The sequence below is a fragment of the Erpetoichthys calabaricus genome, chromosome 17 (genome assembly GCF_900747795.2).
Source record: "Erpetoichthys calabaricus chromosome 17, fErpCal1.3, whole genome shotgun sequence".
Classification (NCBI taxonomy): domain Eukaryota; kingdom Metazoa; phylum Chordata; class Cladistia; order Polypteriformes; family Polypteridae; genus Erpetoichthys; species Erpetoichthys calabaricus.
The window spans coordinates 6,629,556-6,693,680 of NC_041410.2; the positions used below are offsets into that span (position 1 = coordinate 6,629,556).

The 64,125-nt window shown below is 43.6% G+C and overlaps 1 protein-coding gene across 1 annotated transcript; it reads right to left on the reverse strand.

Moving 5' to 3' along the window:
* Positions 1-5,772: 5,772 nt before the first annotated feature.
* LOC114667349 (podocan-like) lies at positions 5,773-50,025 on the reverse strand. The gene is made up of 12 exons (XM_051920685.1): positions 49,467-50,025; positions 37,471-37,707; positions 32,289-32,382; positions 28,426-28,490; positions 28,226-28,335; positions 27,966-28,122; positions 21,083-21,198; positions 14,588-15,095; positions 14,267-14,416; positions 8,891-9,039; positions 5,895-6,442; positions 5,773-5,862 (listed from the first exon to the last, which is right to left on the reverse strand). Exons 1-11 carry the CDS (start codon positions 49,488-49,490, stop codon positions 6,235-6,237), a joined length of 1,818 nt encoding a protein of 605 aa, XP_051776645.1. The 5' UTR covers positions 49,491-50,025; the 3' UTR covers positions 5,773-5,862; positions 5,895-6,234.
* Positions 50,026-64,125: the final 14,100 nt, after the last annotated feature.

Genomic DNA, 64,125 nt, shown 5'->3' on the forward strand with positions numbered 1-64,125 from the left:
CCGTGACGGCCAGTGTGGTGGGCTGGGCTGGTGACGTCACTTCAAGAGAGGACCACCGAATCAACAGGCTCATTAAAAAGGGCAGGTGAGTTTTGGGACTCACTGTGGACTGCCATGGAGGTCATAGAGGAGGAGAGAATGAAGACAAACTGAGCAACGCTGCACATCCTCTCTGTGACGCAGCACCACTGTCTGGTGTGTGGTGTCTGTCTGTGTATTGAGGAGCTTCTGTACAAAGGCACACGTCCCCCTGTGCACAAAGACATTCCAGCCATCCGTCTGTCATTTATATAGCGCCTTTCGTATCCATCCTTCTGTTCTTCTACACTGTGGCCTTCTGGGAAAGTCTGCGCGATCACCGGGGGGACCCCCGGACACACTGGACACTGTTGGGGCAAAGAGGGTGCCATCGTGAAAAATGCCCTCCAGGAGGGCCGCAGGTTCATTCCACCACCTCTGGGGTCTTATGTGTCCACTGCACCCTGGCGAGTCGGTGCTCCCCCCAATGTACTCTTTAGGTTAATTTTGAAATATCTGCATAATATGCACTTACTACTCTTATTTAGTTACTTATTGATTGATTGATTCGTTCTGTGAGTCGCGGGATCTTTCTTTTATGTGTTTCTCCTTTCTGTATGCGTCTCCTTTTTCCCATTGGATTAATAAAATGTCTTATATAGTGCCTTTCACGTCTATCTATATATCAGTTATATAGTGCCTTGTACATCTGTCTGTATATCTATCTTATATAGTGCCTTTTACATCTATTATATAGTGACTTTCATATCTATTATATAGTGCCTTTCATATCTATTATATAGTGCCTTTCATATCTATATATCTATTATATAGTGCCTTTCATATCTATTTGTTATATAGTGCCTTTCATATCTGTTTATTATATAGTGCTTTTCATATCTGTATATCTATTATATAGTGCCTTTCATAGCTATTTATTATATAGTGCCTTTCATAGCTATATATCTATTATATAGTGCCTTTCCTATCTATTTGTTATATAGTGCCTTTCATATCTGTTTATTATATAGTGCTTTCATATCTGTATATCTATTATATAGTGCTTTTAATATCTATTATATAGTGCCTTTCATATATTTTTATTATATAGTGCCTTTCATATCTATTATATCGTGCTTTTCATATCTATACATCTATTATATAGTGCCTTTCATATCTACCTATCAGTTATATAGTGCCTTTCATATCTATATATCTATTATATAGTGACTTTCATATCTATAAATCTATTATATAGTGCCTTTCATATCTATTTATTATATAGTGCTTTTCATATCTATATATCTATTATATAGTGCATTTCATAGCTATTTATTATATAGTGCTTTTAATATCTATTTATCTATTATATAGTGCCTTTCATATATTTTTATTATATAGTGCCTTTCATATCTATTTATTATATCGTGCTTTTCATATCTATATATCTATTATATAGTGCCTTTCATTTCTATATATCAGTTATATAGTGCCTGTCTAATGTGTGAACCGGTGCTCATTGTCACACATTTCTTTGTTGCTCTCGTGTTGTGCCAGTAGCATGTGCAGTAATTTGAGCCTAACATTTCGTGTGTCTGTGGTTCTTTGTACAAAGAAAAATGATAAACATTTGTGCGCCCATCACAGATTTCCCCTTCTAAGATGGAGACCCCCCCCCCCTGTGTGTCTGCCTCGTTTCACAGGCCGTTTCTGATTAAACTGTCGGCTCCACATGCGCACCCCGAAGGCCCCGTGCCGCTGGTCCAGCGCGCATCTCTGTAATGCCGGTCGTGTGAGGTGACGCGGCCCGTGACTCTCTTTGATGAGATGTCACAGGTGTGAGTGTTGTGTTTAGTTGTAAACGCGCTAAGTGTGTGTGTGTGTGTGTGTGTGTGTGAGCTGACGCTCTTCCAGAAGTACAATGCATAGAATGCAGCGGCGCTGTCTCGATGTCTCCTGTTTTATGTACCGCGGCAAACGGAACAAAAGAATAAAAAGAGCGGAGACAGCGGGACTGTTACTGGGAGTGTCAACCGATGTGACAAGAAGCGAAGGGTGTCCTTTCAGGAGTTTTATCTTTTCTTTCTTCATGGTAGAGTTACGATAAATAAAGTAGGCAGACTTGTAGTTTATTAAATGATAGATAAGGAGATAAAGAGTTACGGTGCAATGTTAAAGGAGGCAGATAGATGTGAAATTCGCTATATAACTGATCTATAGATAGACAGACGTGAAAGGCACTATATAGATGTGAATGGCACTACAGAGATATACAAGATAGATGTGAAGCGCACTATATAACGGCGGAGTGGTGGCGGCTCTGAGGTTAGGGATCTGCGCTGGTTGCCGATTCGAATCCCGTAAATGCCAATGCGGACTCTGCTCGGTTGGGCCCTTAACCTGCAATTGCTGAGTAGTGAGAAAAAGCGCAACATAAATGCAAAGAATTCTTCTAATAGATAGGCGTGCAGGAAGCTGCAGGGTTCGAGCAGCAGACATTAAAGGTCCCCTGGCAGAGCTAACGGGAGTCTTCTGTAATTCAGTTTCATTCCGAGGACCGCCAGGCGCTTCGACCCGCACACGCTGTTCAGTTACAGTGGCACAGGGCCGGGTGTCCGTCGCTGGCGCAGCATTTTGCCACTTGCCGCTAGAGCGGCTCGGTACCATTCAGCACCCCGGGAGTGAGACCACCTTGGCTGAGCGTAGCCACGCCCCCCGCCCCGCCCCCGTGGAGTGACGCAGTCGTTATCGGAGGGTCTCCTCACACTGCGGTGCCAGTCAGTGTCCAGGTTATTTGCCGAGTGACCCCTTCATTCTGCCAGTGAGTTCAGTCCGACTGCCATGATTGAATCAGCCCTTTTAAACCAGTTGGCAGCAGGTGCCCTAATGCCATTTCCTCGTCACACGCACACAGGCTCGTAGAAAACGTGTAGGAGTGAGCTGTGCCCACCAAACCACCTCAGCCTCGTTAAGAAGTGAAGACCCCCTCTGCCCCTTCTTGTGCGCAGATGGCTTCGGTGTTGGTGCTCCACTCAAGCCTATTGTGCCGACGTACCCCGTGGTGCTTGTATGTCCTCCCCACCTCCACGTCTTCACCCGGTTGGCACACCCTCCTAAAGCCTAAGATTATCTCCTTTCGACTTATTGATGTTGAGCTGCAGGTGGTTCAGTTTGTGCCACTCAACCAGGTCCAGATGGGTAGCTTTGTTGTGGTGGCACGGCATTGCAAGCATTCTCGACGTTGATGAAACCAATTTAACATGGAGGGGTAATGGGGGGGGGGGGGTGCCGCTTGGCAGAGCAGAGCGCGGTGATCATAACAAGGCGCCGTCACGAGCAGCGCGGGCACATCTTTATGTGCTTTGAAGGCGGCAATCTGTCTGGTGACGTCGCCTTTAACTGTTCGTATTTATGACGCCACACCTGGAAGTGACAGGCCAGATGGCGCTCCTCCTATCAATGAGTGCCAACATCTGCTCTTCAGCTGCCGCACATGTGGACCCGACTTATTTTTGTTAGCTCGCTTTGTGAAAAATCGGTTAACATGGCGGCGGAGATGGAGGGGACCACAACCGAGTGAGCAGGATGCCAGTCTGTTGTAGGGCATAGGGAATCGAAGTGCCAACTGTTCCTATGGCACAGTGGGTAGAAGCCCACAAGAAGTAACAAAACCAGACCAGCTGGGGGCCATCCTGGGGTCCAAGTGCTGTTGTAGTTAATAGCGGAAGGACAGCAGAGCTGAACGGATCCCCTCACCAGCTCTTCTTGTGGTGGGTCTGGGGGCTCGCTAAGAGTGGCACACCACTAATGGATGGCACAGCGCCAGGCATTCTCCCCACTTTTAAGCATTGTTTTAATATGCTTTTGGAAAACCTCATTAGAGACAACATTCTTATCACACAGTCCTTGGAAACTCTGCAGCAAATGATTTCAAAATGACTGTTGGTGTGAGGATTACTGCAAACTAGCAGTGCCACCCGTCTGAGACAATTTGAAATCTAAATCATGAACGTAGACCTCAGCGTTAATGTGTGCAGTGTGCCATGCCATGCTTAGGTCCCTGTTATATGCCATGTGATAAGGGATTTGTAAAAGCAGCATTAATGTTTGTGATGTGCCATCTGTTAGAATGACATATGCAAGGCTCTATTACTATGAATCTTTGTGATGTGCCCTCTGTTGGAATGGAAAATGCAATGCACCTGTCTCTGTTATATGCCATTTGGTAGGGGATTTGTAAAAGCAGTGTTAATGTTTGTGACGCACCATCTGTTGGAATGACAAATGCAAGGCTCTATTACTACGAATCTTTGTGATGCGCCCTCTGTTGGAATGGAAAATGCAATGCACCTGTCTCTGTTATATGCCATTTGGTAGGGGATTTGTAAAAGCAGTGTTAATGTTTGTGACGCACCATCTGTTGGAATGACAAATGCAAGGCTCTATTACTATGAATCTTTGTGATGCGCCCTCTCTTGGAATGGAAAATGCAATGCACCTGTCTCTGTTATATGCCATTTGGTAGGGGATTTGTAAAAGCAGTGTTAATGTTTGTGACGCACCATCTGTTGGAATGACAAATGCAAGGCTCTATTACTACGAATCTTTGTGATGTGCCCTCTGTTGGAAAGACAAATGCAATGCATATGTCTCTGTTATATGCCATTTGATAGGGGATTCGTAAAAAGCAATGTTAATTGTGATGCGCCATCTGTTGGAATGACAAATGCAAAGCTATATTACTACGAATCTTTGTGATGCGCCCTCTGTTGGAATGGCAAATGTAATGCATATGTCTCTGTTATATGCCATTTGATAGGGGATTTGTAAAAGCAATGTTAATTGTGATGCACCATCTGTTGGAATGACAAATGCAAGGCTCTATTACTACAAGTCTTTGTGATGCGCCATCTGTTAGAATGACAAATGCAATGCATATGTCTGTTATATGCCATTTGGTATGGGATTCGTAAACGCAGTGTTGTGATGCGCCATCTGTTAGAATGAAAATTGCAAGGCTCTATTACTACAAATGTTTGTGATGTGTGCCAACTGTTGGAATGACATACAATGCACATGGCTCTGTGATATGCCATTTGTTGTGAGATTCAGAAAAGCAGTGATAATGCTTGTGGTGGGCCTTCTTTTGGAATGGTGGAGACGTATCGGTTGGACAGACACACAGAAAGTTATCCTTTTTATTAAGATGGAAATTGTAAAGACCCAGGGGTGCAAGAGATCGCCACTCCCCATTTATAGACCTGCCTCGGCCAAAACCGACAAGCAGCTGTTTGGGGGACTGGCTGGCTTGGGTGAGCCTCTTCTGGGCTGCCCAGCTTCTGATTTCTGGATGAATTGTGTCTTGGAGTTACAGGGTAAAGGAGCTCATGGCACGGCTGGCATCCCGGCTGGGCTGAGTAACGCCGCATTACCTGGCCTGGAGGCCCCAGTTATGGTGGACGAGCATCTTGCCCAGGCTGGATACTTTCCCTTTCCCAGTAGGGATTCCAGTACAATGGAAAGACAAAGGGAGACCACCTCCTGGGGTGACGGGCTCCCCCAAGTACATTTCATTTAATTGTATGCTTTGAACTTTAAAGGTTATTTAGGCCGAAGCCTGCATGTGGAGTCTGTGTGCTGGCTTGGTTGATGTCTCGTTTGAGGGTCTGTTGAAGACCTCCATGCTTCCTCCATTCCCAACACCCACTTACAGCCCCCCTGAATGCAATGCGTTTATTAAAGAGGCTGGCAGCGTTTTTGAACTGGCATTAATTTATTTTAGCTGACCCTTTGATCCAAAGTGACTTGAAAAATCATATGGTTGGCACCATGTGCAGCCTTGCGCTTTGTGGTCTCGTGCCTCGGGGTGGGGGCACACTTCCTTCACATCTCTTCAGCTGGCATGTGGACCATCGAGCTTGTCAAGTCACTTTGAACCCGGGGTGGGGGGGGGGTGGAGGTAGGCATCACCTGCTGCCAGCCCCCACCCCCCAACTGCAGACAGAGACAGAAGAGTGCAGTGGGCACAGCGGCTTGCGCCACATTTCACATCGAGTGCCTTCAAGGGAGAAAAATGAACAAGAAAACATAAAATGCACAGCGGGGTCTTCCTCTTCTTCCTCTTCTTCCTCTCTTTCTCCTGCGCCTGGTGTGTTGGTCGCGTTTGTTTCTTTTCCGACTTCTCCTTCAATCTCTCGGTGGGTCGTCGTCCGCCGCTCAGATGGTTTCGTTGGTTTCTAAACGTGAAGCGTCTTCGTGAGTGAAGCTGTCCGTGGCCTCCCCGGTGGGCTCCGTAGCCGTGTGCTGTAAGGCTGGCAGATGAATGCTGATGGCCTCCGGGTTTCCAGTCATGTCCACCACTTGCAGATGCTTCAGGTTTCTAAAGGCCTTGTCTGATATGCCCAGTGTCACCAGTTTGTTGGACCTGTGGACCAGAAATGGCAGAGAGAGAATGTTAAAGCCGAAGTGACCACCTTGGGGCTGGCAGGCGGCACAGACTCCCGGGGCGGTCCTGAAGTCCCTTCATCTGGCGTCATTCATGGAGAGAGCTGGACTGGGACCTAAAAGGCCCCACGGCAGAATGAAGCTCTTTATAGAGCCGGGGTGAGGTCTACAAGGCGCTATATGAACTGACAGGACCACAACTGAGTCGCTGCACCGGTCACTGCTCGTAATGTAGAAATACTCGGCCCCTGAAAGACGCTATATAAAAATCACAGGTTCACTACACTGCTGACCCCCAGTGAGACCCTGAGTCACCTGACACACTGCAGAAATATGAAAACAACGCAACTGTATGTGCAGTGGAGCTCCAAACGGGGTCAAAGGCGCCATATAAAGTCTGAGGATCACATTGTAGAAATATGAAAACAACAGTCGTGTGGGTGTGACGCGCTCAGAACAGGGCCAGCTAAAGGCGCTATATGAAGTCCCCAGACGAGTGACAAGTGACTGCACCTGCTGCTGCTCATAATGTGGGGACAGTGAAAGAGCTGCAATGGACCTCTAATGGGACAAAAATAAAAATGGGGGGGGGGGGCCCAGCTGGAAAGGCGCTATAAAAAAAATCACACGTGTAAGCTACGCTGCTGACCCCCAGTGTGACTCTGAGACACTAAACGCCCAGAACTTGGGAAAGGCGCTATATACATAAAATGTGTTATTATTATTATTATTATTATTATTTATTATCTCATCTGTCACATTGGGGAACTTTGAAAACAACACAACTCAGAAGGGGGTCTGCTAAAGGCGCTACTGAGTATAGAAAAGTGACAGGACTGTGATGGGGGGTCACACAATTGTGCTGTACTTGTAACGAGCCTGGAATGTGTGGGCAGAGGTGGGGGTCAGCGTAAAAAGGTGCTATATAAAGTCACAGGACCACCCATTCAGTTACCACGTCTGTGCTTGAAATTGAGAGTCGCTGCATCAGGCACCAAAATGGGGGTCCGGCCTGAAAGTGTTTGGGTTAAAAAACCTTTTATTTGATTATGGAATTGTGTTGGGTGACAGACATTGTGTCTGAGGTTTGGGGCTCGGTGGCGCACCCTTGTGGGCACAATATATATACATATATTTATATTCTAGGGGGCTCTGCCCCCCCCCCCCACTCGCTTCACTCACCCTGAGTCGGTTGCTTCACCCATCACAATGTGGAAACCAATGGCACTGTATGTGTGATGGAGCTCCACTGGGGCCAAAGGCGCTATATAGAGTCACAGAATCTGCCATTCAGTGCCACGAGTGACGAGTGACTGCTGCGGCCACCGCTCAAAAGAGTGAAACAACTGTAAAGGGGGTCCAGCCAGAAAGACACTATAAAAAATTCACAGGGTTGCACATGTGCTGCCCCCCAGTGTGCCCCTGAGTTACCTGCTTCACCTGCTACATTATGGAAATATAAGAACAGTGGCACTGTATGTATAACGAGGACACAATGGGGTCAAATAAAGGCACTATATAAAGTCACATGATCACTAATTCAGCGTCACAACGGAGTCATTTTAAAGAGACAAGCAAACAATTGTGCTTTACCTGTAAATAGCCGGGGGGGCGCTATATAAAGTCACAGGATCTGCCATTCAGTACTATGCATGATTGCACCAGCCACTGCTCATAAAAGTGTTAAAAATGGGGGTCCGGCCTGAAAGATGCTATCTAAACATCACGGGGTCACACAGTAAGGTGACCCTGAGTCGGCTGCTTCACTTGTCACATTGTGAAAGCCAGTGGCACTGTATGCGTGATGGAGCTCCGCCGGGGTCAAAGGCGCTATATAGAGTCACAGGATCTGCCCATTCAGTGCCACGAGTGACAAGTGATTGCTGCGGCCACCGCTCATAAGGTGGGAAGAGTGAAACAACTGTAAAGGGGGTCCAGCCAGAATGACAGGGTGACCCCCCAGTGTGCCCCTGAGCTCCTTCACCTGCCACATTGTGGAACCACAAAAACAACAGGAGATCAGACGGGGGTCAGCTAAAGGCGCTATATGAAGTCCCAGTCCTTTAATCTCCTCTACTGCCCCTGCAGCCTGTGCCCAGCTGGATGCCCCTCGGGCTGAGGACCACTGTGAAAAGGCGCTATATACGCACACCCCACGACAAACAACGTGACCCTAACAAGTTCACAGTCCAATGTCAGAAGCGCAGTTGAACTCGAGCTGTAAGGACACCCAGGGCTGGACAGCTGTGAGAGGAGGTGGTCCTCGGTGACAAGCGAGGGGACCCCCAAAAAAAAACACCTGACCGTCACCCGGCTGAGCTCAAAGAGAACCTGTCTGTGGAGAAGGACGGAGCACGAAGGGGGGGGGGGGCTTGTCTTTATTTGGGGGCTAACACTTCCAACCACGGAGGAGCGGCGGCCCACCTACCTCATGAAGAGTCCGCGGAGATTGGGAGTCGCGGCGAATGCTTCAGCTGGGATGCTGCTGATCAGGTTGTCCCGTATGTGCAGGTACTCCAGGGATTCTGGGAGATTGGGGGGCACCTGGGTCAGCTGATTACCAGAGAGGTCCAGCAGCTGGGGGAGGTAAAAACAAAAAGAGTGAGCAGGAGTGAGTGTGTGTGTGTGTGTATGTGTGTGCACTCCAGACACAACATCTGTCCTCTATGGCACCTTCAGAAGACCCTCAGACCCCTCCATTTTTTTACACATTTTGTGGCCTTCTGCTAAAATCATTTCACTTCAATTTTCTTTTTTTACCCCCAAATGAAAAATCCAAGAGGGTTTAGAAACTTTTTGAAGAGTTTTCAGATCCTTCACCCGGCCCTCCATTGAAGCCCCCTTAGGCATGGAGTCTTCTTGGCTGCGTTGTGATGAGCTTCACACACACCTGGACCTGAGGATTTCTTCTCTGCAGGTCCTCTCACGTCCCGTCAGGTTGGGGGGGGGTGGGGGAGACAATCTGGGGGGTCTCTCCAGTGACGTTCGCTTCGGGCCACTCCAGGACATTCACAGAGTTGTCCCCAAGGCGTCCCAGCTGTGCTGTCGTCTGCTGCAAGGTGAACCTTTGGCCCACGACTGCACTCAGCTCGTCGTCAAGTCTGCTGGTGGGGGTCTCATTGGCGATGGACAAGATGAAGGAGGTGAGTGTTGACTCGAGAAGCCCCCACGCTGTCCACACCCCACTGCACGCTGATGGCTCTGGCGCTGGATGTGGTGAAGACCACCTGGCAGTGGACCTTACTTGGTCAATTAACTCCACCTGCGTAGCCAAGAAGGTGCAGCAGGGTCTCTCCACTTCTTTCAGGAAGGTCTGAGGTGGACAAGTGTAGCCCCCCTCCATTCTCACCACATTCTACAGGGGGCATCACCAAGAGCGTCTGCTTTGAGAGCTGCGGTGTCTTGGACCCTAAGGTCTGCTAATGGGTGGTACACACACAGCGGGACACATCATTAGGAGCTCCCTGCCCTCCATCTTCATGAAGGGTCCTAACCACAAAGTCTATGGCATTGTGACAGACCGCTACCTCCAAACACCCCCCCTCCCCCGCCAGGGTCTCGCTGTCCCACTGCCATCTGGTAGAAGGTACTGTAGCATTCCCACCAGTCTGTTTCACTCTGAATTGATCCACAGGTTGGCCCATTTTATCTGTTGCTTTATGGTTCCAGGACCGCCCTGTGTGGACACTCAGGACTTTCTCTCATTCTGCTGGCTCATAGGGTTCATCAGAAGAAGCGTTGAGGGGTACGTCAGGTAAGCTGATTTAGGTTTCTTGTATCTCAAATCCAGCTCCGTATTTTCAAAGATTGTTTTTGACTCACATTTTCCTGAAATTTCCAGTTGTAGTCTTCATTTACATAATCTTAGTGAGGTGGAGGTGGTCCGCGGTGGAGGTGGCATAGTCACGTCAAGTTCAGTCGCCTAATGTGACATACCCAATGACTGGGACCAACTGGTCCACGACTTGCCGCCTCAAACTGTGCGATGTTGTCTTTAGTCGTGCGGACGGCTCGGTGTGTGGGCCGACGACCGATGAAGAGGCGAGAAACGAGGAAGGCAGATGTTTTGGAATTCAGAAGCACAAGAGATGACCTGAGGTTCGCTTCCCGGGTCCTCCCTGCATGGAGTTTGCATGTTCTCCCCGTGTCTGCGTGGGTTTCCTCCCACAGTCTGAAGACATGCAGGTTAGGTGGACTGGTGATCTGAAATTGTGCTTGGTGTGTGTGTGTGTGTGTTTGCCCAGCAGTGGGCTGGCGCCCTGCCCAGGGTTTGTTCCTGCCTTGCACCTTGTGCTGGCTGGGATTGGCTCCAGCAGACCCCTGTGACCCTGTGTTAGGATATAGTGGGTTGGAAAATGACCAACTGACTGAAACACAAGAGAAGCTCGTCTGTCTGATGTCTCGTGTTTCACGTAGCGCAACAGAATGGAAAAAAAGAAAAGAAAATGAAAACGAAAAAGGCCTGAGGCTGCGGATGAGCACACCACTCCTGTTAAACGTCATACAGCAGTGGCACGCTATTGGCTGTCAGAAAAATGGGCGGGGCTAAATGTGACACGCCCAACGATTTTCAGTCATGTAAGTTCAGATCAGTGTCTCTCCATCTTTATAGGTCTCGTCACTCCTTTTCCCATTTTTTTTCACGACCACCCAGGGTACCCAGTGGTGATTCGAGTGCGACCGTTGCAATTCCCCCATTTGTGATCGTCTTGTGACCCACTTGCAACCTATAGCCACCCACTTCGATTATAAACCACAGCAACTGGTAAACTGGAGTCGACAAACCCACCAACCGGCTGGTCAAACACTCCTTTAATTGGTCCGGCGATGAACTCGGCAACCATGGTGGGGCAGGTGTGGCATACCCAACGAGCGGAAGTTGTCAAATGTGACATCGGCTTTAGCTGGCACACCAGGAAGAATTTCAGAGGACTCTGTACATGTGACAATATTAATGCTTATAGGTACATATACATACACATATATGCTGTATATATATATATATGTACAGTACTGTGCAAAAGTGTTAGGCAGGTGTGAGGAAAAATTGCTGTAAACAAAGAATGCTTTCAGAAATGGACGTGTTAATCATTTATTTTCATCAATCAACAAAATGCAGTGAATGAACAAAAGAGAAATCTAAATCAAATCAGTATTTGGTGTGCCTTCAAAACAGCATCAATTCTTCTAGGTACACCTGCACACAGTTTTTGAAGGAACTCGGCTGGTAGGTTGTTCCAAACATCTTGGAGAACTAACCCCAGATCTTCTGTGGATGTAGGCTTCCTCACATCCTTCTGTCTCTTCATGTAAGCCCAGACACACTCGATGATGTTGAGATCAAGGCTCTGTGAGGGCCATACCATCACTTCCAGGACTTCTTGTTCTTCTTTACACTAAAGATAGTTCTTAATGACTTTGGCTGTGTGTTTGGGGTCGTTGTCCTGCTGCAGACTAAATTTGGGGCCAATCCTACACCTCCCTGATGGTATTGCATGATGGATAAGTATCTGCCTGTATTTCTCAGCATTGAGAACACCATTAATCCTGACCAAATCTCCAACTCCATTTGCAGAAATGCAGCCCCAAACGACACTCATTATTGTACCGCTCTTCAGGCCTTTGACGAACAAACTGCCTTCTGCTACAGCCAAATATTTCAGATTTTGACTCATCAGTCCAGAGCACCTTCTGCCATTTTTCTGCACCCCAGTTCCTATGTTTTTGTGCATACTTGAGTCGCTTGGCCTTGTTTCCACGTCGGAGGTATGGCTTTTTGGCTGCAACTCTTCCATGAAGACCACTTCTGGCCAGACTTCTCCGGACAGTAGATGGGTGTACCTGGGTCCCACTGGTTTCTGCCAGTTGTGAGCTGATGGCACTGCTGGACATCTTCCGATTTCGAAGGGTAATAAGCTTGATGTGTCTTTCATCTGCTGCACTAAGTTTCCTTGGCCGACCACTGCGTCTACGATCCTTAATGTTGCCCGTTTCTTTGTGCTTCTTCAAAAGAGCTTGAACAGCACATCTTGAAACCCCAGTCTGCTTTGAGATCTTTGTCTGGGAGAGACCTTGCTGATGCAGTAGAACTACCTTGTGTCTTGTTGCTGTGCTCAATCTCGCCATGACATGAAACTGTCTTCACAACCTCACCTTGGTAGCAGAGTTTGGCTGTTCCTCACCCAGTTTGAAGCTGTTTCTGTTTCAGTTAATGACTGTGTTTCAACCTCCGTGTGACATTGATGATCATCAGCACCTGTTTGGTAGAATTGGTTGATCAGACACCTGACTAGAATCCTATAAAATCCCTGACTTTGTGCAAGTGGACCGATAAGAATTGATGCTGGTTTGAAGGCAAAAGGTAGGAACACCAAATATTGATTTGATTTAGATTTCTCTTTTGTTCGCTCACTTTGCATTTCGTAAATTGATAACAATAAACAATCATTATTTATATTTCTGAAAGCATTCTTTGTTTACAGCATTTTGTCACACCTGCCTAAAACTTTTGCCTAAAACTTTTGCACAGTACTGTATATACATATATATATATATAGAATGTGTGTATGTATATATAGTAGTGTGTGTGTGTCTGTATATAATATATATATATGTATACAGTATATAAACATAAAAATATATATAGTTTGTGTGTGTATATATAATATATATATAGTGTGTGTGTGTATATAATATATATACTGTATACATACATATATATACACATACTATATATATATATATATATATATATATTTATGTTTATATACTGTATACATATATTATATACACACACACTATATATATATTATATACACACACACACACACTATATATATATTTTTTTTATTTATATATATATATATATATATATGTATACAGTATATAAACAAAAAAAAATATATATATAGTGTGTGTGTGTATATAATATATATACTGTATACATACATATATATACACATACTATATATATATATATATATATATTTATGTTTATATACTGTATACATATATTATATACACACACACTATATATATATTATATATACACACACACACTATATATATATATTTTTTTGTTTATATACTGTATACATATATATATATATATATATATATATATATATATATATATATATATATATATATATAAACAAAAAAAATATATATATAGTGTGTGTGTGTGTGTATATATAATATATATATAGTGTGTGTGTGTATATATAATATACATATAGTGTGTGTGTATATAATATATGTATACAGTATATAAACATAAAATATATAGTATGTGTGTGTGTGTATATGTAATATATATATAGTGTGTGTGTATATAATATATATATATGTATACAGTAAATAAACATAAAATATATATATAGTATGTGTGTGTGTGTGTATATAATATCTTATATATATATAATAGCTTATATATCTGTATACAGTATATATACACACATACACACAGATATAGATATACAGTAGATACACAGACAGTATTTATGATGTTAACGCACTGATGTGCTGCTCTCCCAGGCGTGCCACGTGGGTCACACACAAGTCTGCAGTGAGGATTAAATCTGCAAGCAATTACACTTCTAATGTTGTGTGACAAGCTGCAGAAAACAGCCCTCTGCCTGGCAGTTGAGCCGCTCTTCCCGGAATGCCCGTGTGATCGAGGCCTGTGTTTTTGCTGCAGGACACACACGCACACACACACACACACACACACAGATGGACAGACAGACAGACAGTGCGGGTTTGCTAAGGTAACACACGGCTGAGCCCCGCTACTCCCACATACCTGCAGCACTGGCACTTCTTTCCAGCTCCCTGGCGTGATGCCCGCTCCCTGCAGTCTGTTTTCTCCCAGGTAGAGCTCGGTTAGACTGCCAAGTCCTGACAGCGCCTCCTCAGCCAGCTTATCAATTCGGTTTCCATGAAGACGCAGCACCTGGAAGGGGATCAGCAGAAGGGTTTAAGTGTGCCAGGCCCTACGTGGCACTGACAGCCATTGTTACTTTTGAGATTAAAAGTGAAAATTATGGCTAATCTGATGGTTTGTTTTTGGTAAAGCTTTAATTTTTTTTTTTTGCGTGAGGACCCCCTGCCACAGTACGCATACCTTAAGCCCAGATGGCAGACCCTGCGGCACGACGGTGAGAAAGTTGCCAGACAAGTCTAAGTGCTCGAGGCGACGTAGCTTGCGGAAGGCCAGGCGATGAATCCCGGAGCTCCGCAGGCGGTTGTAGCTGAGGTTGAGCTCGTTCAGGTAGTAGGTGGTCACCAGGTCGTTGAACCTGAGCTCAGAGATGCGGTTGTTGAGCATCATGAGGGATCGGACCCGGCGGGGTAGGCTGGAGGGCACGTGTTCCAGGTGGTTGTTATAGATGTGCAGCGTGTGCAGTTTGCGCAGCTTGCCGAAGGCCTCGTGGTGGATGGAGTCGGCCGTCAGGACGTTGTTCTGCAGCAGGAGGTACTCGAGGTTCCGGATCCCACTTACCCCGGCCTCCGACACGGAGCTGATCCGATTCTTTCCGAGGTGAAGGATGACAATGTTGGCAGGGAGCCCCACCGGGATGTGAGTGAGGTTGTTCATCGAGAGATCCAGGTATTCCAGGCTTCGTAATTTGCTGCACGAAAAGACAAAGGGGAGGAGTTTATGCAAAAATGCGCGCCATCTTGCTTGGCTAAACTCTCAGCACAAATCAGTTTACACCACGTCTCTGATCTAAACCAGCTGGAGTTCAAGTTCATGTTTTAGCTCAGTTGTGTTCATTTTGGATTCTTTTATTTCTGTAAATGTTACTTTTGTATTACTCTTAGTTTTTGATCGTGTCTGCCTATGTAAGCTGGCTGGGTTATGTTCTGTGTGTTTTGTGGGTGGTTCCCCAAGAGGCGGGGCCACCTGCCAATCACCACCGGGTACTGCCCTCTAAAGCCAGAGGGTCTCCCACAGTTCCTGGCGGTTTTTTCAAATGCGCTATGGCACGCGGGTCAAACTCCGGGCCTGGTGGGCCGCAGTGGCTGCAGGTTTTCATTCTAACCATCTTCTTCATCAGTGACCAGTTTTTTTGCTGCTAATTAACTTCTTTTTGCCTTCATTTTAATTAACTTGACTCCAGACCCTTAGTTGCTTCTTTTTCCTTAATGAGCAGCCAAACAAAACAGGCTGTCACATGAGCAGTTCACCTGCGCCCATAACACGATATCTGAAAATAAAGAGAGGTGAAGGTCTCAGCGAGGTTCATCTCTCAGGTCGCCAAAAAAACAGAAAAATCAACACTTTTGGAAATGTCTGCTGTGGCAGAAGGAGAGCAGCAACAAGCCGTGGAATTAAATAACGAGTTTAATTAACAGCGAGAATCAGCTTCTCATTAAGGGACTGGTTGGAGTTTGAAGCCCCAGTTTAGCTGCTCATCTGTCGGCTCGTTTCACATCTCATTTCTGTTTGGTGGCCAAGAATCAACTCGGAGGACTGAATCCTTAAAAACCGGGCTATTAAAATGAAGGGAGAAGGAGTTCATTAGCAGTGCAAACTGGGCACTGATTAGGAAAAGGGTGAGAATGAAAACCTGCAGCCACTGCGGCCCACCAGGCCCGGAGTTGACATCCGTGAACTAAGGGGTCTGAGTCACGTCGATTAAAACGAAGGCGACACGAGTTAATCAGCAGCAAAGACGGCTCACTAATTAAGAAGACGGTTAGAATGAAAAGCTGCAGCCACGGCGGCCCACCGGGACCCCCCTGCGCTAAGGCGTCCTTGGGTGAGTTTCTGTGAACATTCAGACCATCCAGACGAAGAGAGGCCATTCAGCCCAGCAGAACTCGCCAGTCCCATCCACTCCGGAGGGTTAGAGATCTACACTGGCAATCGGAAGGTTACCGGTTCGAATCCCGTAAATGCCAATAGGGACTCTGCTCTGTTGGGCCCTGCAGCAAAGCCCTTAACCTGCAATTGCTGAGCGCTCTGAGTAGTGAGAAAAGAGATATAGAAATATAAAGAATTATTATTATTATTATTACTCCATTCCTCCAAGTCCGTGTTTTACTTTGCTTTGTGATTGATTGGAATTTGATATTTTTGCTGTTTTTTGACGATTCCTTGATTTGCTGCATCGCCATTCAGGTCATTCAATTTTGCCTTTGTGCTCCACTGAACTTCATCGCCTTTGGAATTCTGTTTCGGTGAAGACTAAATCTTTTATTATTATTATTATTATTATTATTATTATTATTATTATTATTATCCATCCATTATCCAACCCACTATATCCTAACTACAGGGTCACGGGGGTCTACTGGAGCCGATCCCAGCCAACACAGGGCACAAGGCAGGAAACAAACCCCGGGCAGGGTGCCAGCCCACCGCAGATTATTATTATTATTATTATAATAAAGATTTACCCTTTTACTAGCCCCTCTAGTGGGCATTATTGGAAGTGCCACATTTTGTGATGTACATGCTGGTTCATTCTGACGTCTCTCGACTGCAATGCTATTTGAACCCACCGAGGATCCCTCTGAATTTCTACAAACAAAAAGACCCTTCGATATTTTATTTCCTCCTCCATGTTTGAATATTTCTCCGTTTACGACCTTGCGCTCTTTTCTTTTTGACGTTTGGCTTTGCCATCTCTCTCCCTGATCTCTCTTTCTGGTTATGGACTCGAGCGTTTTAAGCTGTCCATGATGCCCTGTCCTGGTCCTCACCCCCTTCTGACGCGGCACAGCTGGTCGTTGCTCATCACCCCAAGGTGAGGTGCCCGTGACGATGAGTCGAGCTTTATTACACAGCCTATGTTTTAATCGAGGGGCTGGTTGCCCCCTTGCCTGACTTTTGACTACTCTTTATTTAAGAAAAAGAACCTTGGGGGCTCACCGTGTCCTTTCTCACCGGGTCTCCCCATTGTGCCTGTTTGCAATTTTAAATGACATGTCGACCTTATTAATGTTCTCTCGTTATTTAATTCTTTTTTTTTTAGCCCACTCACCCACCGAAGTGGATATGCATCAGTGCTTTAAATAAGTAAAGGGGCTTGAGCCCCCTCATAGTATTGAGAGCATCATTTGTAAACCTGGGGGGGGGTGCATGTGCAAACTGGGCCGCCAAATCCCAGGGGCCGCCACGCCAATATACAGTGCATCCGTAAAGTATTCCCAGCGCATCACTTTTTCCACATTTTCTTATGTTTCAGCCTTATTCCAAAATGGATTAAATTCATTTTTTTCCTCCGAACTCTACACACAACACCCCATAATGACAACGTGAAAAAAGTTTACTTGAGGTTTTTGCAAATTTATTAAAAATAAAAAAACTGAGAAGCCCATGTCCATAAGTATTCACAGCCTTTGCTCAATACTTTGTCGATGCCCCTTTGGCAGCAATTCCAGCCTCAAGTCTTGTTGAATATGATGCCACAAGCTTGGCACACCTATCCTTGGCCAGTTTCACCCATTCCTCTTTGCAGCACCTCTCAAGTTCCATCAGGTTGGATGCACAGCCATTTTAAGATCTCTCCAGAGATGTTCAATCAGATTCAAGTCTGGGCTCTGGCTGGGCCACTCAAGGACATTCACAGAGTTGTCCTGAAGCCACTCCTTTGATATCTTGGCTGTGTGCTTAGGGTCGTTGTCCTGCTGAAAGATGAACCGTCGCCCCAGTCTGAGGTCAAGAGCGCTCTGGAGCAGGTTTTCATCCAGGATGTCTCTGTACATTGCTGCAGTCATCTTTCCCTTTATCCTGACTAGTCTCCCATCCCCACAGCATGATGCTGCCACCACCATGCTTCACTGTAGGGATGGTATTGGGCTGGTGATGAGCGGTGCCTGGTTTCCTCCAAACGTGACGCCTGGCATTCACACCAAAGAGTTCAATCCTTGTCTCATCAGACCAGAGAATTTTCTTTCTCATGGTCTGAGAGTCCTTCAGGCGCCTTTTGGCAAACTCCAGGCGGGCTGCCATGTGCCTTTTACTAAGGAGTGGCTTCCCTCTGGCCACTCTACCATACAGGCCTGATTGGTGGATTGCTGCAGAGATGGTTGTCCTTCTGGAAGGTTCTCCTCTCTCCACAGAGGACCTCTGGAGCTCTGACAGAGTGACCATCGGGTTCTTGGTCACCTCCCTGATTAAGGCCCTTCTCCCCCGATCGCTCAGTTTAGATGGCCGGCCAGCTATAGGAAGAGTCCTGGTGGTTTCGAACTTCTTCCACTTACGGATGATGGAGGCCACTGTGCTCATTGGGACCTTCAAAGCAGCAGAAAGTTTTCTGTAACCTTCCCCAGATTTGTGCCTCGAGACAATCCTGTCTCGGAGGTCTACAGACAATTCCTTTGACTTCATGCTTGGTTTGTGCTCGGACATGAACTGTCAACTGTGGGACCTTCTATAGACAGGTGTGTGCCTTTCCAAATCATGTCCAGTCAACTGAATTTACCACAAGTGGACTCCAATGAAGCTGCAGAAACATCTCAAGGATGATCAGGGGAAACAGGATGACACCTGAGCTCAGTTTTGAGCTTCATGGCAAAAGCTGTGAATACTTATGGACATGGGCTTCTCAGTTTTTTTTATTTTTAATAAATTTGCAAAAACCTCAAGTAAACTTTTTTCACGTTGTCATTATGGGGTGTTGTGTGTAGAATTCTGAGGAAAAAAATGAATTTAATCCATTTTGGTATAAGGCTGTAACGTAACAAAATGTGGAAACAGTGATGCGCTGTGAATACTTTCCAGATGCACAGTATATTGAATATAAAATAGAAAGAGAAAATAACGACAGAGCTGACGGCAATGTGGCCGAAAAACATTGTGTTTCTTGTTATTTAGTACGCTGTATTTACTAATGTCGCTAGAGTCATAGCAGTAAGCTATATGTAGTGTTATAACGTTCTGCCGTAATGAGAATATCGTGGGCCACCACTTGGTTTTCAGGTTACGGACACACGTATATAGAAGCGTGTCATTAGCACGAGGCGGCTATGCAGTGTCCGCAATGGATGTGGCCATCCGCCGTGCATAAGATACCATATTGACATTGGTGGGCGAAGGGGCCACCGATTCTTTCTCTGGCCAGGGATGCCCCTGCCCCCATGGTATCAATAGTGGTGATCCGAGGGAGGGGTTTGGCTCCCTTAGAGATTTTGGGGGTCCCGGCCCACTTTAAGCCCCGAGTATACATGACAATAAGAAACGGGGCCGTTGACTACATGAGCAGCTGCTTTAGTCCTCCTGTGGTCAACCAAAGCCTCCAACAAGCAGAAGAAGAGGCGAGGACCTGTCACGAGTGGGCTGTTCAATGTCCCCCCCCCCCCCCCCACCTAGGAGACCCACTCCCCCCAATGCGTGGATCATATTTTTGTTTTACGCTTAGTGGGATTTGTATTTCAATGTATCTTTTGGAACCAAGCTAAACCTCTTGGCCCCTCCAGAGTAAATTAGCGCTTGGGCGTTGACGTCTGCATTTATTGGAACGGCAACTCATAGAGTGTTTGGGTGTTGGGGTGGAAAAGCAGCTGCTTACCCTAAGAAACCCCGCCAAGGCTGCGCTGGCACCTTTCCCAGAAGGCTGGGACAAAGGGGGGCCAGAACCTGCACAATAGACGCACAGGCCCTCCGGAATTCTGCGCCTCCAATAAGCTCATTTCTCAACGCTGCTGGCGTCGCTGAATCCTCACACCAGCGCTCTCTTTTCCTGTTTTCTTTGCAGCATGCGGGTTCCTGGTTGTACGGCCAGACGAATGACATCTTCTAGGGCGTCCACTAAATTGCGACTGGCCCATTACATCGCCTAATTCCTCAGATTGTTATGATGGTGGGGATTTGCCAAACGTCACAGACAGAAGCAAATGACTATGAAATATAAATAGTTAAAGAGAAAGTCAGAGGTCACTGGATAATGACGATGTGGCTGAACACATTTGGGGGTATCTTATGGATTCTGGCCTGTCGTTCACAAAATATCACGAGCCACTTTATTACCATCGCCTAGGTTTGTGATTTCCTGTCATATCATACAGTCGTGGCCAGAAGTTCGGAGAAGACCCCAGTGTTGATGTTCACCAAGTGTGCTGCTTCAGTGTTTTTAGATCTTTGTGTCAGATGTTGTAGAGTTACAAGCAGTTCAGAAGTTTCAAAGGCTTTTATTGACAATGACATGAAGTTTATGTGCAGAGGGTCCATATCGGAAGTGTTGGCCCTTCTTTCTTTATCAAGATCTCTGCAATTCACCCTGGCAGGCTGGCAATCAACTTCTGGGCCCAATCCTGAATCGGCCTGAAGTAGTTAATATTCAATGAGATCCTTACTTGCACGTCTCCCTTGGACAGTTGACAGTCATACAACACAAAAAGACACACACGTGCTCAAGCGTCATTGTTAGAGATGGGGTGGGGGGCTCGGTTTACTGCCACCATCTCCGATATGATTTAGTTCTGGACTTTAATGACAAGAAGAGGTGTGGACACTCACACTGAAATTCACAAGGGACACGGGCTGGGAATACCTGCAAGCCTTCTGAGTGATCGCCCACCCCACCGAAGTCTTCCTGCAGTTTGGCCCCTGCCTGTCCTGGATGTCAGTCCCACCGTAAAGATGCTTCTCTGCTTAGCTGTCATATACCTGAATGTGCTGGGCTCGAGCCCAGGGTCAGTCAGGCGGTTGTTCTGCAGGTAAAGCTCCCTCAGCTGCAGTTGCTGTGAGAAGGTCTCTTTGGGAATCCAAGAGATTTGATTGTTCTGGGGGGGCGGAGAAAGAGAGAGAGGCCGAGGCGTGAATGGAGGGCCCTCTTGTGACGTGCACCCACTCAGCCTACCCACTGACCTCCTACACGGTTGGCACCAGTCAGACCAGCTGCAAAGTGTACCCGGTTAGGGCCTTCTTCACCAAGCTGGTTTAATGACCCAGCTTTGTCATGTACCCAGTTAGGCCACTGTGCCTCACTCATTTTTTTTTCTTTTTAGCAGGTGGCCCCCCATTAGGTCTGCTGGTTCACCAGTCCACCGTGACAGCTACTCAGTCCTCCAGTCAAACAGACCTGCCGTGAGGTGCACCCGCTGGTTCATTCGCCAGCTGCCAGACATGCCAGGTTAGCTCACCTTTGCACTGACCCCCACCGCGTTGTGCCCTGCTAGCTAAACCACCACTCAGGTGCACCTGCTAAGTCTCCTGGCATGCTGGCATCCCATATGGCGCACTCATAGATGTGCTTTCAGGTGCAAATTGTTGGCCAGTCTGCTGTAAAGTGCATCTGTTTAGACAAATGGTCGGTAACTCAATGTCAGGTGGGCCCAGCAACTCCAAATGGGTGATTACCTGGGTGTACCCTTCTAGCCCACTGTTTTATAGACCTGCAACCAGATATAATAATAATAATAATTCATTACATTTATATAGCGCTTTTCTCAGTACTCAAAGCGCTATCCACACAGGGAGGAACCGGGAAGCGAACCCACAATCGTCCACAGACCCTTGGTCAGTGAACCTCTGGTAATAAACTGCTCAGGGTCTCATCCATCTCTTGCTTCTTGTCCACATAAGGAGAAGCGGGCTATGAATCCAGGACCACCAAGTCAGAAGTCAGTCCATTGCACCACTTCTTATGTGATTTTGGACTATACAAAAATAAATTGTATTGTATTGTATAGAAGTAGGAGCTTATCCAGTTGAGCAACTCCATCATCCCAACATCCATTTAGAAGGTTATCTTACATATCAGCGGCCTTCACTCGCCTCTACCAGTCCACCCTGAGAGGGCATCATCAGCAGGATATGAACCCGGGGCCAGTGGATTAAATGGCAGCCTTCTTTACCGCTGTGCCAATGGAGTTCTCCCACTGCTCAACTGGAGAAGCACCCACTGCTGACTTGTAGGCCGTGTGCGGATGAGAATTGGAGATGGACAAGACTCTGAGGGATTCCTCATAGGTACTCCCAGTTAACCCAATGTGTGCAATACCCTGTGGTAATCAGGGGGTCATATTTGTTGGCTGAACACTGAAGTCATACCCTGGTACTAGTAAACTATGGAGAAGACCATCATTTCGAATACGCTATCTTAAGTAGACGAATCCCATTTTGTAAAGTCAAAGCTACACCACCTTGTGCTTCGGACCAGCATTGGGCAGAACAGCCACTTTCGTGACACGTACACACGGAGCTCTACTCTAGTGATAGGGGATTCACGAATGAATCGTTTTTTTAACGACTGTTTTCAGTTGATCACACAAAACAAATTGAGCCAAGTACAATACTAGAGTTTGGCCGCATACCGTTTTGCATATCGATGTTTTAAGTGCACGTGCAGGTACTGCCTGTCTGATTCACGGGTCTCATGATTCTCCCAGTACGATTATATTAAACAAAAGTTTTTGTATGGTTCGTTTTTGGGTGGCTTCTGTAAATAAACAGAAATAGTCAATACAAATGTGTTTTATGTTCCTGTGCGCATTCAACGAATTAAACTACAGCCACACGAAACTGAAACTTTCCAAAAATGATTATTCTAATTTCTAGCAATTACTTGTTGTTTCCAACTTTACAATATTCATATGGACCCTAGCGGAGACTTTTTACAGATCGCTGACTACACCTAGTGGATACCACTCGCTGATTTCTTCCGGAATCAGTAAATCTTTACCCGCGAACGAGCCACAATTTTCTTCCACTTGATTCTCGAACCGAATCTCGACCTACGAATTAGTTGCATGATCCTCTTGTTCACTTATCCTTGCAAACTGAAACTGAATCTTTACCGAGAGTGAGTCACATAATTCTCTTTCCAGAATTAGTAAATCCTTACCCGCAAACGAGACGCACAATTCTCTTTCACTCAATTCTCAAACTGACTCATTACCCGTGAACGAGCCGCACAATTTTCTTCCACATGATTCTCAAACCGAATCTCGACCTACGAATTAGTTGCATGATCCTCTTGTTCACTTATCCTTGCAAACTGAAACTGAATCTTTACCGAGAGTGAGTCACGCAATTCTCGTTCCAGAATCAGTAAATCCTTCCCCGAAAACGAGCCGCACAATTCTCTTTCACTCAATTCTCAAACTGACTCATTACCCACGAACGAGCTGTGCAATTTTCGCTCCCTTGATTCTCAAACTGAGTCGCTACCTGAGAATAAGTTGTGTGATTGTCATTCACCTGATTCTCAAATTGAATCGTTACCTTCGAAAGAGTGGCATGATTCTCTTGTTTACCGATTCAAGCTGAATATTTACCCACAAACAAGATGCCTGATTCTTGAATTGAATCCCATTCCTTTTGAATCAGTCATATGATTTTCTTTCACTTGATTCTCTAATCAAATCACTTCCTACTAATGAGTTGTACGATCCTCTTGTTCACTTATCCTTTCAAATTCAAACTGAATCATTACTGCAAATGAGTCCCACAATTCTCGTTCCAGAATCAGTAAATCGTTACCTGCGAACGAGTCGCTCGATTCTCAGTCGCTCGATTCTCAAGCTGACTCATTACACACAAACGAGTCATGTGATTCCAATTAACTTGATTCTTGGACTGAATCATTACCCATAAATGAGTTGTGCAATTTTTTGTTCACTTGATTCTCAAACTGAGTCACTACTTGAGAATGAGTCGTGTGATTCTCATTCACGTGATTCTCACATTGAACCCGTTACCTTCAAAAGAGTTGCATGATTCTCTTGGGCACGGATTCTTTTGCAATCAAGCTGAATTTTTACCCACAAACAAGACGCCCGATTCTCTCTCACTTGATTCTCGAACTGAATCTCATTTCGGTACTCTTGTGTTATAACCCCGCCACTCAACGCAGATAGCTCTTCTCCAATGGCGATGACCCTTTCGATGTTATACTTAACGACATTAGAAACTTGGCAACAGAAGTAAAGTTTCAAAAGTAATTAAAAATCAAATTTTATTAATTCTTGTTTTTGTTTTGTAAATAAATCAACGTAAAAAATGATAACGTTTTTCTCTTGCCTGTGCCCGTGGTGGAGTTATAACACACGAGTACCCTCATTTCTTATGAATGAATCACCCGATTTTCTTCTACTTGATTCTCTAACCGAATCCTTACCTACAAATGAATTACACGATCCTCTTGTTCACGTATCCTTTCAAATTCGCTGAATAATTACCGCAAATGACTCACACAATTCTCATTCCAAAACCAGTAAATCATTACCTGCGAACGAGTCTCACAGTTCCCACTCACTTGACTCTCAAAACAAGTTGTGCAATTCCTGTCAACTCGATACACAGACTGCATCATTACTTATGATCAAGTTGCACGATTCTCTTTCACTTGATTCACAGACAAAACCGTTACCCATAATTAAGTTGTGCAATTATCATTCACTTGATTCTCAAACTGAATCATTACCTTCAAAAGAGTTGCACGATTCCCTTCTTTACTTATTCTTATAATTTCAGACTGAATCATTACCTCAACTGAGTCATACAATTCTCGTTCACTTGATCCTCAGACTGAATCATTACCCGAGGACGAATCACATAATTTTTATTCACTTGATTCTCTAAGTGAATCACTGCCCTCGAACGAGTTTCACGATTCTCGTTCACGTGATTCTTAGACTCAAATATTACGCACGATCCTCTTTCACTTAATTCTTAAACTGAATCATTGCGTATGAACGAGTCGCATTACCGCAAATGAGTCAGACAGCGAACTTGTGAACGAGTCGCACAATTCTCAGTCCCTCGATTCTCAAACTGACTCATTTCCTACAAACGAGTTGTGTGATTCCCGTCAACTTGCTTCACAGACCGCATCACTGCTTATGAACAGGGAGCACAATTCTCGTCCACTCGATTCTCTGACCGATTTATTACTTACAAATGAGTTTCCTGATTCTCTTGTTCACCGATTCTTTCGAGCTCAAACTGAATCATTACCTGAGAACGAATCACACGATTCTCATATCATTGATTCTCGAACTGAACATTAGCTACAAGCAAGTTGTGCAAATTCTTGTTCACTTGATTCCTGGAAAGATACAACAGAAACGGAAACACCAGACCCTAAGAGCCTAAGGAGACCGATGATTCTTAACTCTTCAATGAGGTGTCACCTCACTAACATCTGCGCAGGACTCTGATTGGTTCATTTCCTATAAAAGCCTCCATCCTCATTCTTAAATCCTCCTGATTTACTGGATGATCTCCCTTTCCTTCCCTGATGGGCTGCCACTCGTCCATCACTGCCTTCCCGTCCTGCATGTGAAGAGACTACAATATTTTCTCACAGTCTTGGAATAATTTGAAACACCAGGTCATGTTTACATTTTTTTTTCTTAGAGGCTCCCATTGTTGTCCGCATATCTTGGAAAGTGAGAGGATACCTGAGGAATGGAGAAGAAGTGTACTGGTGGGCCGATATTTAAGAATAAGTGGGATGTGCAGGACTGTAGTAACTACAGGGAGATAAAATTGATGAGCCACAGCATGAAGTTATGGGAAAGAGTAGTGGAAACTCAGTTAAGAAGTGAGGTGATGATTAGTGAGCAGCAGGATGGTTTCATGCCAAGAACGAGCACCACAGATGAGATGTTTGCTCTGAGGATGTTGATGGAGAAGTTTAGAGAAGGCCAGAAGGAGTTGCATTGCGTCTTTGTGGACCTGGAGAAAGAATATGACAGGGTGCCTCGAGAGGAGCTGTGGTATTATATGAGGAAGTTGGGAGTGGCAGAGAAGTACGTAAGAGTTGTACAGGATATGTACAAGGGAAGTGTGACCGTGGTGAGATCTGTGATAGGAGTGACGAGGTGGGATTACACCAGGGATCAGCTCTGAACCCTTTCTTATTTGCAATGGTGATGGACAGGTTGACAGACGGGATTAGACAGGAGTCCCCGTGGACTGTGATGTTTTCTGATGACATTGTGATCTGTAGCGATAGTAGGGAGCAGGCTGAGGAGACCCTGGAGAGGTGGAGATATGAGAGGAGAGGAATGAAGGTCAGTAGGAACAAACAGAATACATGTGTGTGAATGAGAGGGAGGTCAGTGGAATGGTGAGGATGAGGGAAGTAGAGTTGGTGAAGGTGGATGAGTTTAAATACCTGGAATCAACTGTACAGAGTAATGGGGAGTGTGGAAGAGAAGGTGAAAAAGAGAGTGCAGGCAGGGTGGAGTGGGTGGAGAAGAGTGTCAGGAGTGATTTGTGACAGACGGGTATCAGCAAGAGTGAAAGGGAAGGTCTACAGGACGGCAGTGAGACCAGCTATGTTATATGGGCTGGAGATGGTGGCACAGGAGACAGAGCTGGAGGTGGCAGAGTTAAAGATGCTAAGATTGGCATAGGGTGTGACAAGGATGGACAGGATTAGAAATGAGGACATTAGAGGGTCAGCTCAAGTTGGACAGTTGGGAGACAAAGTCAGAGAGGCGAGATTGCGTTGGTTTGGACATGTGTAGAGGAGACATGCTGGTTATAATGAGAGAAGGGTGCTAAGGATAGAGCTGCCAGGTAAGAGGAAAAGAGGAAGGCCTAAGAGAAGGTTTATGGATGTGGTGAGAGAGGACATGCAGGTGATGGGTGTGACAGAGCAAGATGACGAGGATAGGAAGATATGGAAGAAGATGATCTGCTGTGGCAACCCCTAACGGGAGCAGCCGAAAGTAGTACAAGAAGTAGAGGCTCCCACAGAAATTTCGATTTTCATGCTTTCAGGGTGTCCTTGGGGTAATTATGGGGGGGTTTGGGGGCAGGCCCCTTGAATTTCACAAACAGTCTTCTGGCTCACCGACATGCCACGTAAGGTGACTGTCCAGTCTCTCAGTTTGGACTGTTGGTCAGTGACCTGCTGTTAGCTCGACCTTCTTAGGCCTTTGCTTTAATGACCTGCTGAGATGCACTGTGGTATGTCGCTTGTTCATAGATCTTCCGTAAGCTGCATCCAATTAGTAGGCTGGTCAGTGAGCCATCGTAAGGTGTACCCACTTATTCAACTGGCTGACTGGTCTATCGTGAGGTGTGCCCAGTTTGAACATGCGTCATTAGCAGTCTTTTCGTCAGTGACCCACAGTAATGTATACCCAGGTAATCCTGTGGTCAGTGACCACCATGTAATTATGTTTAGATATTCTGCTGGCTGGCCTGACACGAGCTACACCCAGTTTGACCATTTGTCATTAAACAGAGTTAGACCTACTGGTCAGTGACTTTCAGTTAGAGGCACCCAGTGTCTCTGCCAGCCAGTTGAGTTTCTGGCTGACACAGCATCCGTTTGACCATTTGTCACTCACCCACTGTTCCGTGAGCCCAATTAGACAGAAGGGACCCAAAATAAGGTGCGGTCAGTTAGACCTACTGGTCAGTGACCCTCTGTTAGGCATACACATTTAGTCATCTTGCTCACTGGCTAACCAAGACTGTCATCCATCTCTAATGCTGGCCAGTTACCTAGGTCAAATGTGCCCAATCTAGGCCTCAGTGGCTTTACTACTGTGATGACCCTCTTTTCACTACTGGGTTAGCATCTCACCTGTAGGTGCAGCCTGTTCAGTCCGAGGGGGAGGTAGCGGGGGGCCACGGACAACAAATTATTGGACAAGATGAGGGTGGAGACAGAATCTGAGCCATTGAACAATGAATCTGGGAGACCTGAGCTCTGCAGCTTGTTATCGTGAAGGTACACAGACCTGAGGGAGAGAGGCAGTTGGTCAGTGACCTGGAAGGTGATCTCAAAAGAGAGTACAGAGAAGAAAAGGAGGAGGAGGAATATTCAGCTTTAGGTGTTCTTACTTTAGATGGGGTTTCTCTCCAAATGTCAGCGGAAAGATCTCCTCCAGTGTGTTGGCAGCCATGTCGACGATTCTCAGTGCCCGAGGGAGAATGCGAGGCGCTATGGTCAGCTGTAAGACAGAGTATAAATTCTGTTAAACAACTGGACCCCCGTGGCAGTGGAGCATTTGGCAGCAATGACAATGCCATACTGGACTCACCCTGTTGCTTGCCAGATAGATATACTGCAGGTTTCCTAAGTAGAGGAGGGCTTCATCTGGCAGACCTGCAGTAACAAAAGACAGACAGGCAGTTAGTGACGTTGTAACTGTAGCAACTGCTTATGATCTCTTAAGGACCCCCACAAAACAAAAAAGGCTCCATTATCAAAACATAACCCTTAAAACTCTAGTAAGATCTAGAAGCACAAAGTAGGCCCGGCCCCAAATTCAAACAACAGGCTTGCGGCCTGCAACAGGCCAAGCCTTCAAAAAGGGAGATGGTGTTATGGTGCAGCCAGCTTGTCATCCCTGGTAATTCGTCTAACAGACATTTGGTGGTCGTGGGTTGGGGTTGGGGGTTTGTAGTAAAGGACTGGCAGAAAGTTGTATCCAGAGATGCACAAAGATTGGAAACCAGGAATCAAACTAATGTTTTGTCAGAACATTGGTGAAACAAGAATCACAGTTGACAGTTCAGAAAAATAAGTCTTAAGCCAGAAAAACACTAAAAAATTATTCAAGTTGTTGGAAAACAGCTAAAGGGCCTAAATAATAGAAATTCTATGCCAGACCAGGGGGCAGCGGAGTGTGCTGATGGTCTCTCTCAGTCTCTTGCAGACCATTCCTGGGAAATCCTGCTTGATTCTGACACCACTGACGACGTCACTTCTGGTTCTGGCGCCAAACGATGATGTCACTTCCGGTCACGATGACGTCACTTCTGGTTCCGGCGCCAAATGATGATGTCACTTCCAGTCACAGAGGCTTCACTTCTGGTTCTGGCGCCAAACGATGATGTCACTTCCAGTCATGGAGATTACATGTCCGGTTCCGGCGCCAACTACATCATCACTTCCGGTCACGATGACGTCACTTCTGGTTCCGGTGCCAAACGATGATGTCACTTCCAGTCACGGAGGCTTCACTTCTGGTTCCGGCGCCAAACGATGATGTCACTTCCAGTCATGGAGGCTTCACTTCTGGTTCCGGCGCCAAATGATGATGTCACTTCCAGTCATGGAGGCTTCACTTCTGGTTCTGGCGCCAAACGATGATGTCACTTCCAGTCACGGAGGTTACATGTCCAGTTCCGGCGCCAACTACATCATCACTTCCGGTCACGATGACGTCACTGCCGGTGCCAAACGATGATGTCACTTCCGGTCACGGAGGTTTCACATCCGGTTCCAGCACCAACTACATTGTCACTTCTGGTCACGATGACATCACTTCCGGTTACGACACCAGTGATGTCATTTCCCCTACTCTTGATTAAAACAGCCATTTTGTCTCCAGACCAGTCCTGTGCTGTGCACATCCTACTTATTTCAAATCAACTTTTTGTAGCCAGGAAACAATACACGGGTGGCTGCCCCAAACCTTTAGGATGTCTATGACTCATTCTTATGACAAAGGATTTTTAACAAGGTGTATCCGATCTCATACACAATGTAAACAACGCACCGATATTTCAATGGTCACGTTGATTACTCATTGGACTCGTTGCCATAGTAACCATAGTAAACACTGTTGTCGGGATAAGACGAAGTCCACAAGAAAAACAAAATGGCGGTGTGGCATAATGGTGACAACAAATAGAATTTGTCAGGAAGACTTAAATCACAAAATAAAAGTAAAAAATGAGCTTCTTGAGTATTAAATCCTCACGTTTGCTAAAAAAAAAATGAAGAAATTCACAATACCTGGCTCAAGAGTGTTCTATTTTTATTTAACTTTTCTTTTTCGAATTATTCATTATGTTATTGTATGTTTTTCTATTTTTATTGTCCTCAAAATATTTAATTTGAGCCAGGGGGACGGGGCCACTCGACATTGTAGCTGTAGGACCACCCTTACTATCTGCAGACCTAAGATGGCTGTTGTGTGTTGCAATTCTTGCTACTACAGAATCAAAATTAGAGTGCAGTCCTCAATTATTAAGAAATGCCAGACTTGCCGTCTTTGCATGTCTGAATGTAATGACCAGGCCTCGCTCTAGGCAGCCTAACCCCAACTCAGATGGCGGGGGTGTCCGGCCTGCATGGGACCCAAAAATAGGACTACAGCATTTAAAGGGCAAATGAAAGATTAAAGAGGAGAGGAAAATCGTAAAGTCTGGTGTGAAGGAAAAAAAAAATCAATGTTCATTTATTATATATACTGTATAATAATAATGGTGGGAACGGTTAGATTAAAATGTGTGGATGAATTAACTAAATTGAGTAAAATTGTTTTAGAACATTAGAACCATCTGGATGAGAACAGGCCATTCAGCCCAACAAAGCTCGCCAGTCCTGTCCACTTAACTATTCCAAGTTGAGTTCCGAAAGTCCCTAAAGTCCTCCTGTCCACCACACTACTTGGTCGCTTATTCCACGTGTCTGTGGTTCTCTGCATGGAGAAAAACTTCCTGACGTTTCTGTGAAATTTCCCCTTCACAACTTTCCAACTGTGTCCCCGTGTTCTTGATGAACTCATTTTAAAGTCACTGCACTAATTCCCTTCATCATTTTAAACACTTCGGTCAGATCTCCTCTTCATCTCCTTATGCTTAAACTGAGAAGGCTCAGCTCTTTTCATCTTTCCTCATAACTCCCATTGTGTATTCAAGTCTCACATCTTGACATTTTGATTTCCTACGTGTCGTACTTTACATTTACTGACATTAAATTTCATCCCCTGTGGTCCTGAATTAGCCTCGTCGCTCTTCTCTGGACCTTTTCTAGTGCTGTTATGTCCTTTTTGTAGCCAGGTGACCAAAGCTGCACCCAGGACTCCAGGTGAGGCCTCACCAGGGTGTTATAAAGCATTACTAGGACTTGTAGTCCACACATCGGGTCTCCTCTTCATCTCCTTTTGCTCAAACAGAGAAGGTTCAGCTCTTTTCATCTTTCCTCATCACTCATCAGACCTTGAGTGTGTATTCATGGCTCACATTCTGACTTCCTACGTGTCGTACTTTACATTTACTGACATTAAATTTCATCCCCTGTAGCCCTGAATCAGCCTCGTCGCTCTTCTCTGGACCTTCTCTAGTGCTGCTATGTCCTTTTTGTAGACCAAAACTGCACCCAGTACTCCAGATGAGGCCTCACCAGTGTGTTATAAAGCCTGAGCAGAACCTCCTGTGACTTGGACTCCACACATCAAGGCGCTATATAACCTGACATTCTGTTAGCCATCTTAATGGCTTCTGAACACTGTTGGGACGTTGAAAGTGACGAGTCCACTACAACTCCTAAGTTCTTCTCATAAGGAGTACTTATGCATATTGTGTATTAAAACCTAACATTTTTTATTTCCTACGTGTTTTATTTAAAACACGCACATGAACTGCAAATCATTTCCATAATTTTTTTTTCCTACCCATATCTTGTCTGGGTCTCTGTAGTAATGGGCATCAAGTGATGTATGAAATCCTAATATATAAAAAGCCTAAACTGAGACACTAGCCAGACATCTGACTGAGTGCAATGCATGGCTGGTCAGTGAGCCAGTGGTTCACTGAAGGTGTGTAATACTAGGGGCCTGGGACCCCCTCATTAAGCCCATGAACTAAAAGAATGGAAATCAAAACTGTGTGGGAGTCTCTGAATTGACCCTCATAATTTTGACCTTCAGGCCTTCAGGAGGTCCAGAGATGGAACTGGGGGGACACAACCTGCTGGCTTACCAACCCGCCATGTAGTGCAGTCAGTCCGGTGAGTGCTGGTCAGTGACTTCACCTTTCTAGACCAGCGGTTTACCGACCTGCTGTGAGCCCCCTGACCTGCTGCTCTATGGCAGCCCACCTGAGCCACTACTTTGTGCTGAACATCTTCAATCTGCTATGCTGCCAGTAGAGGGTGCCATGCTGCCTGTACCTGCTGAGGAGAGTCGGTTGTTGTGCAGGTTCAGAGTCTTCAGTTGGGTCAGCTTGGACAGCTCATCATAGGGAATCTCTTCAAGGCGATTGTTCTGGTGGGAAACACAAAGAGAGAGGGGAGAAGTAAATCCAAGAGACGGGCAGAGAGGATCAGTGGTAAGAGTGAAAGGTAAGAAAGGTTCAAAAAATGAAATGGATGAATGAAAGAAAGAAAAGGAACTACTCCATCCATTCCATAACCCACTATATCCTAACGCAGGGTCACAGGGGTCTGCTGGAGCCAATCCCAGCTAACACAGGGCCCAAGGCAGGAAACAAACCCCGGGCAGGGCGCCAGCCCCACCGCAGGGCACACACACACACCAGGGACAATTTAGGATCGCCAATGCACCTAACCTGCATGTCTTTGGAATGTGGGAGGAAACCCACGCAGACACGGGGAGAACATCAATTCAATTCAATTTTATTTGTCATTCAGCAGAACATCCAAGATGTGCTGCAGAACGAAAAGACGATGCACAAGACATAAATAAAAACATATAGTTAGAATCAATTACATTCTGATTAGAGGTGCAAAAAAATTTATAATTAAAAGTGCATAAACTGAAAATGCATAAAATTCTGAATTCAATGTACCTACAATAAAATACTAAAATGCTTCATTTAAAAGATGAACGGCAGTAGGAAAAAAAACTGTTTTTAAACCTGGTAGTTCTACATTTCAGGCTGCGGTACCTTCTGCTTGAGGGCATGAGGGACAAGAGTTCAGAGGCAGGATAAGTGGGGTCTCTGGAAATCCGCACAGCTCTGGCCAGACAGCGTTGTTTTGCCAAGTCTTGTGCATTATTAGGCAACGGGGCTCCAATGATCCTCTCCGCAGCCCTCACCACTTTCCTCAGTGCTTTCCAGTCTGAAGCGCTGCAGCTCTCCTGCCACAGAGAGCTGCTGCTGGTTAGCACACTCTCTATGGTCCCTCTGTAGAAAGTAGTGAGGACTGACTTACTGAGATGGGCCCTCTTTAGCCTCCGCAAAAAGATCAAGCGCTGGTGAGCTTTCTTGATGATGGAGGAGGTGTGCAGGGACCAGGTGATGTTGTTCATCAGGAACTTGATAGACTGCACAATTTCCACAGCAGTGTTCTTATTGTAGACCGGGATGTGTATCAGCTGTTTCTTCCTGAAGTCGATCACCAGTTCTTTCGTTTTTTCGACATTCAGTATCAGATTGTTTTTATCACACCATTCCACAAATGACTTCACCTCCTCTCTGTAATCCCCTTCCCCATCACCTCAAAAGAGACCCACCACTGTTGTGTCGTCCACATCTTAATACATAATTCGCCAGTCTCCTCACTCACTCACTCACTCACGTCCGTCCGAAGCCGAATGCGCAGTCGCCTTCTGCGCAGCTGCCTGAAAAACCTTACGAGACTGACATCGTGGCAGGCGGCGGATTTATAGCCGCGAAAATTCAAAGAGAAAGGCGACTTTGCCCGACATCCAACCCCAACATCACGGGAGGTGGCGGATTTACGGCTGCAAAAATTCAAAGAGAAAGGCGACTTCGATTAAAGCTCTAGAGGCCAGAAAGGCGATTTCGACTACAGCTCGAGGCCTAATTATGCATTCATTCAATACACCTATATCAGGTTTGTGGTGCTTATACTTATTATATATTATACTATTCCACTCGTGCCCGTTTCATCTTACGTTGTCGAAACGGGCTCTTTGTCTAGTACTTAATAATTTGGTTTGTGCTGAACTTGGCACAACAGTCATGGGTCATAAGTATGAAGAGGAGGGGACTTAGAACGCACCCCTGTGGAGAACCTGTGCTCAAGGAGATGATATCTGATTTATTCTTCCTTACCCGTACGTACTGAGGCCTATCCATTAAAAAGTCCAATAATAATAATAATAATTCATTACATTTATATAGCGCTTTTCTCAGTACTCAAAGCGCTATTCACACAGGGAGGAACCGGGAAGCGAACCCACAATCTTCCACAGTCTCCTTACTGCAAAGCAGCAGCACTACCACTGCGCCACCTGTGAGGACAATATCCAGTTTTGCATAGGTATGCTCAGTCCCAATGGGCCCAGTTTGCAGATCAGATTCTGAGGGATGATGGTATTAAAAGCCGAACTAAAATCAACAAACAGCATGCGGACCAGAGTGTCTCTGTTCTCCAGATGTTCCAACGAAAAATGGAGTGCAATGGATAAGGTGTCCTCTGTAGCATGGTTAGAGTGGTAGGTGAATTGGAGTGGATCAAATGAGGAGGGTAGGACAGAAGTAACGTGGTCCTTAATCAGCCTCTCGAAACATTTCAACACTATTGGTGTTAGAGCTACAGGGCGATAGTCATTCATGGTTGTGACTATGGATTTTTTCGGAACCAGGATGATTTCTGAGGTTTTAAAGCAAGATGGCACAACAGCCTGACACAGGGAGATGTTAAATATATCCGTAAGGACATGTGTCAGCTGCTCCACACATCCTTTGAGTACGCAACCTGGTATCTGGTCTGGTCCCGCAGCTTTCCTTGGATTAATTCTCCTCAAAGTCCGTAAAACATCATCCAGTTCCAGACACAGTGCCTTCTCGTCAGGATGAGGGCACTTAACCTGCATGTCTTTGGACTGTGGGAGGAAACCCACGCAGACACGGGGAGAACATGGAAACTCCACGCAGCGAAGCGAACCCGGGTCTCCTTATTGCAAGGCAGCAGCGCTACCACTGCGCCACCGTGCCGCCCAAAGGAACTGTTCTTAATGGAAAATTCAACGTACGACACAGGAAAGAATCTCCAGAAATGCAAAAAAATTAAATCAAATTTACGTGACTGTAGTATCAGCTATGCTGACCTCAGAACTTGCAAATGAATTTGACTGAATTGTCAACTTGAAAAATATAGGAGTAGGATTTGGAGTAGGATACCTAGACTCTTTACCTAGCCTAAAATAATAATAATAATAATAATAATAATAATAATAATAAATGATATTTTTATACTGCGGTGGGTTGCCACCCTGCCCGGGATTAGTTCCTGCCTTGTGCCCTGTGTTGGCTGGGATTGGCTCCAGCAGACCCCCGTGACCCTGTGTTTGGATTCAGCGGGTTGGAAAATGGATGGATGGATGGATGGATATTTTTATAGTGCTTTTCTAAACACTCAAAGTGATTTACATGTAAAGTGGGGAGCCAGTTCGGTTCTATTCAATAAGGGCGCGCACAAAAAGGTGAGCTTCAAAAGGGCGACCTCAATTGGGCGCAGTGAATAAAGGCAAACGCAACAAAATTATTATAGAAAATTTATTAGATAAAGGCAATGATTGAACGTATAAAAAGGCGAAAGCAAGAATATTAAAACATCCAATTAATTAATGCATGAACTTCTAACAAACTATTTCTAAAGCTCTCTATATTTCGTTGTTTTCTGCTCTTACTCATTGTTGTGTTACACTTGAAGCTGTAGATTATGTGCAATGCCACGTAGATATTTTCTTATTTATTATTATCTACTATTATTGTCTATCTATTATGATTTAAATTATCTATGAACGTCTTTATTCACCGCACCCAATTGAGGTCGCCCTTTTGAAGCTCGCCTTTTTGTGCACGCCCTTATTGAAGGATACCAGCCAGTTCAACCACCAATTCACAGCATTCACCTGGATGATGGGACGGCAGCCATTTTAGCAGCAGTACACGAAGCACAAATTAACTATTAGGTGATAAAAGGGTAGGAAAGATAGGGACAGCGGGTGATTAGGGGGGCCAGGATAGTCGGAATTTCCTGAAACATCCTAATAATGCCCACAGAGATTCAGGACCTCAGTTTTGAAGGACGTCACCATTTTTTAGCAGCGTCCCCGTCACTTCATTGGGGTACTGGAATGCACATTCAGAGCACAGACTAAGCGCCCCCCTACTGGCCTCACCAACACCTTCTTCCAGTAGCCACCCAAGCTTTTCCTGGTTGGTCTCCCATCCAAGAACTGCCTGGGCCCAAATCTGCTTAACTTCAGGTGGCCGGCCTGTTCTGAAGTGCAGGATCAACATTCAGTATTATTACACAACTTTCAAAAAGCAGAAGGTTCATATCAAAAATATAAAACGAGAATGGAATTCTAAATGAGCTAGGGAATCCAAACTTGAAAAAGTCTGAATGTGTGTAAGCCCCCCCACCAATTCAGGGCATTTATAAAGAAAGTACTGATTTACTTCATGAGGCTAAAGTACATAATAAACAAGAAACGCTGCATCAGAAATATTAAAATGTGTGCTTCAGGTGAAATGTTTAAAGTCTAAAGAGTCTCGATTGTAATAGAAATTTGTCATTTTTCACCCCCTGATGGAGGTCCATAGAGGGCCAGATTCCTAGCAAAGGAAAAAAAAAATCATATTCATAATCACTGACCTTAAAAATAACCTAAAATGATACCCCACATACTTATTTTTTTTAATTTGTCATTTTAACCTTCCAGGAGTTGTTATTAGACCACCAGTAAAGAATCAAATGTCAAAAATATTATCACACTTGTGATTAGTAATCTTGAAATAGCATAAAATGACGCTGAGATTACCAATCCCCGTTTTTCTAAGGTATCCCATTAGGGGGATGAACCTTTCAAGTCCTCCTGATGATTTCTACTGAAGACATCCATTAGTTAACTCTTCATCATAAAGGTGCGATTTCCTGCACAAAATATGGTTTGAGTGAAGGTGACCAAAAATAGGGGGAACCCATAAAAGTGAGTGGAATGGTGTATCATATGTGGGGGTTTTCTTGTACTGTAGAGTCAGAAGACACCAGAAGGAACTCTTATGAACACAAAAGGAAAGAGCAAACGGAAATCCAACTAAAGACGTTTTCAAATTTTGAATGGCGAAGCCAAAACCAGAACAGGAGGTGAAAAGTCAAAAGCAGAAGGTCAAAAAATGGTCAAAGAGCAACAGGAATACAAATGTGACAAAGGAAGAACGGAAAAAAGCAGCCGAAGGAGCCTATTCAAGTTCAAGGGTGAGAACAAAGAGGAGCTGCAGCACAGCATTCTGTTAAATCACCAGAGTGACCGCAGCGTCCATGAACTCCAGACGAGTCCACAGTGGAAACAGAGCACCACATTCAAAACGTACCGACCGCGCTCCACTGACCTCCCTTTGTGGTCAAGTACCTGAAGTGAGAGGTGCTGTATGGAGTTGGACAGATTAGATGGGAAGGCCGTCAGGTCCACCCCCCCGCACTCCACTGCCTCTGATGTGGGACAGTCACACTGAGCAGGGCACATTCCCCTCGGATCAGCTGGTGAGGGCGGCAACGCGGGCATCTCTTCTTCATCGTAGAGAGGAGCCTGGGAAAGGAGCTGTGAAGACAGAGAGAGAAGAAACAGCAGGGGCCACCACAGAGGAGACTGAGGTGAGGGGGTGGGAGGGAGGGAGGGAGAGAGGACAGTCAGTGGGGCGAGAGCTAATATGGCGCCTTACAAGGCTGACACTGACTATTACACTAAGACACTATGACTCGACAGACACAGGGAGAAGTGAAAGGCACAATATAATAGATATAAAAGGCGTTGTATAAGAATGATAGATAGCTGTGAAAGGCACGACAGATAGATAGATAGATAGATAGATAGATAGATAGATAGATAGATAATGTGAATGGCACAATAGATAGATAGATAATGTGAATGGCACAATAGATAGATAGATAGATGGATAGACAGATAATGTGAATGGCACGATAGATAGATAATGTGAATGGCACAATAGATAGATAGATAGATAGATAGATAGATAGATAATGTGAATGGCACAATAGATAGATAGATAGATAATGTGAATGGCACGATAGATAGATAGATAGATAGATAGATAGATAGATAGATAGATAGATAGATAGATAGATAATGTGAATGGCAAAATAGATAGATAGATAGATAGATAGATAGATAGATAGATAGATAGATAGATAGATAGATAGATAGATAGATAGATAGATAGATAGATAGATAGATAATGTGAATGGCACAATAGATAGATAGATAGATAGATAATGTGAATGGCACAATAGATAGATAGATAGATAGATAGATAATGTGAATGGCACAATAGATAGATAGATAGATAGATAGATAGATAGATAATGTGAATGGCACAATAGATAGATAGATAGATAGATAGATAGATAGATAGATAGATAGATAGATAGATAGATAGATAGATAGATAGATAGATAATGTGAATGGCACAATAGATAGATAGATAGATAGATAGATAGATAGATAGATAGATAGATAATGTGAATGGCACAATAGATAGATAGATAGATAGATAGATAATGTGAATGGCACAATAGATAGATAGATAGATAGATAGATAGATAGATAGATAGATAGATAGATAGAAAGATGCTATATAAAATAGATATTTACATAAGGCACTATTTACTATAGATAAATATGAAAGGCATGATATAACAGACAGATAGGTATGAAATATCTTTTATATTCACCAGATATGAAAGGCACTAAAGACAAGGGTTCATTCATATCCTGGCCTGCAGCCTGCATTTTCTTCTCGAGGCGGGGGGGTTTTCTTCTTCATATCACAAAGATATGCACAGCAAATTACCAACTCTAAGCCCCCCGCCCCCCCCATCTGAATGTTTTTGTGGGTCCCATGATGCACTGACAGCCTGTCCAGGACAGTTTCCCACTTTGTGCCCCCATGCTGCTGGGTTTTGACCCTCACCCCCCCCTCCACAAAGCTATTCACAAATAAGCACGCTCACTACATGGATGGTGGATATTGAAATCTAAACTAAAACGTGTTTTTCCACTCTCGCTGACCTCCACACATCTGGCAGTGAGCTGGCAGGGCGCCCGTCTTCAGCGAGAAGTGTTTCTAATTACGGTCCTCCCCCAAAGTCCCATGGTGCACTTGTCTAAATGTGTGCTGAGCGCCCGCCAGGAGCTGACGTCCATCACGCTGCGGGGTCCGTGTGGCTCACTGACACATGCGGTGTTTGCATGCTGTCACCTTATACAGTCGGTGACGCTAGCATCCATGGTAAGACCACCCAGGGTGCGGCCCACAGCCCGAATTCTTATAGTCAGAGGGTTTCACTGAGGGATTTCCCAGGTAATGAGAGAGTGGTGGTGGCTAAGACTCACAGTTTGATGCCAGCCACTGACACCCTGCCCAAGTCAGTGTAAGCAGCATGTTGACATGGCATTTGCTGAATAAAGGCACTATATAAAATACAGGTTGGCTGTTTTCATTGATAAATTAGATTAAGCTGAAGTTTCTGCCAAGCTTCACTGAAAGACCAGCCTACTCCAAAAGGAATGGGCACAGAACAAGGACCCACCATGGAAGAAATGCCAGTCCTCCTCAGGGCACCCATCCATAATATAACATGTGAGGCTCTAAGTGGCTTAAAAGCCTGTCTCGGGACTGCCATTGGAACGAAAGAGAAGAATCCCAGGCAGAGCTCAAAACTGTATTCAAGTGCCATCACCAGAAGGACATTGAGGTTTAGTCCTGCATGGTGCCAATCCTTCAGTCAAGTGTTATGTTGCCCGGGTATAAATAAACGAGGAAAAACTGTCTTTGGAGACTCAACATGGCTAAAAACAACCCCCAATGAGACAAAAAGACGTAGGTACTCTTAATCCATCGAGACAATAAAACTGTTATGTAAAGTATTTGAGGAAGGAGACGCTGTACCCATGGTTTTAGATGAGATCCCACATTTCTGTATTCCGATGATGTCCTCCCATCAACCCCAGCACACTCCTATTGCAGTCCCAATGCCGGCACTGGTTTTTGAATTGCTCCCTTTCTCATTATATTTTATTTTTTTACTCTTTTATGAATGTGAAGTGTTATTTTAATGTGTAATTTGAGAGAGCTCTGAATGTTCCTTGTTATCTATATATGACAATAAATAAACTTGAACTGAATTGAATTAACCCTTCTCTCCTAGATTTTAAGTCAGGGCAATGGCAATGCACATGCAGCCTTTTGTGAATATTGGTTCAGCCGTTTTATGCGTGATGGACAAACCAACAAACAGCTTACGATTTTATGCACATAGATGACGCGGAGTTTTACTTGAGGGTGTTTGAGTAATTGGCAGCTTTCAAACTGCAAATTTGTTGTTGTGATCCACTCACCCAAAATGGCCAAAAGTGATGTGAGGCCTCCACGCCAAAATATGCTTAGCTTCAAAAATTCACAATTTTAAGTAATGTTCGCAAAATATAACCCAATCCCCACTAGAGGGAGGGTGACCGTAAACCTCCGGCTTGTGGATGAAAGGCCAAACAAAGAGTCTTTATAAAAACGAGATTTATTCCACAATAATATAACAAAATAGTCAAAAGAGCAAGGCAATTCTAAGCGAGCAAATCCCAGAAACACAGTCTGGAAATTATCACCCCAAAGAATAGAAACAAAAGAGTCAACAAACCGGGAAATACAAGAAATAACGAAACTCTAAATTAGCATAAGCTGCCCTAATTTGAGGTGTTCATAAGAAATGGAATAATTTACTTCATAATGTTAGAACATTAGAACATTAGAACACTCTAGACGAGAACAGGCCATTCAGTCCAACAAAGCTCGCCAGTCCTGTCCTCTTATTTCTTCCAGTAACACATCAAGTTGAGTTTTGAAAGTCCCTAAAGTCTTACTGCCCACCACACTACTTGGTAGCTTACTCCAAGTGTCTTATCGTTCTTTGTGTAAAGAAAACATCCTAATGTTTGTTCTAAATTTTCCCTTCACAAGTTTCCAACTGTGTCCCGTTTTCTTGATGAACTCATTTTAAAGTCACCGTCTCGACCCTCTGGACAGATTCCCTTCATCATTTTAAACACTTCAGTCAGGTCACCTCTTAATCTTCTTTTGCTCAAACTGTAAAGGCTCAGCTCTTTTAATCTTTCCTCATCACTCACCCCCTGTAGCCCTGAATCATCCTTGTCACTCATCTCTGGACCTTCTTCTGTGCTGTTATGTCCTTTTTGTAGTCTGGAGACCAAAACTGCACCCAGGACTCCAGATGAAGCCTCACCAGGGTGTTATAAAGCATTACTAGGACTTGTAGTCCACACATCGGGTCTCCTCTTCATCTCCTTTTCCTCAAACAGAGAAGGTTCAGCTCTTTTCATCTTTCCTCATCACTCATCAGACCTTGAGTATTCATGGCTCACATTCTTACTTCCTACGTGTCGTACTTTACATTTACTGACATTAAATTTCATCCCCTGTAGCCCTGAATCAGCCTCGTCGCTCTTCTCTGGACCTTCTCTAGTGCTGTTATGTCCTTTTTGTAGCCTGCACCCAGGACTCCAGATGAAGCCTCACCAGTGTGTTAGAAAGCATTACTAGGACTTGTAGTCCACACATCTGGTCTCCTCTTCATCTCCTTTTGCTTAAACTGAGAAGGTTCAGCTCTTCTAATCTTTCCTCCCACCTCATCAGACCTCCCATTGTATATTCAGACCTCACATTCTGACTTCCTACGTGTCCTACTTTATATTTTCTGACATTCAATTTCATCTCCTGTAGTCCTGAATCAGGCTAGTCGCTCTTCTCTGGACTTTCTTCTGTGCTGCTATGTCCTTTTTGTAGCCTGGAGACCAAAACTGCACCCAGTACTCCAGATGAGGCCTCACCAGTGTGTTATAAAACCTGAGCAGAACCTCCTGTGACTTGGACTCCACACATCAAGGCACTATATAACCTGACATTCTGTTAGCCTTCTTAATGGCTTCTGAACACTGTCGGGAAGTCGATAGCTTAGAGTCCACTACGACTCCTAAATCCTTCTTATGAGGTGGACTCTCAATTTTCCGACCGCCCATTGTGTATTCAAACCTAACATTTTTACTTCCTATGTGTAATTCTTTACATTTACTGACATTAAATTTCATCTGCCGCAAATCTGCCCAGGCCTGTCTTCTATCCAAGTCCTTCTGTGATAACGGATTCCAAATAATCTGCTAACCCACCTATCTTGGTATCATCTGCAAACTTAACCAGCTTGTTACTTATATTCCTATCTAAATCATTTATATATATTAAAAATAGCAGCGGCCCCTGCACTGCCCCCTGCTGGTCACCACTCTTAACACCGGCCAGTTCTGATGAGGTTCCTCACACCATCACCCTCTGCTTCCTGTGTCTGAGCCAATTCTGCACCCATCTAAAAACATCACCCTGAACTGCCACTTCTTTGAGTTTGATGCCCATCCTGTCATGTGGCACCTTATCAAATGCTTTCTGAAAGTCCAGATAAATAACATCATCTGCTCCACTTTGATCGTATCCTTTTGTTGCCTCCTCATAGAATTCCATCATGTCAGTAAAACACGACCTCCCTCTTCTGAGCCCATGCTGACTGTCCTGTCCTTGCCAGGTGTTGCTCAATCTTCTCCTTAATAATTCATTCCATTAATTTTCCTGTGATGCATGTTAAGCTTACTGGCCTATAGTTGCTTGGATCTGCCCTGTCACCCTTTTTATATGTAAGGTGAAACAAGAATAGTTGTGTCAGATATTTGAAATATTAAAAGGTCGAAACACTCTCGATTGTGATAGAAATTTGTCATTGTTAACACTCTAATAGAGGTCCATAGATGGCTAGAGCCTTAGTAAAGAATCGAAAATTAAAAACAGCGCCATATCTGTAATCACCAGCCTTGAAATAGTCTACAACAATACCTCACAAACTTATGCTTGAACTTTTTGCACCTTCTGGCAGTGGCTCTTAGAGGGATAGGACCATTGCTTAATAATCAAATATCATAAATATAATCATATTCGTGATCAGCAACCTCGATAGAGCATAAAACGGCACTCCACGTGCCAATATTACCGATCCCCATTTTTTTTGAAGTTTTGTGAAAACTTGAACCCTCATATCTCATTATGAGGTTGGTTGATGTGGCATACACGTCTTCAAGTCCTCATTTGCTGAAGACACCTGTTAGTTTGCTCTTTTTCATAAGGATGTCATTTCCTGCACAAACTTTTCCTGAAAAATGTGGGTTTTGCGGGTCTAGAATGACATAAATGGGAGGAACCCCTATAATCTCAATTTATTGCATAACTAGACATCAAGACGAGTCAAACGCCATATCATATGTGGGGGGTTGTTCGTACCAGTGAGTCAAAAAGAAAACCTGAAGTAACTCTTATGATTGCAGAAAAGGAAAAACTCACCACCCACAAAGCACATACGATGTACCGTAGAGATATTACATTTCCCATCAGCCTTTATCGGGCTGGGGGTGGTCCATCAATGGTGACAGACAGGTGTCCCCCAACTCCCCTTGGGGAGCCACCCACAAAACACAAGAGACATCGCAGAACAAGCATCTACACATGGAACTGATGGAAAATACATAATTATATAAATAATATAAATAACAAAAGTCACGTCAATGATAATATCCAGAAGACAAAAATGAACAAAAAGGTCATGACCCTGGTGAGTGCTGCTCTGTGCCCAGGTGTGCCCAGTGGACTTGTACCCTCTTCAGGGTTGGGGTAGGCACTGGAAATGGAAAAACGTTAATCCATTCTCCTTGATATCAGCAGTTACAATGCTGAAATCATCAGTTTTAAATATTTATCAAGAGGTAGGTATTTGATATCAACTTTATCAGCACTTGGAAATTTGATATTGAGCTTCCGAAATCTGATAAAGATTTTTTTCATTTTGATATCGAGCTTTTGAAATTTGATATCAAGTTTTTAAAAACTGATATCAAAAAAGAGAGCTTAAATGCTAATATATACAGTATGCTGATTGTAATTTCTCATATCGTATTTTGTCATTTTGATATCATGTTTATAAAATTTGATATCAGGCATAGGGCGGCACGGTGGCGCAGTGGGTAGCGCTGCTGCCTCGCAGTTAGGAGACTTGGGTTCGCTTCCCGGGTCCTCCCTGTGTGGAGTTTGCATGTTCTCCCCGTGTCTGCGTGGGTTTCCTCCCACAGTCCAAAGACATGCAGGTTAGGTGGATTGGCGATTCTAAATTGGCCCTAGTGTGTGCTTGGTGTGTTTGTGTGTGGCCTGCGGTGGGTTGGCACCCTGCCCGGGATTGGTTCCTGCCTTGTGCCCTGTGTTGGCTGGAATTGTCTCCAGCAGACCCCCGTGACCCTGTGTTCGGATTCAGCGGGTTGGAAAATGGATGGATGGATGGATGGATGGATGGATGGATGATTAAGAGTTGGGTGGCATGGTGGCGCAGTGGGTAGCGCTGCTGCCTCGCAGTTAGGAGACTTGGGTTCGCTTGTCGGGTCCTCCCTGCGTGGAGTTTGCATGTTCTCCCCGTGTCTGTGTGGGTTTCCTCCAGGCACTCCGGTTTCCTCCCACAATCCAAAGACATGCAGGTTAGGTGGATTGGCGAGTCTAAATTGGCCCTAGTGTGTGCTTGGTGTGTGGGTGTGTTTGTGTGTGTCCTGCGGTGGGTTGGCACCCTGCCCGGGATTGGTTCCTGCCTTGTGCCCTGTGTTGGCTGGGATTGGCTCCAGCAGACCCCCGTGACCCTGTGTTCAGTTGGAAAATGGATGGATATCAGGCTTATAAAATTTGACATCACACATTTCAAATTTGATATCATGCTTTTGAAATTTGATATCAAGATTTTTAAAATGTGATATGTGCTTTTGAAATCTGAAATCAACTTTCTAAAAACTGCTATAAAAAAAGAGAGCTTAAAAGCTAATATCCATCCATTATCCAACCTGCTATATCCTAATTACAGGGTCACGGGGGTCTGCTGGAGCCAATCCCAGCCAACACAAGGCAGGAAACAAACCCCGGGCAGGGCGCCAGCCCACCGCAGGGCACACACACACACCCACACACCAATCACACACTACGGACAATTTAGCATCACCAATGCACCTAACCTGCATGGGGAGAACATGCAAACTCCACGCAGCGAAGCGCACCTGGGTCTCCTTATTGCAAGGCAGCAGCGCTACCACTGCACCACCGTGCCGCCCAAAGGAACTGTTCTTAATGGAAAATTCATCGTACAACACAGGAAAGAATCTCCAGAAATGCAAAAAAATAAAATCAAATCTACGTGACTGTAGTGTCAGCTATGCTGACCTCAGAGCTTGCAAATGAATTTGACTGAATTGTTAACTTGAAAAATATAGGAGTAGGATTTGGAGTAGGATACCTAGACTCTTTACCGAGCCTAAAAACCGGGAAGCGAACCTAGGCCTCCTAACTGCGAGGCAGCAGTGCTACCACTGTGCCACCGTGCCGCCCTATGTGATATCACGCTTTTGAAATTTGATATCAAGTTTTTAAAATTGGATATAAAAAAGAGAGATTAATTGCAAATATATATGCTGATTTTAAACTCGCATTATCATATTTTGTCATTTTGATCATGTTTATCAAATTTGATATCAGGCTTTTAAAATTTGATATCAAGTTTTCCAAATTTGATATCGCGCTTTTGAAATTTCAACATCCTCAAACTTGATATCAGATTTTAAAAACTTGGTATCAGATTTCATAAACGTGATATCAGAATGACAAAATATGATATGAGAGATTAAAATCAGCATATACAGTATATTAGCATTTGTAAAAACTTGATATCAAATTTTAAAAGCGTGATGCCAATTTTTTGGTAGAAATATGTGTGACGGTTTATGCATGAGGCTCAAACAGACAGAAATTAAACTTTATATACTGTAACGACAACAGAGAGGAGTCAAACGAAGGGCTGGGGTACCACTGCAGTAATCCCGAGACTGGAAAAGGGTTGAAAAGACCCAAGCGGTCAAGAAGGAGCACATGACCTCACAAATGTCCTCATATACTGTATGTGGGTGCTGACCCATTCACGACTCTGTAGGCCAGCATCAAGGAAATGAACTCAATACAATGCAGTGACCTGAAGAGACGACTGGTTGAACATCTGACGTGTGGCTGCATTTTGAATCATCTACTGGGGCTTGGTGACACATATCGGTACTCCTGCCATCAGAGAGTTGCAATAGTTTAGACATGACAGGAGCAAAGCCTGGACCAGGAGTTGTGCTGCCTACTCCGCCAGGTATGGTCTGATCTGGCGGATGTTCTATAGACAGAATCTGCCTGACTCAGAGACTGTAGCAACATGGTCCCTGATGGACAGCTGGTCACTAATCACCACTCCAAGATTGTGCACTGACCCGACGGGTTTTAGGAATAATGAGACAAGCTGAACATACTGTAGATGTTGTGTTGAATAGATGGACAAGAAGGTTCATCTTTCCCAGCTTGAGCTGGAGATGGCGGTCCTTCATCCAGGTTGCCATATTGGTAAGACACGCAAAGATTCAAAGTGATACCATGTGGTCCTTTGGAGGGAATGACAGGTACAGATGCGTATCATCTGCAGAGAACTGATGAGGGAAACCTTGGGACTCAGTGATAGGGCCCAGTGAGGAGGCGAATAGAGAGAAGAAGTTCCAACAGCGATCCTTGGAGCATCACCGTGCTTGCCTGATGCACCCTTGACATCTCTCCATGCCAAAACACACAGTGGGATCAGCCCAGGAGGTAGGACTGGTATCCGATTACAAAACCCCTACTGAAGGATGGAGCACAAGGAGGTGATGTGACTTGAGTCTCACAACATTTTGGGGTCAAACTAGGATTAAAATTACAACCCTCCTCTGAAATGGAGTAACACAATGTGTGGCAATATGTGAGCTTGGATTGTGCACAACAATTCCCTTCTGAAAGATGGAGCACAAGGTGATGATGTGACTAGAGAACAAAAGACTAGAGACTTTAGAACAAAAGGACAATTCACACCAACACGTCTGGTAATCCCATTTACCTAATTTCGCTAAAATAACATCAAGTCGAGGTATGATGGTCCCCAAAGTCCTTCTGTCTGTTGCACTACTTTGGGACTTATTCCTTCTATGGCTCTTTGTGTGAAGAAAGACTTTCTAAAATGTGCACTTTTACCACTGGTCTTCATAGCACTTGCCAATCACACTTTAAATTAAAAACCCCCAAAGTATAAAAAAAATGTGATGACAGCTGTTTAGGGACACGATGGGTTGCAGTATTTCAGCTGGAATGTGGACTTGCAATTTCATTTTCTATAATACCCCTTTAAAAGGCACAATCAATTTCCGGTGAAGGATGGAGCCTGAGGAAGAGGTGGAGAGAATTGAGATTTCCTAGCATCTCAAAGTGATTTGAATTCTAAGTCTCATCTGCTCTACAGAAAATGAAAAAGGCCCACTTGGAGTCCATAAAGTAAAAGTGTGCACTGATGGATGAAGTCCAAGGAGGTGAAATGTATAATATAGTGCCTTTCACCTCTGTACCTCTCTATTATATAGTGCCTTTCATATCTATAATACTGCATAGTCATTTTAATATTTATCTTTATTTTATATAGTCTTTCTTATATATTATCTATAATATAGTGCCTTTCACCACTATCTATCTATATTTTTATATAATGCCTTTCATCTATTTAATTACCAATTGTATGGTGCCTTTTACATCTATCTGTCTATTATACTACATAGCACCTTTCCTATCTATCAATATGTACCTAGTGAATCTATCAATTTAATATAGTGCCTTTCATTTCTTTATCTATTAAATAGTACCTTTCTATTATACTGCATAGTATGTATAAAATTCGATCTGTCTTTATTTTTGTAATGTATTTCCTACCCATCCATCCATCCCCTTATCTATCAATCTGTCATATAGCACCTGTCCTAACATATCTATCATATTTAATATTGTGTATTTCATCTCTCTGTTTATAATGCCTTTCACATCTATCTGTCTAATATAGTGCCCTTTATATCTATCTATCTATCTATCTATCTATCTATCTATCTATCTATCTATCTATCTATCTATCTATCTATCTATCTATCTATCTAATATAGTGCCCTTTATATCTATCTATCTATCTATCTATCTATCTATCTATCTATCTATCTATCTATCTATCTATCTATCTATCTATCTATCTATCTAATATAGTGCCCTTTATATCTATCTATCTATCTATCTATCTATCTATCTATCTATCTATCTATCTATCTATCTATCTATCTATCTATCTATCTATCTATCTATCTAATATAGTGTCCTTTATTTCTATCTATCTATCTATCTAATATAGTGCCCTTTATATCTATCTATCTATCTATCTATCTATCTATCTATCTATCTATCTATCTATCTATCTAATATAGTGCCCTTTAATTCTATCTATCTATCTATCTATCTATCTATCTATCTATCTATCTATCTATCTATCTATCTATCTATCTATCTATCTATCTATCTATCTAATATAGTGCCCTTTATTTCTATCTATCTATGTAATATAGTACCCTTTCTATCTATCTATCTATCTATCTATCTATCTATCTATCTATCTATCTATCTATCTATCTATCTATCTATCTATCTATCTAATATAGTGCCCTTTATTTCTATCTATCTATGTAATATAGTACCCTTTCTATCTATCTATCTATCTATCTATCTATCTATCTATCTATCTATCTATCTATCTATCTATCTATCTATCTATCTATCTATCTATCATATATTGCCTTTCACATCTATCTATCTCTAGTGCCTTTCACATCTATCTGTCTATCTATCATATAGTGTCTTTCATATCTATCTATCTATAGTTCCTTTCACATCTATCTATCTATCATACAGTGCCTTTCACATCTGTCTATCTATGTATCATGTAGTGCCTTTCATTCCTTCATCAAAGTTAAACTGTGATTTAAATTCTTAAGTCTAAAACCTGCTGCGCAGATAATGAAGAATGCCAACTGGAAGGCTATAAAGTGAAAGTGTTCAATGACAGATGAAAACGTCAAAATAAGACGAGAAGTATGCGACTGCTGTCTGGGGTTTGGATTTCGCGAAGCAAATTGGTTTGATCTGGAAAGTCTGCAGGTTGAAATCCACTTTATTAATGGACAACAGTGGACATGCTATATAATGCTAAACACATCGGTCCTCAACATGAAAAGATAATAAAAACCTGAAGCTTATGGGAGAGGTCCGGGCGAAAGCATATAGTGGGCAGGATGATGAAGAACATTCTAGACAACGTGCTGGTCAGCCTTACCTGTCCACGTCGTCCCGTGTCCATCTCCGGTGTGATTGGGGGTGGTGGGCTGTGGTTTACTTCAGGTCACCCTTCTTTATGCACGTCATTGGAAGGACCATCTAGCGCCCCCAATTTAGCGTCCTAATATTCCGAAATGTTCTCAGCTGCGCAACCTGCTCCGATTTTTTTTTCACTTCCTACAGAATAAATCACAGAGAAAATGAGCGCGTCGGACCAGCAGAGGGTCACTCCTGACTGCCAGTTCTGTCTCTTTCTCCACTTCTTGTGTCTCGCACTCCTCCCTCGTCTCTCGCTCTGTCTCTCTCTTTTTTTCCGTCCCTTTCTTTTAATCCCTCGCTCCCCCTCTCTGTATTGGTATGTCCCCTTCCTTTCTTTCTCTTTTTGTTGCTAAATCGCGCACATTCCCGTTTGTCACACATGAAGTTTATTTCTGGCGGTGATGAAGAAAAGACAAAGTCTGGCACGGCGAGCGCACATTTGGAGGACATGCTGAAATATTCCTGGCACCAAACTTTCAAAAACAAGGCACCCTGAGAAGCCCTGAGGTCCGTTCGCAACACGCAGAGCCTTGTGTGCCACTCTTGGCACTCCTAATATACACAAAGATAATGCATGAAACACATCTTTCAATTATTTTCATTTAAACAGGAAGGCGCTATAAAGCAAGCCAGTCCTGCTTGTGTCTTGACAGAAGAGTTCCCCTGTGCTTGTCATAGCCTGACAATCGGCTGTAGCACTCGTGGGGGACTTGAATCCTTGGAGGCGCTCTGGATCAGGAACGGGAATAAGCAGGAGAAGAAGACACGGTGATGATCCGCCCTGTGGGGGACCGCAAAGAACGGAGGTGAGACCCTCTACCTCAGGACGGGGCAGCTTCTACTGCTGTATATACATTGCTCCACAATTCATTCGCTTGCAGACTGTTCTCTCTTAAGTACTCCCTGACACCCCATCACTGACGGAAGGCAGCCTGCTCAGCCACTGCCAGGCTCAGAGCGCCACAGCCAAATCGACGTAACCTTCTCTGAATTGACAAAGTGGCACCCGTGCAATTTAAAGAGCATTGGCGCCCAGATCGGCCTTCGAGCTGCCCACCGTCTGTCTAACTGTGGGGAACACTATAGGGCACAAATCAGATCTATCTGTCTGTTACATAGTGCCTTTAATCTATATATTATATAATGTTTTCACGCTGTATTAGTATCTATGTGTCTGTATCTTTAATCTCTATTTATGCAATGCCCAATACACTACTATCTATCACCTATCCACATGTCTTATTTTATATGGTATCTTTCATGTCTGCCTTTCACATCTATCTTTATTTTATACAGTGCCTTTCACATCAGTTTATAATACAGTGCTTTTCCCCTTTGACTCTCTATCTGTTGTACTCCTACTCCATCTATCTTACATCCAACTTCCAGAGAAAACTTGGGAGTTGACGGCAGGATTGGCATTCCAGTCACCGTAAAACAAAAGCTCACACTGTTTGTGGTGCTGAGATGTCACCTGCTGCACTCGGGTCCCAGTCCAGATGGTTCGTTGTGTGGTGCGTGCGGCAACGCTCTATGCGCATGCTCCCAGCCTCTGTGTCTTTCATCTCTGTATTCTGTAGTACCTTTCACTTCTATCTATCTATCTATCTATCTATCTATCTATCTATCTATCTATCTATCTATCTATCTATCTATTATATAGTGCCTTTCACATCTATCTATCTATCTATCTATCTATCTATCTATCTATCTATCTATCTATCTATCTATCTATCTATCTATCTATAGTGCCTTTCACATCTATCTATTATATAGTGCCTTTCACATCTATCTATCTATCTATCTATCTATCTATCTATCTATCTATCTATCTATCTATCTATCTATCTATCTATCGTGCCTTTCACATCTATCTATCTATAGTGCCTTTCACATCTATCTATCTATCTATCTATCTATCTATCTATCTATCTATCTATCTATCTATCTATAGTGCCTTTCACATCTATCTATCTATAGTGCCTTTCACATCTATCTATCTATCTATCTATCTATCTATCTATCTATCTATCTATCTATCTATCTATCTATAGTGCCTTTCACATCTATCTATAGTGCCTTTCACATCTATCTATCTATCTATCTATCTATCTATCTATCTATCTATCTATCTATCTATCTATTAGATAGATAGATAGATAGATAGATAGATAGATAGATAGATATAAAGGCACTATATTATAGATAGATAGATAGATGTGAAAGGCACTATAGATAGATAGATGTGAAAGGCACTATAGATAGATAGATAGATAGATAGATAGATAGATAGATAGATAGATAGATAGATAGATAGATAGATAGATGTGAAAGGCACTATCTATCTATCTATCTATCTATCTATAGTGCCTTTCACATCTATCTATCTATAGTGCCTTTCACATCTATCTATCTATCTATAATATAGTGCCTTTATATCTATCTATCTATCTATCTATCTATCTATCTATCTATCTATCTATCTATCTATCTATTATATAGTGCCTTTCACATCTATCTATCTAATAGATAGATAGATAGATAGATAGATAGATGTGAAAGGCACTATAGATAGATGTGAAAGGCACTATAGATAGATAGATAGATAGATGTGAAAGGCACTATATAATAGATAGATAGATGTGAAAGGCACTATAGATAGATAGATAGATAGATAGATAGATAGATAGATAGATAGATAGATAGATGTGAAAGGCACTATAGATAGATAGATGTGAAAGGCACTATAGATAGATAGATAGATAGATAGATAGATAGATAGATAGTGCCTTTCACATCTATCTATCTATCTATCTATCTATCTATCTATCTATCTATCTATCTATCTATCTATCTATCTATCTATCTATCTATTTATAGTGCCCTTCACATCTATCTATCTATAGTGCCTTTCACATCTATCTATCTATCTATCTATCTATCTATCTATCTATCTATCTATCTATCTATCTATCTATCTATCTATCTATCTATAGTGCCTTTCACATCTATCTATCTATTATATAGTGCCTTTCACATCTATCTATCTATCTATCTATCTATCTATCTATCTATCTATCTATCTATCTATCTATCTATCTATCTATCTATCTATCTATCTATCTATCGTGCCTTTCACATCTATCTATCTATTTATCTATCATATACTGCCTTACACATCTGTCTATGTATCATGTAGTGCCTTTCATTTCTTCATCTCTCTCTATATTTAGCCCCCTTCACGTCTTTCCATCGCCCACTACTATAGCCCTATTCATTGCATGCTTATGCTGATGTGATATCCATTAGTCAGCTCTAATTTCATATAGTGCCCCTCTTATAGAGGCATAATCAATTGAGTTTTCCCATAGCATTTAAAGTTAAACTGTGATTTAAATTCTTAAGTCTAAAACCTGCTTCGCAGATAATGAAGAATGCCAACTGGAAGGCCATGAAGTGAAAGTGTTCACTGACAGACGAAAACATCAAAATAAGACGTGAAGTATGCGACTGCTGTCTGATCTATCTGTCTGTTACATAGTGCCTTTAATCTCTATTACTATATGTAATGTAATCTATCTGTCTATCTATCTATTGGGTAGCTAAATATCTATTAGTGACTTTTCCCTCTCCTTTATAGCCCTTTTCACATTTTTCATTTACTTATTTAGCCCCCAATTGTACAGCCCCGTTCATGGTAAGTTTTTGGTGATAACAATTAGTTCACTCGAATATGGCATAGTATCCCTTTTAACGGCAGGATCAATCAATCTATGTGTCTATTATTTGGTGCATTTCATGTCTAAATTTAATATACTTCCTTTATGGTGTTTTATATAGCACCCTTCTTATATAGGACTGAATCGTGCATAACGTAATTTTCTCAAGGCTGATGGGTACCTGAGGCTTTCCTGTCTGCACCGCAGGCTCAATGCAAACAAAAAAAAAAACAGCCCAGAACAACAGGTGATGGAATAATAACAATAATAAATAATGATAACAATATTTTGATGAACTGCCGAGTAAAACGAATGCCGCCAAGGTGCAGAAGATCGCCCTCCTCGAAGTGCCCATACTTCCTAAAGTCCTGACCATCGGATAGTAAGACCTTAGGAATCTGGTGGGTTTCTAGTAAACAGTAAGCTTCACAAACTGAGAACACTTAAAAAGACTGTAATAGCAATAATAATAATAATAGTGCCAAGAGTGAGATCAACAGGATGTGGGGCATTAAGACTACAGTGTGTGTTGTGGTGCTCGGAGAAAAGATTCGAGAAGAAACTGCAGGTGCTGCTAGGTCACCGCCCAGCCCATGCGGAAGGGCAGAAGATCGCCCTGATGGGAATCGCGCACAATTTCCGCAAAGTGCTGAGCTAAAACCTAGGACCCTGGTCGGGACATGAACACCTAGGTAGCCTAGTACTTTTGTTTTATTATTATAATTATTAAAGACTGAGTGGCGCGGCAAGATCGTCAGTTGTTCAAAATCTCTACATCCATTTATTCTCCACGTAGAGTCTGCATGTTCTCCCTGTGATTTTCTCCCCATTCACGCGTTTTATTCCCACCTTACAAATATCAGTATGTTAAGTGAAAACTCAACTTGACGCCGTGCAAAGGTGTGGCGGCCTGCCCGGGGTTTGTTCCTGCCTTGCGCCCCGTGCTGGCTGGATTGGCTCCAGCAGACCCCCGTGACCCTGTGTTAGGATATAGCGGGTTGGAAAATGGCAGAGTGACTGACTAATAATAATGGGAGATTTATTAATTAGGCTCTCTGTTCCATAAGCTTTAAACGACATTTATTGCTACGTTCAGGAAGGCGAGAGAGACACCGGAATTAAAAAAGACAGTATGATTATTATTTTGCACGCTTTTAAAAATAGTTTCACAAGTTACGCCTAAGCTTCTCGCTGTAACAGTTTAAACAAATGAAACTTGAGAAAGATAACGAATTAACGGAGCATTTGGACATCGGAGAGTTGGGCTGAATAATCGCCCAAATCGCCTGGCATGGTTATTACTGGATGTGATGCTGATGACCCTAAGTCCCCCACTTACTCAACGTGCGTCTCCAGCAACTAATAAAGAAAAAAAAAACGAAAATGAAAACAAACAGGACTGAGCCAGCGGGGCTGCCAGGAACGCATCGCCTGCAGGAGTTTCTGCGCAGGCAGCGACCCGCCACGGAGCCCCGAGTCCGGCTGTCTCAGCTCAAGGGCGCATTCAGGACCGCTTGGATCACTTCCTTCCATTTCTGGCAGCTGCCTGGGAGCCAGATGCTCCGGGAATGAACAGAGTGAAAAACGAAAGAAAAAAAAAACGGTGACAAGGAAATCAGAGAAAGAAGTAAATCAAAGCGAGTGAGAGGGGCACTCTGCCCACCAGAAAGAGAAGCGCAGGGCACGGCGATCTCCCCACAGGCTCGCTGTGTTCTAATTCAATAAAAATTCACTTTCCGAGTATTCAGTGTGCTCCCTGGCTTATGTTTATTTTCATATCCTTTGTCCCTTTGTTGTTTCTGATGTACTAAAGTGTTTTATGAATTATCTACATGTTGTTAATATTGTTCTGTTTATTGCGTTGTTTAGTTTCTATGTATTTTGTGTTGTTCTCTCGTTTTCCGTGAAGCTGGTTTTGGTACCAAAGTCGAAATTTTAGTCTCGATTCAGCGCCAGTGTGTAGGTGGGCTTTTCTCCAGATACTCCAGTTTAGTTTCTCTCCCATGTAGATATGAGTGCAGGTGTTTGTGAGTGGGCACTCTGATAGGTAGCACCCCATCCAGGGTGGGCACATGCCTTGTGACTGATGCTGCCAGGATTATGTGTATTTATGATTGTTACACTAAACTCCCTTGTGAATTTCTGTGAGATGCGTAACCTGCCAGTGAACTGAAATGGAATAACTGCAATCCACTTAAGGGCTGGTGTCGGTGCTGAAACTAAATGAAGTGTACTGATGGTGCGATGTGAAAATAAACTTTATTTGTTAGTGCAAAGGTAGCAAATTACTTTACTGTACATACAGTGCACTTCATAATGTCTCCTTGATTTAGTCTACTGCTCCACAGTTTCAAATTATAAATCAAACAATTCAGGTGTCATTAAAGGGCACAATTCAGACATTCATTTATACATCCATTTTCCTAACTACAGGGTCACGGGGGTCTGCTGGAGCCAATCCCAGCCAACACAGGGCACAAGGCAGGAAACAAACCCCGGGCAGGGCGCCAACCCATTTAATTCTTTATTTATTTGTCACATACATAGTATTACAGGACAACATGCAGTGAAATGCATCTTTTTCACATACCCCTTGGGGTCAGAGTGCAGGGTCAGCCATTGTACAGCGCCCCTGGAGCAATTGAAGGTTAAGGGTCTTGCTCAAGGGCCCAGCAGAGTAGCATCTCTTTTGGCAGTGACAGGGATTTGAACTGGCAACCTTCGGGATGCCAGCGCAGATCCTTAGCCTCAGAGCCACCACTCCGCCCTTAAGGGCATTTTGCATACATTTTGGTCACACCATGTAGAAATGACAACTCTTATTTTTTTTCAAGCAGTCCCCCCACCTTCCATTTCAGGGTTGTGTATATATATATATATATACACACACATACACTAGATAAGAGTACCTGTTGAAGAATAATAGCATAATTAAAAAAATATTTGCTATCTCTTGCCATAAAATGCACCTTTCCCCTGTATTCTTCACCGGTGCTGCCTCTCTCAAACACATTTCCGTAAAGACTGCTTCTAAGTCATTACTCTCAAGGTGCCTTTCTAACCTCCTGTCCAGTTTTATATTTGCTGTCATTGTAGCCGACTCTCTCAGCTTGCTTTATGTGCCTTTACTCCTCCTCGTGTGTCTCACACTCACAGTTCCTGTTTCATCGCATCACCAAAGCTAGACTGACCAATCACACCAAAGCTAAACTGACCAATCAGACTGCTCTGAGGGATTGGACACACAGACCTTAGTATTTTATTAGATAGATAGATAGATAGATAGATAGATAGATAGATAGATAGATAGATAGATAGATAGATAGATAGAGTGCATCCGGAAAGTATTCACAGCGCATCACGTTTTCCACATTTTGTTATGTCACAGCCTTATTCCAAAATGGATTAAATTCATTTTTTTCCTCAGAATTCTACACACAACACCCCATAATGACAACGTGAAAAAAGTTTACTTGAGGTTTTTGCAAATTTATTAAAAATAAAAAAACTGAGAAATCCCACATGCATAAGTATTCACAGCCTTTGCCATGAAGCTCCAAATTGAGCTCAGGTGCATCCTGTTTCCCCTGATCATCCTTGAGATGTTTCTGCAGCTTCATTAGAGTCCATCTGTGGTAAATTCAGTTGACTGGACATGATTTGGAAAGGCACACACCTGTCTATAGAAGGTCCCACAGTTGACAGTTCATGTCAGAGCACAAACCAAGCAAGAAGTCTAAGGAATTGTCTGTAGACCTCTGAGACAGGATTGTCTCAAGGCACAAATCTGGGGAAGGTTACAGAAAAATTTCTGCTGCTTTGAAGGTCCCACTGAGCACAGTGGCCTCCATCATCCGTAAGTGGAAGAAGTTCGAAACCACCAGGACTCTTCCTAGAGCTGGCTGGCCATCTAAACTGAGTGATCAGGGGAGAAGGGCCTTAGTCAGGGAGGTGACCAAGAACCCGATGGTCACTCTGTCAGAGCTCCAGAGGTCCTCTGTGGAGAGAGGAGAACCGTTCAGAAGGACAACCATCTGTGCAGCAATCCACCAATCAGGCCTGTATGGTAGAGTGGCCAGACGGAAGCCACTCCTTAGTAAAAGGCACATGGCAGCCCGCCTGGAGTTTGCCAAAAGGCACCTGAAGGACTCTCAGACCATGAGAAAGAAAATTCTCTGGTGTGATGAGACAAAGATTGAACTCTTTGGTGTAAATGCCAGGCGTCACGTTTGGAGGAAACCAGGCACCGCTCATCACCAGGCCAATACCATCCCTACAGTGAAGCATGGTGGTGGCAGCATCATGCTGTGGGGATGTTTTTCAGCGGCAGGAACTGGGAGACTAGTCAGGATAAAGGGAAAGATGACTGCAGCAATGTACAGAGACATCCTGGATGACAACCTGCTCCAGAGCGCTCTTGACCTCAGACTGGGGTGACGGTTCATCTTTCATCAGGACAACGACCCTAAGCACACAGCGAAGATATCAAAGGAGTGGCTTCAGGACAACTCTGTGAATGTCCTTGAGTGGCTCAGCCAGAGCCAGACTTGAATCCGATTGAACATCTCTGGAGAGATCTTAAAATGGCTGTGCACCGATGCTTCCCATCCAACCTGATGGAGCTTGAGAGGTGCTGCAAAGAGGAATGGGCCAAACTGGCCAAGGATAGGTGTGCCAAGCTTGTGGCATCATATTCAACAAGACTTGAGGCTGGAATTGCTGCCAAAGGTGCATCGACAAAGTATTGAGCAAAGGCTGTGAATACTTATGGACATGGGATTTCTCAGTTTTTTTATTTTTAATAAATTTGCAAAAACCTCAAGTAAACTTTTTTCATGTTGTCATTATGGGGTGTTGTGTGTAGAATTCTGAGGAAAAAAATGAATTTAATCCATTTTGGAATAAGGCTGTAACATAACAAAATGTGGAGAAAGTGATGTGCTGTGAATACTTTCCGGATGCACTGTAGATAGTTTATTAATCCCATATATATAGTAAATTCTACTGCTATTTCTATTTTAATAAAAACTACTTTGCTTTTAAATTTCAATACTTTGGTTTTATACCTAGAGTGACTGAAGTAATGCAGTAACAACTTGGCACCTAGTGTGGGGAGACTGCCACTATCTTTCTCATGGGGTTTAGCGTGTTGAGGGGGACACCCCAAAAGAAGCTCAGCTCATGGTGAGAGTAAACATTTTGCTGTTAAGTAAGCTGACGTCCTTTAAGTGTCACATAGACATCTGTGTGTTGTTTGCAGTAAAGCTCACGAGTTGTATGTGGAGTACTAGAGAGTGATGGGCATTGTAGGCATCACTCATAAACAGTACTTAAATGGACAGAGTCTGTGTGTGTGTGAAGTTTAGGGTGTGAAGTTTAGACCAATCCAATAATGAACTTGGTGAGTTTCACCCACCCCACGACAATACAGATATTGAGGTGTTTCTCACAGTGCAGCTGGTCATTGGCATTTGCCCATTGATTTTAATGAAATACCAACTGGCAAACAAATGCAGTTCGGGGTTAATGAGGGTCCGTATCTAACCAGGAAGCCTCAGGTGCAAGACAGGTGCCAATCTCGAACAGCATGTTGTTCACACACACACACACACACACACACACACAGACCCACATTCACACAGGGCTAATTTATAATTGCAAGGTAACCTGCGTTGAAAGAAGTGAATGATTTGAGGCCAATATCTGAGGAAAGCGGCAGGATGCCCCCACCGCTTACTGCTGTATTTACTTGTCCCAGTGTGACCCTGAGTGAGTCATTTATCTGGCCAGCATTCAGGCTGTAGACATTTGGAAACAATTGTACCATTTTAGCTGGCATTTTAAAATTGTTGGCTAAAACAAAATAAACAGACACAAATACAATACAATATAAAAGTGACGTGTCACCTGCCATTAGCTGCTGTGGGGGGAGAGCTTAGATTGCCTTCTTTGTTGTAGAAAAGCTTTCTGTTCTCTGTGATCCAGTGGACCTACAATGATAACACAGCAGACGGTAAGCAAATCCCATCCAACATGTGTAAAGTTTACAGAATGTGTGCTCACTTTGGTGTGCTTAGCCAAATAAGACCACCAAGTACTTTTTACAAGATGTTGGACAAGTTACGCAACCTTCAGTTACACAATAGTCTATCAGGGAGGTTCTAGTGAAGATGAGAACACACCGGGCCATTTCCTGGCATAATCAGGTGAAGCAACCACTAGGGGGCCCCACGACCCGAGGAGGGAGAGGACTTCAGTGCTTAGGACTGTATATAAATGTCCGCAGTGCCACACATTCCTACACAAGGCACTTGAAAAGCTGCGATAATAACATAAGAGGCCACACTGGATGGGAGTACAGTCACACTTAAACACATTTACATTTTTGGGATATCCAAGTGGATGGAAAAAATGATGGAAAACCTGAAGCGGTCAGATGGGGAAATGTCTGTGCAGACACTAACAGGCACGTGAACCGCAGTGGTGTTTTCTCCAGGTTTTTTCCACAAGGTTTGAGGTGGTATGGAAACAGGAGTACGGACCAAATCCCGTAAGCTGATGTGTGTCTCTTATTAAATAAAAAAAGAAGTTCTGCATTTTAATACGATCTTCTTCATCACGGTGCCGGAGAGTAACGACGTGTGACCAACGTGCAAGATTTTTTGTACATGAAACATTAACACCATCTATCTCTACTACTACCACCTAGCAATATATTGATTTAAGAACCTCGAAATATAGAAACATACACTGACTGAACAAATTATTAGGAACACCTGTACACCCGCTTATCCATACAATTATTTAATCAGCCGATCAATTGGCTGCAGCACAGTGCATACAATCACTCAGATACAGTTCAGTCGCCTCAGTTAATGTTGACATCAAACACCAGAATGGGCAAAAAGTGATTTAGACGTGTTGGTTTGAGCATTTCTGTAACTGCTGATCTCCTAGGATTTTAACACACAATGGTCTCCAGAATTTACTCAGAATGTTGCGATAAACAAAAAACATTCAGTGAGCAGCAGCTCTGAGAGTGGAAATGCTTTGTTGATGAGAAAGGTCAGGGAGGAATGGCCAGACGGGATCGAGCAGTTAGAAAGACTAAGGTAACTTAGATAACCATTCTGTACAACACGTTGAATCTTGAGGCAGATGGGCTACAACAGCAGAAGACTGCATCGGGTTCCACTTCTGTCAGCCAGGAATGGAAGGCCAAGGTTGACCAAAACTGGAGCCTTGAAGACTGGAAAAATATCACCTGGTCTGATGAATCTCGATTTCTGATAAAGCAGACATAAGTTAGACACCAATGGCATGAGTCCATGCACCCATCCTGCCTCGTGTCAACAGTCCAGGCTGGTGGTGGCTGTGTACTGGTGTGGGGAATGTTTTATTTGCACACTTTGGGTCTGTTAATGCCAATCAATCAGTGCTTGAATGCCACGGCCAACTTGAGCATTGATGCTGACCATGCACCTCCCTTCATGTCCACAATTTGCCCATCTTCTAATGGCTACTTCCAGCATGAGCAGCTACCATGTTACAAAGCGAACCAGCTTCATGAACATGAGAATGAGTTCAATGTTTTTCAGTGGCCTTCCCTGTTACCAAATCTGAATCCAATAAAACACCTTTGGGATGTGAATGAGAACAGGAGATTCACAGGATGAATGTGCAGATGACAAATCATGACAACATGGATAAGAGTCTCAAAGGAATGTGTCTACCATCTTGTGGAATCCATGCAATGAATGATGAATAACTCTGAACCAACGTCTAACGGCATGTTCCTTTATCGTATAAAACAAGCTGGATCTGCTATAATCAAATGTTATTGCCTTCAAACGAACATCTGAACAGGTCTGACCGTCTTACTGCCACATACAGCCCTGTTATTGATTGCAGCAGTTCTCCAGTATCCAAGGCAGACGTTCTTGTGTGTGTGTTTAGGGGGTTGTTGTTTGTTTTATTATCTACCAGTAACGGCGCACTGCACGAATACACTTGACTTGAGCATTCCTAGTCTTCATCCTCTTTCTCTGTACGTTTATCATTCGTTTGCTCAGAGGTTGATGCGCTTGCTGCTTCCTGAGCAGCTCTTCTGTTCTCCACCCTAGCAGCCTGCTTCTTCTCTTTCTTTCGTCGGCATCTTTTCACATTGAAACTGATTAAGTCAGTGTTTGTGTTGCATTTACTTACCGGTAGTACGTTTTCTTTAAGTTTTCATTTAAGCTGGCACTTAAGTCTTCAATCTGGCTCAAGAATGGTTTAAGATATGAAAAGGTAAAGGAAGTGACGGCGAAGGTGGTATGGATGAGAACGGCGCCCATACGCATGTGCCACACTGCCGCCCTGCTGGCCACTGCCGAGAGTTGATTCTACAATAAAATAAAACAAAAATAAAAAGAGGAATAACCTTGGAGGTCAATCATCATCCCGAAAGCGGATAGTAGACGTCACGTAGTATATGTGTACCAAATTTCAGGTCAATAGGTCAAACAGTTTGCCAGCTACAGGTGATTTAAAGTCCTGGACAGACAAACGAACAGCCATGGTAGCGTATTATATATAAAGATATAATTTGTCTTTCTCCCTCTTATGATTGTGTAAACTTCTAATTTCCCCTTGGGGACAAATAGAGTATATCTGTTGATGAATTTATTGATCTATCTATGAAGACCTGAGGCTGTTTTGAGAGCAAAAGGAGGTTCTACCCAGTATGAGTATAGTGGCCCAAAGAATTAGCTCAGTTGGGTACTTTGCCTTATAATCTTTAGGAAGTTGACTAAAACTCATTTTTAATATATTTTTGTATTTGCATTTTTTCCCTTATAGCGGTTTTATTAAAACACCAATGAAACACTTGAACCCATAACCCTAAAATAAAAAGTCAGGTACTTTGCCTTATAATCTTTAGGAAGTTGACTAAAAATCATTTTCAATATATTTTGGTATTTGCATTTTTTCCCTTACAGCGGTTTTATCAAAACACCAGTGAAACATGTGAACCTGTAACCCTAAAATAAAACCATGTTAAAGATAAGGAGCTGTTGATACTTTTTACGTCTTGTAATAGTTTCTGCAAAAGGCTTTTTCTGGGGCATTCTGCTTTCTGTGGCCTGGACTTTGACTTGCATGCCTATGAGCCACTGTGCTTGTCTGCTGCTCAGCTGGTCTATATTCAGGATTAGGTGTGTTATGTTTTGTAAGATAATAGGCCTCAGTAATAATGCTGTCAGATTAACTGATGTATGAGAAATACTATATAACTAAGTACAAGGTGAGTCAACATTATGTTAACATCTGAATGGCGGAAACAATTTATTCACAAAACATACTTCATATGTGCAAGATGATTTACAGGAATGTCTCAACCTGTTCGCCATCATGTTCAACACACAAAAACAAGCAACAGTACCTTTTAAAGCCCGGACACACATTTCATGGGGAATAGATGACACCACAGTCTGTATTCTGTCCTTCAGGTCATTGATATCACTAACTTTCCTGCTATACATGCGCTCCTTCACCATACAATCAATTGCAACCTTGCAACCACTCTTCTTTGGTCTAGCGTTAATCTGTCACCCATGGTGTACGTTTATCTGCAGAAGAAAAATAATCCATTAGTGTTAACACAACGGGTTGGAAAATGACTGACTTCCATCTCTACTTCTGTCTCTCCTTCCATTCTTGCTTCTGGCAAAGCAGCACCTGCATTCACATCCACAGTGCCTGGCACCCTCACTCAAGCTTTATAGCGCACTTGCTAGCCATTGAGTTTCGCATATTCCATGAGTTTTGAAGACGTTTCTCCTTCTATTTCACACCTCACGTGATCCCGTCTCTTTATCCTGTTCAGGACTCCGCCTCTTCTTCACTCGTCCATCCAAGCTATTGGACAGTGGGGCTGTTTGCGTGGCCCATCAATCACTTCAGTTGTGTCCTTTGTTCACCTAAAGCCCCCTCTCAGCACAGAACTGAACATGCACATAAGCACAGCTAAAGTATTAATATTAATATTGACAAAAATGAAATTTATTGGCAACATGGATCTGCTAATTTCCTTTTTTTTTTATAATGTTAACAAGTTGTAATCAAATCAGTTGACACATTATTGAGAAGTTGGGGTATTATTTTGTATTTCCACTGCAGGGAGTGGGGGGGGGAGGGTGCTCTACCCCTTGACATACTGAAGTGTCCTTTCTTACTGGACACACTCACCTAGATGTTCAATCTTGCCAAATTTCAGCGTTTTAACTAAATAAGAAATAATATATTTGTGGATGGGTGGCACGGTGGCGCAGTGGGTAGTGGGTTTGCTTCCCGGGTCCTCCCTGCGTGGAGTTTGCATTTTTCTCCCCGTGTCTGTGTGGGTTTCCTCCCACAGTCCAAACACATGCAGGTTAGGTGCATTGGCGATTCTAGTGTGTGCTTGGTGTGTGTGTGTGGTTGTATGCGCCCTGCGGTGGGCTGGCGCCCTGCCCAGGGTTTGTTTCCTGCCTTGCGCCCTGTGTTGGCTGGCATTGGCTCCAGCAGACCCCCGTGACCCTGTAGTTAGGATATAGCAGGTTGGATAATGGATGGATGGATGGATGGATATTTGTGGATGGTTGAGTAAGCAAGTCAGTCAAATTTACATTTTACATACTGTATATACAGTGGTGTGAAAAACTATTTGCCCCCTTCCTGATTTCTTATTCTTTTGCATGTTTGTCACACAAAATGTTTCTGATCATCAAACACATTTAACCATTAGTCAAATATAACACAAGTAAACACAAAATGCAGTTTTTAAATGATGGCTTTTATTATTTAGGGAGAAAAAAAAATCCAAACCTACATGGCCCTGTGTGAAAAAGTAATTGCCCCCTGAACCTAATAACTGGTTGG

What these genes read in the sequence shown, in the direction of transcription:
- LOC114667349 (XM_051920685.1), bottom strand. Translation starts at nt 49,490, where the DNA reads ATGGACACGGGACGACGTGGACAG. An exon ending in TACAGCACCTCTCACTTCAG is followed by an intron (nt 32,383 to 37,470) that starts GTACTTGACCAC and finishes GTTTCCCACCAG; the next exon opens with AACAATCGCCTTGAAGAGAT. An exon ending in GGAGAGAAACCCCATCTAAA is followed by an intron (nt 28,123 to 28,225) that starts GTAAGAACACCT and finishes TCTCTCCCTCAG; the next exon opens with GTCTGTGTACCTTCACGATA.